The sequence below is a fragment of the Mya arenaria genome, chromosome 2, assembly GCF_026914265.1.
Source record: "Mya arenaria isolate MELC-2E11 chromosome 2, ASM2691426v1".
In the NCBI taxonomy this organism is placed as follows: Eukaryota; Metazoa; Mollusca; class Bivalvia; order Myida; family Myidae; genus Mya; species Mya arenaria.
In genome coordinates, this window is record NC_069123.1 from 3,393,655 (window position 1) to 3,462,502 (window position 68,848).

A 68,848-nucleotide genomic window follows, 5' to 3' on the forward strand; every position below is an offset into this window, starting at 1 on the left:
GAATATTGACCAATTTCACGCATCCATGAGCGTATATGGACCAATTCCTCGCGTCCATGAGTGAATACTGACCAATTCCACGCATCCATGAGTATATACGGACCAAGTCCATGCGTCCATGAGTATATACGGGCCAATTTCACCCGTTTATTAGTGTATATGGACCAATCCCACGCATGCATGAGTGTATACGATTCATCGATTCTTTGATTGTATGGAACGATTCATCGATTCTTTTAGTGAATTGAACGATTCATCGATTCTTTGAGTGTATGGAACGATTCATTGATTCAGTCAAAGTGTATGGGCCAATTCAACGCTTTGATGAGTGTATATGGACCATATATATGGACAAATGAGTTCACTCTTTCATCAACCCAGCCACGTCCTGCCGGAGGAACAACCAGTAAGATGTTTTTTGTAGATATACTTTAATGCCAACTGTTAAAGTATGTTTAAGTTCTACACTTAAACCATGCTCCTATTTTTTCTCATTCACTCATTTTCCCCGTTTTATGGGCACAAATAATATTGAACCTGGTATTAGGTGTAGAACTTTATATTTAAGGTCAGGGCGGGCGAATTAGGCATTGTTGCACTGTTGGGGTTGCATCAATATTTCATATCTAAATAGCAGAGCTTAATACTCATGGAGTATTTGAGTACATGCTTGTATGGCTATAGATGTATTGAGACGATCCCTACAGTGCCAATTCCTGTTTTGCCAGTCCATATGGTCCGATAACTTTGATATCGAAAGAGATCGTTACTCTTTAATTATCAGATTTGTCAGACAATCTTTCAAGTTTAAGGTATCACATATTTAGTCAATCGGGGTGCTATTAATGCAAACATTCCTGGCTAACTCAATATGGGATGCTTTTGTGTTATATGTGAATATACGTTGATGCTAAAACGTATATATACAAAGACCATACCTGAATCCATATATGTGACTTTATATCCTCATTATTTTTTCGCTAAGTTTTGACTTTGAGCCAAACTCTCATTGGCTCAAAGACATCTACGTCACATAAGTACATGGTATCGGGTGTGGTCTTTCATTATTCCATTTACTCGCGATATCACAATCACCTCCATTAGCAGACCAACAGAAGGATTCATCAGCACCTCTTTCATTCTCGTTGTTAAAACACATATATCATAGATATACACATTGTTATACCATTTCTTACTAAACCATATGTATTTAAAAAAAAAGATAGATTTAAAATTATATCATGATTATGAGTATTGGTAAATATTAATGCAGTGGTTTATCTTTGATATGTGTGTTTCCAATTTTCAAAAATGCAAAGCCTATACGACACGCGATATTTTGCACGCGATATTTTTGCACGCGCCACACCACACACATACATACGCCCCTTTAATCACTCACATGTAAAAATAAATAAACAAAACATACACATTGAGATTAAATTAGGAGAGTGAATAGGGATACAAATAAAATACTTAGGTAAAAACAACAATGAAAAAATAGGTTAAAATAAGTAGGTAATAAGTAACTTAAAAACAATGAAAAAATAGGTGAAAATAATTAGGTGAAAATAATGGATTGAAATTAAAATAGTATACAATGATCAGTTAATAAGCCTGTTGGCATATTTACTAATCATTGTATTGAATAATGCAATAATGATAGCTATTGAGAGGTTACTAAGCTTCCCTTCTGATAGGCCCAGCTTATTGACTTATCAAATAAACCGAAAAACAATGTGGATGAGAGAGGTGTTATGATGATTTTGATATTTTATTTTGTGGACCTTCATCGGATGACCATGGCTGCAGAAAAGGTAAGGTAGTGTAGTATTTGTGACATTAATTGTGTCGATGTCAGTCTCTTATTAATCGTCATAGCCAGTGTCTAATAAGGTTCCCGTGTCTGATCGCCATCCTGCCCGGCTGGCGTGCAATTGCGAGCCCTTGTCCGTTCGCCATGCTGCCCGGCTGGCGTGTCCGTTCGCCATGATGCCCGGCTGGCGTGTCCGTTCGTCATGATGCCCGGCTGCCCAGCATGATGCCCGGCTGCCCAGCAATTGCGAGCCGTTGTCCGTTCGCCATGCTCACCGGATGGCGTGTCCGTTCGCCATGCTGCCCGGCTGGCGTGTCCGTTCGTCATGATGCCCGGCTGCCCAGCATGATGCCCGGCTGCCCAGCAATTGCGAGCCCTTGTCCGTTCGCCATGCTCCCCGGCTGGCGTGTCCGTTCGCCATGCTGCCCGGCTGGCGTGCAATTGCGAGCCCTTGTCCGTTCGCCATGCTGCCCGGCTGCCGTGTCCGTACGCCATGCTGCCCAGCTGGCGTGGAATTGCAAACCCGTGTCCGTACGCCATGCTGCCCTGCTGGCATGTCCGTTTGCCATGCTACCCGACTGGCGTGTCCGTTCGCCATGATGCCCGGCTGGCGTGCGATTGCGAGCCCGTTTCCGTTCGCCATGCTGCCCGGCTGGCGTGTCCGTTCGCCATGCTGCTCTGCTGGCGTGTCCGTTCGCCATGCTGTCCGGCTTGCGTGCAATTGCGAGCCTGTGTCCGTTCGCCATGCTGCCCAGCTGGCGTGAAATTGCAAACCCGTATCCGTACGCAATGCTGCCCGGCTGGCGTGTCCGTTCGCCATGCTGCCTGGCTGGCGTGTCTGTTCGCCATGCTGCCCTGCTGGCTTGTCCGTTCGCCATGCCGCCCGGCTGGCGTGTCCGTTCGCCATGCTGCCCGGCTGGCGTGTCCGTTCGCCATGCTGCCAGGCTGGCGTGTCCGTTCGCCATGCTGCCCGGCTGGCGTGCAATTCCGAGCCCTTGTCCGTTCGCCATGCTGCCCGGCTGGCGTGTCCGTTCGCCATGCTGCCCAGCTGGCGTGGAATTGCAAACCCGTATCCGTACGCAATGCTGCCCGGCTGGCGTGTCTGTTCGCCATGCTGCCCTGCTGGCTTGTCCGTTCGCCATGCCGCCCGGCTGGCGTGTCCGTTCGCCATGCTGCCCGGCTGGCGTGTCCGTTCGCCATGCCGCCCGGCTGGCGTGTCCGTTCGCCATGCTGCCTAGCTGGCATGTCCGTTCGCCATGCCGCCCGGCTGGCGTGTCCGTTCGCCATGCTGCCCGGCTGGCGTATCCGTTCGCAATGCTGCCCGGCTGGCGTGTCCGTTCGCCATCCCGCCCGGCTGGCGTGCAATTGCGAGCCCGTGTCCGTTCGCTAGCTGCCCGGCTGGCGTGTCTGTTCGCCGTGCTGCCCGGCTGGCATGTCCGTTCACCATGCTGGTCGGCTGGCGTGCAATTGCAAACCCGTGTCCATACGCCATGCTGCCCGGCTGGCGTGTCCGTTCGCCATGCTGCTTGGCTGGCATGTCTTTTCGCCATGCTGCCCTACTGGCTTGTCCGTTCGCCATGCTGCTCGGCTGGCGTGCAATTGCAAACCCGTGTCCGTACGCCATACCGCCCGGCTGGCGTGTCCGTTCGCCATGCTGCTTGGTTGGCGTGTCCGTTCGCCATGCTGCCCTGCTGGCTTGTCCGTTCGCCATGCTGCCCGGCTGGCGTGTCAGTTCGCCATGCCGCCCGGCTGGCGTGTCCGTTCGCCATGCTGCCCGGCTGGTGTGTCCGTTCGCCATGCCGCCCGGCTGGCGTGTCCGTTCGCCATGCTGCCTAGCTGGCATGTCCGTTCACCATGCTGCCCGGCTGGCGTGCAATTGCAAACCCGTGTCCGTACGCCATGCTGCCCGGCTGGCGTGTCCGTTCGCCATGCTGCCTGGCTGGCGTGTCTGTTCGCCATGCTGCCCTGCTGGCGTGTCCGTTCGCCATGCTGCCCGGCTGGCGTGTCCGTTCGCCATGCCGCCCGGCTGGCGTGTCCGTTCGCCATGCTGCCCAGCTGGCGTGCAATTGCAAACCCGTGTCCGTTCGCCATGCTGCCCGGCTGGCGTGTCCGTTCGCCATGCCGCCCGGCTGGCGTGTCCCTTCTCCATGCTGCCCGGCTGGCGTGTCCATTCGCCATGCTGCCCGGCTGGCTTGTCTGTTCGCCATGGCTGGCGAGCAATTGCGAGTCCTTGTCCGTTCGCCATGCTGCCCGGCGGCTGGTGTGTCCGTTCGCCATCCTGCCTGGCTGGCGTGAAATTGCGATCCTGTGTCCGTTCGCCATGCTGCCCGGCTGGCATGCAATTGCGAGCCCTTGTCCATTCGCCATGCTGCCCGGCTGGCGTGTCCGTTCGCCATGCTGCCCGGCTGGCGTGTCCGTACGCCATGCTGCCTGGCTGGCTTGTCTGTTCGCCATGCTGCCCTGCTGGCTTGTCCGTTCGCCATGCTGCCCAGCTGGCGTGTCCGTTCGCCATGCTGCCCAGCTGGCGTGTCTGTTTGCCTTGCTGCCCGGCTGGCATGTCCGTTTACCATGCTGCCGAACGTCGAAAAAGCAGCTACACAACTGTATACCACTGTGAGGAGCCTTGTTGACATTAGGTGGAAGTGAGTTTTTTTCATTTACCCTTTAACTTGTTTTAATTTGGTGCTCGTGAGTATTCATTTATATTTTCACTATTTCATTACGTTTGGGTGAATGGTCTTACCTATTGCTTTGTATCCATAAGGTGCATGAGAGTGTTCCTTTTATTTACATTGTTTTTATAAGGTGTGGTCCTTTACCTATTGAATTGTTTTCATTAATCGCAGGAGAGTATTTTTAAGGTGCAGGTGAGTGTTGTTTTACCTATTGTATTGTTTTCATAAGGTACAGGTGAGTGTTCCTTTACCTACTACATTGTTTCCATAAGGTACAGGTCAGTGTTCCTTTACCTATTGTATTGTTTTAATAAGGTACAGGTGAGTGTTCCTTTACATATTGCATTGTTTTCATAAGGTACAGGTGAGTGTTCCTTTACCTATTGCATTGTTTTTCATAAGGTACAGTTGAGTGTTCCTTTACCTAAAGCATTGTTTTCATAAGGTAGAGTTGAGTGTTCCTTTACCTAAAGCATTGTTTTCATAAGGTACAGGTGAGTGTTCCTTTACCTAAAGCATTGTTTTCATAAGGTACAGGTGAGTGTTCCTTTACCTACTACATTGTTTCCATAAGGTACAGGTCAGTGTTCCTTTACCTATTGCATTGTTTTAATAAGGTACAGGTGAGTGTTCCTTTACATATTGCATTGTTTTCATAAGGTACAGGTGAGTGTTCCTTTACCTAAAGCATTGTTTTCATAAGGTACAGGAGAGTGTTCCTTTACCTAAAGGATTGTTTTCATAAGGTACAGGAGAGTGTTCCTTTACCTAAAGCATTGTTTTCATAAGGTACAGGTGAGTGTTCCTTTACCTATTGCATTGTTTTTCATAAGGTACAGTTGAGTGTTCCTTTACCTAAAGCATTGTTTTCATAAGGTACAGGAGAGTGTTCCTTTACATATTGCATTGTTTTTCATAAGGTAAAGGAGAGTGTTCCTTTACATATTGCATTGTTTTCATAAGGTACAGGAGAGTGTTCCTTTACCTATTGCATTGTTTCCATAAGGTACAGGTCAGTGTTCCTTTACCTATTGCATTGTTTCCATAAGGTACAGGTCAGTGTTCCTTTACCTATTGCATTGTTTTCATAAGGTTCAGGTGAGTGTTCCTTTACCTACTACATTGTTTTCATTGGGTGCAGGTGAGTGTTCCTTTACCTAAAGCATTGTTTTCATAAGGTACAGGTGAGTGTTCCTTTACCTATTGCATTGTTTTCATAAGGTTCAGGTGAGTGTTCCTTTACCTAAAGCATTGTTTTCATAAGGTACAGGTGAGTGTTCCTTTACCTAAAGCATTGTTTTCATAAGGTACAGGTGAGTGTTCCTTTACCTATTGCATTGTTTTCATAAGGTTCAGGTGAGTGTTTCTTTACCATTTGTATTGTTTTCATTGGGTGCAGGTGAGTGTTCCTTTACCTACTACATTGTTTTCATTGGGTGCAGGAGAGTGTTCCTTTACCTATTGTATTGTTTTCATTGGGTGCAGGTGAGTGTTCCTTTACCTACTACATTGTTTTCATTGGGTGCAGGCGAGTGTTCCTTTACCTACTACATTGTTTTCATTGGGTGCAGGCGAGTGTTCCTTTACCTACTACATTGTTTTCATTGGGTGCAGGTGAGTGTTCCTTTACCTACTACATTGTTTTCATTGGGTGCAGGTGAGTGTTCCTTTACCTACTACATTGTTTTCATTGGGTGCAGGTGAGTGTTCCTTTACCTACTACATTGTTTTCATTGGGTGCAGGAGAGTGTTCCTTTACCTATTGTATTGTTATCATTAGGTACAGGAGAGTGTTCCTTTACCTATTGTATTGTTTTCATTAGGTGCAGGAGATTGTTCCTTTACCTACTGCATTGTTTTCATTATGTGCAGGTGAGTGTTCCTTTACCTATTGTATTGTTTTCATTGGGTGCAGGAGAGTGTTCCTTTACCTACTGCATTGTTTTCATTATGTGCAGGTGAGTGTTCCTTTACCTATTGTATTGTTTTCATTGGGTGCAGGAGAGTGTTCCTTTACCTATTGTATTGTTTTCATTGGGTGCAGGTGAGTGCTCCTTTACCTATTGCATTGTTTTCATTGGGTGCAGGTGAGTGTTCCTTTACCTATTGTATTGTTTTCATTATGTGCAGGAGATTGTTCCATTACCTATTGCATTGTTTTCATTAGGTACAGGTGAGTGTTCCTTTATCTATTGTAATGTTTTCATTGGGTGCAGGAGAGTGTTCCTTTACTTATTTCATTGTTATCATTAGGTGCAGGAGTGTTCTTTTACCTATTGTATTGTTTTCATTGGGTGCAGGTGAGTGTTTCTTTACCTACTACATTGTTTTCATTGGGTGCAGGAGAGTGTTCCTTTACCTATTGCATTGTTTTTATTGGGTGCAGGTGAGTGTTCCTTTACCTACTGCATTGTTTTCATTGGGTGCAGGAGAGTGTTCCTTTACCTATTGTATTATTTTCATTGGGTGCAGGAGAGTGTTCCTTTACCTACTACATTGTTTTCATTGGGTGCAGGTGAGTGTTCCGTTGCCTACTGCACTGTTTTCATTGGGTGCAGGTGAGTGTTCCTTTACCTACTACATTGTTTTCATTGGGTGCAGGTGGGTGTTCCTTTACCTACTACATTGTTTTCATTGGGTGCAGGTGAGTGTTCCTTTACCTACTACATTGTTTTCATTGGGTGCAGGCGAGTGTTCCTTTACCAACTGCATTGTTTTCATTGGGTGCAGGTGAGTGTTCCTTTACCTACTACATTGTTTTCATTGGGTGCAGGTGAGTGTTCCTTTACCTACTACATTGTTTTCATTGGGTGCAGGTGAGTGTTCCTTTACCTACTACATTGTTTTCATTGGGTGCAGGTGAGTGTTCCTTTACCTACTACATTGTTTTCATTGGGTGCAGGTGAGTGTTCCTTTACCTACTACATTGTTTTCATTGGGTGCAGGCGAGTGTTCCTTTACCTATTGTATTGTTTTCATTGGGTGCAGGAGAGTGTTCCTTTACCTATATTATTGTTTTCATTGGGTGCAGGTGAGTGTTCCTTTACCTACTACATTGTTTTCATTGGGTGCAGGTGAGTGTTCCTTTACCTATTGTATTGTTTTCATTGGGTGCAGGAGAGTGTTCCTTTACCTACTACATTGTTTTCATTGGGTGCAGGAGAGTGTTCCTTTACCTATTGTATTGTTTTCATTGGGTGCAGGAGAGTGTTCCTATACCTATTGTATTGTTTTCATTGGGTGCAGGTGAGTGTTCCTTTACCTATTGTATTGTTTTCATTGGGTGCAGGTGAGTGTTCCTTTACCTACTACACTATTTTCATTATGTGCAGGAGAGTGTTCCTTTACCAACTGCATTGTTTTCATTGGGTGCAGGAGAGTGTTCCTTTACCAACTGCATTGTTTTTATTGGGTGCAGGAGAGTGCTCCTTTACCTATTGTATTGTTTTCATTAGGTGCAGGAAAGTGTTCCTAGTGTTCCTTTGACAACTGCATTGTTTTCATTGGGTGCAGGTGATTGTTCCTTTACCTACTAAATTGTTTTCATTAGGTGCAGGAAAGTGTTCCTTTGACTACTACATTGTTTTCATTGGGTGCAGGTGATTGTTCCTTTACCTACTAAATTGTTTTCATTAGGTGCAGGAAAGTGTTCCTTTGACTACTACATTGTTTTCATTGGGTGCAGGAGAGTGTTCCTTTACCTATTGTATTGTTTTCATTGAGTGCAGGAGAGTGTTCCTTTGCCTACTGCATTGTTTTCATTGGGTGCAGGTGAGTGTTCCTTTACCTACTACATTGTTTTCATTGGGTGCAGGAAAGTGTTCCTTTACCTATTGTATTGTTTTCATTGGGTGCAGGAAAGTGTTCCTTTACCTATTGTATTGTTATCATTAGGTGCAGGAGAGTGTTCCTTTACCTATTGTATTGTTTTCATTGGGTGCAGGTGAGTGTCCCTTTACCTACTACATTGTTTTCACTAGGTGCAGGCGAGTGTTCCTTTACCTATTTCAATATTTTTCATAGGTGCGATGCGTTTTTATTTACCTATTTCATTGTTTTATAAGGTACAGGTCAGAATTCATTTCCTCCTGTTTTTTCGTAAGGTGCCGTTGAGTGTTTCTTTTACTTTGTACTAGTTTCGTTAGGGGCAGTTGAGTATTCAATTACTTGTACGCTTGTTTTCATTAGTTAGTCATTTTTTTATTTACCTGTGTGCTTGTTTCCGGTGAGTATTCCTTCACTCGTGTACTGGTTTCCATAGGCGCAGGTGAGTTTTGATTTACCTGTTTACTTGCTTCATTAGCTGCAGGTTGTTGTTTTTGTCTGTGTGCCTGTTTTCATTTGGGGCAGTCGATGTTTTCATTTACCTGTGTACTTCTTTTATTAGGTGCAAGTGAGTATCCCTTTACCTATTTTATTGTTTTCATATAAATTTTATAAGTATTCATTGACCCATATACGTGTTGTTTTAGGTGCATGTGTCTGTCCTAGTATCTGTGTACAGGTTTCTTAACTTAAGGAGCAGTTAAGTACTCATGTGCTGTTCACTGGTTTTCATTAGGTTCAGGTGAGTAATCCGTTACCTTTTTCATTCAATGTTACTATTATGAGAATGCAAGTTTTCTTTTACAGGTTAGAATTTTTTTACGTGTCTGCTTAATTTCAATTAATAGGCGCAATTGGTGACCCAACCGATGAAGAAAGAACACAATTGCACGACTGGAGACTATTGGGAAGGACTCGACGACTGTGAAAAGTGTATACCGATTGAGAAGATAGCGATGCCCAGCTCCAGCCTGTATGTTTACATGGAAAAACTATTCTATATTCTAGTGAAACAAATTGAGATAATAGCGGTGTTAATGGCAGTCAACCTAATGTAACCAACGACCCTCCTTCTCTTATTTGCAAGTATATTCATGATGTAAACATATGTAACCAATAACCCTCAGTCTCTCCCTGGTAAGCATATATATGATGTAAACAGATGTAATAAACGACCCCAGTCTCTCTTTGTTCAGTATATTCATGATGTTAACAGATGAAATAAACGATCCACAGTCTCTCCATGGCTAGTATATATATGGTGTAAACAGATGCAGCCAATGACTCCGTCTCTTCCTGGTAAGCATATATATGATGCTAACAGATGTAATAAGCGAACCCCAGTCTCTCTTTGTTCAGTATATTTATGATGTAAACAGATGTAATAAATGACCCCTAGTCTTTCTTTGAATTAGTTTATGTATGATGAAAACAGATGCAACCAACGACCATCGGTCTCTCCATGGCTAGGATATACATGGTGTTAACAGATGCAACCAACGACCCTCAGTCTCTCCTTGGTAAGTATATATATATGATGTAAACAGATGTAATAAACGACCCCCAGTCTCTCCTTGGTTTAGTATATTCATGATGTAACCAACGACCCTCAGTCTCTCCTTGGTAAGTATATACATGATGTAACCAACGACCCCCAGTCTCCCCTTGGTTAGTATATACATGATGTAACCAACGACCCTCAGCCTCTCCTTGGTAAGTATATACATTATGTAACCAACGACCCTCAGCCTCTCCTTGGTAAGTATATACATGATGTAACCAACGACCCTCAGCCTCTCCTTGGTAAGTACATACATGATGTAACCAGCGACCCTCAGCCTCTCCTTGGTAAGTATACACATGATGTAACCAACGACCCTCAGTCTCTCCTTGGTAAGTATATACATTATGTAACCAACGACCCTCAGCCTCTTCTTGGTAAGTATAAACATGATGTAACCAGCGACCCTCAGTCTATCCTTGGTGAGTATATATATGATGTAACCAACAACCCTCAGTCTCTCCTTGGTAAGTATATACATGATGTAAACAGATGCAACCAACGACCCTCAGTCTCCTCTTGGTTTAGTTTATACATGATGTAAACAGATGCAACCATCGTCCCTAGTTACGCGAATCTTATCTAGTTAACCAGTTAGTAAGTTACCACTTAAGTGGAATTCGCATATCGTTACTAGATAACCAGTTACTGCTAAAAGCCAAAAAATATCTATAGATAGTGCTAGCACGAGTCTTATCTAGTTAACCGGTTATTATGTTAATTATTAAGAGGGATTCGAAAACAATACATGTAACTAGTTAACCTGTTAGTGTTGTATAGCTAAAAAAGGTAATAGGTGGTAGTTTCAAACCAGCTTTAAACCTCATGATATTTATCTTACCGAAAAAGTTTCGCAAATATAACCTAGATAGTAAGATAGTTATCGCGAACTAAGTGGTTACCACGAACCAATTCGCGAACATTAACAGGTTATCTTACGGCAGTTATTTGTCACCATAGAAAAGACTTACATAATTATAGTGTTAGATATTTACAATGTAGTTAAGAAATCTTTAAGTTTGCGTTTTATCATCCAGCTGACCTGCAATAACTAGCCAATTTCTCGTGTAAAGAATGTCGGACCTTCCGGCCTAACTTGGACGACAGGGTGCTGAATACAGCCATTTAACATGAAACTTGTGCCACATGAAAGTGTTGGCGTCATTTTCGTCCAGACCAATCGCAAAGTACGCATGGGTCCGTTTGGATTCGAAGCTTTTCTGCAAGGTCAGTGCCAAAACATGTATAATTTCTAACCGACTAAAATTTACCTGTATTATTCATGAATGTCATGAAATATTTTGTATTGTTTTAATGTTCGGTTTTATAAACAAAAAATGATCTCTTAGTTTAAAGTGTTTTAATAAATAACTTTATAGATTTATTTTCAATGGGAAATTATATGTACAGGTATCATACTGTAATCTCTGTCTCAGTTCTTTTTCGCACAATTTAAACAATTGCATTATTTTTTCTTTCAAATTAGGCAAAAAGCTATCATTTTAGTAAGGCCTAAAGCTAATGTTTGGTAAGGGTTACATCCCCAAAATTATTAGGTAGGGTAGGTAGGGGGTTTTGTTTCTAAATACACTAGATCATTTTCTCCCGAATAGCAGTATTGCCTGCACATCCCACTCGTACATTACTGTTGTACTGAAGCTTTATTCTCTGTACAAAAATATTGGGCCTAATTATTGCAGATCAATTGAGGCAGAAGCTGGGATGCAGTGAAAGAACGGACGAATTAACATTCGCCAATTGCAGTTATTGAAGGTGAAGGGGAAAACAGCCTGTTACGCAGCTTGGCATAAGCAATTATAAGAAACTGGGTAAGAGCCACTGTTTTATAAACATAGTAAAAGTATTACAAGAAAGAATTGCTCATCAGTAACTAGGCCATACAGCATCTCGTAGTGTGTATCAAGTTTTAAAGTGTAATGAAAATGACGCATACATTATTACCTTCAAACAGAGAGTATATGGATCTGAATTTCTGTTAGATTAACAATTGCTCCCAAATCATATTACGTCGTAAGGGAATGTGCATTATCCTTTTCCGTTTAAATGTAAATCATTGGTTTTTGAATGGTACAAAATGCAATGAATATGTACAAAAGTATACTGTTGTAAGAGATATGCAGGCATGCAGGCTAATATCGAAATTGTATATAATAATAGCTCCCCAGTAGTGATACGTTTAAAGTAAAGATTAATACTTCACAAGATTGCTAATGCGTACATCAGGTGCTTTTTTCAAAAAATTAAAGCCTTTGTTGTAAGAAAGTCATTATGGATCGAAAAATAAACAAACTATAAAAACATGCTCAATTGGGCCCAAGTCCCACATAGTTTTTAGACACTTTTTATCTTTGAAACCGTTACAAATGCAAGATATTCATCATGTTAATTTGGAAACTTAACAAACTGTTGAAATGTTATGTAATATTTTTGACAATATTTTATACTTTTTTTCCAGTACAAATTGAAGTAATTCCACGCACCACCAGGATAGCGGCCATGGAAATCAGAATCCGGAAACGATTGGACCCTTCTTTAGTTCCCCGCCCAGAAAGCGGCCATGGAATCAGTACCCGGAAAAGATTGGACAATTTTGTAGTTCCTACGATGCATTTATGCCGGGAAGCTGAGGTAGTAACGGTTGTTGCTTGTTATGGCTCAAACATGATGATGAAAGGCATACCTGTTGATGCTGTATCTTTCCAAGATTCCAGGATTCATTGCTTGATTTTGTTTACTTGATTGAAAAGTTTGGACAGTGTTATATTACATGTAGTAGCTCACAATGGTAAAATTGTTGATGTCAGGATCTTGACCCGTGCTTTAATTGTTTTAGTTCAAAGGGTTTTCATAAGTAATGTAGTTTCAATTGTAGACATCCTGCCTTTCAGGAAATCATAGTTTCCTTAACTTAATAAATATTCCCCGTATTATTGAGATTATTCGTTTGTTTGTAAATGTTTTATGTTTATACAATATTCTCGGTATACAATATTTACATACATAATGAATTACTTTGGATAGTGAAACTAATATATTCCATTCAGTTTGTAAACAGAAAAGTAACCGACTGGTCATTCCTTGCTACGAGTTATTTTATTTATCAGTTGCAAAACACTAGAGGCCCGTTTCAAAAAAGATCTCAATCGCTTTTCGTCATAAAAGGTAAATAATCTTAGTATCCTAGTTTAATTACTTTGCTACACATTTGACTCAATTGAACTTTAGCCTCTATAAAGAATGTATAGAAAGTTGAGGAAACACAATGTTTTGCCATTTGTGACGCATCTTCAGACTTTTTAAGTTAAGACTAAAATATTTTCTTGCAACACGCCCCTGTTACTCTAACTGGCCACAGGATATTGACTATACATTGCTATTCTTTTGAAAAAAGACTTGATAATAGTTAACTTTTCATTCCATTGTGGCAGAACTCTTTAGGGTGTCTTTAATAGTCTATGATACAATCCAATTTTAAGTAATTCAATATGCACGATGGTGTAATATTATTGTTTGTGATGCCGAATTGAATTTGAACTATTGCGATGTTTTTTTTTAAATGTATGTTACATTTCTGTTTTGTTTTGTTTTTCACACATATTTGTATAAAAATTGTCAGTAAATGTGTTTTGTTTTGTTCTGCCTTTTATCGTAACTGCGATATTTATTTTGTTTATTTCGTAAAACTGCACACCAGAATTGTTATGTTAAAGGATGATGAAATGAAAATGGTGAGTACATGGCGTGGTTGTTTGCTATTTTCAACTAAATTTTTCGAAATAAACTGTGCCTGATCACTCATTTAACTTAAATGCATTGTCAACGATTTTCTTGAGTCAGCTTGCGGTTAGCTGGACATAGATGCTCATACGTCCGATTTAGACTTGTCCTAGTTGTCACCTGGCCATGGCGTGCCGCGTGCTAGATGGGTGTCTGTAGTTGACAGGTCAAGGTCACACTGAAGTCATTGCTCACATTCGTAGAATTTTTGGATAGCCTGGATAAGTCATGCATAGGCGCATTTTATAAGAAATTGGCACAAATGTTCAACATGAGAAGACGGCGTGTTGCATGCCAGAACCATGTCTGTAGGCCAAGGATCAAGGTCACATTCAAGAGTAGGTGGTCAAAATCCCATGTATTTTGGTTTATCAGGCAACATTGGTCAGATTATTTATTTTTGACATGTTATCTTTCTCTGAACGGTACTGTGATTGTGACATTGGAGGATTCGACATTGTTGGCGTTTGACTAACATCTAGTACTAGTGCACCAGTCAATTGTATCCACGCCACCACCCCCCACCCCCAGGTCCGGGGGGATAGACGGGGAAACGGGCCGTGTTTTTGCCTTTCATGTGGCCCCGCAGTGCCGGGTGAATGCGGTGGTTTTGTCTTCGCGCAAAATATTGCGGGGAACGGGCATAACCTAAGGTCCCTTGGGTGCGGGGGCATTTGGCGGGGATTTTTCCATCAGTTCGTCCCCGCAGGACGGGTATTTTAGCCGGGGTTGGTTGGACCGAAAATCAAAGTCCCCGCTATTCCCCGGACCTGGGGGGGCGTGGTTACAATTGACTGGTGCATAGTAATACAAAGAAAAAAATATTTTGTAACCATCATTAACAACACATATAAAGTCTTCGCTATTGAATGTTGTCTTCATGTTTATGTCATACAATATTATTTGGTGGTTATAAATGTCATATCGTATCCAATAAAAAAAGAAGTTGCAAACAACTTTTGGTATCGGAACGTGTATGTGTTGGCCATTTTTGTACACCACGTTGTCAGGGTATATGCACAATTGACAAGTTTAGAATGTACGATAGCACGAGTAAAGTATCATCGGGTCTTTCAAATTTCGCAAATAGCATTACTCAAGTTCAAAATGTGAACGTACATGTACATACGTAGCAACGCATACAAGTTGCAGCCTGGCGAATACCAAGAAACTACACCCTAACCAGGTATCAAACAAGACCCGTAACTCCAGTTTGAAATTGTCGAGCAAATATGAGAAATGCAGGAGCGTTTGCATTCGCTTGATGTTCATGTTTAGACGGTAGCCCGGTTATTGAGATCTGCAAACTTGAAGAAAAAAGTCGATGTATTGTTGTATTGATTGCGAACAGAATCTGGTTAAGATTTATTTTATTTTAAAAGTCGTATTAACCTTTGCTAAGCTTCTCTCTTTGGCACCGAAGTTCCCGGAGAAATCTCACTTGTCCGGCTTGATGACTTAACAACTACATACGCCAAGAAAAAATAAACTTTACAGTACGGCTCATGAGCCGTTCACATATGTGAACGGTAACAATTCGCATACTTATAACATACTCTATTACTCAGGAAAACAAAATCGTGGTTGAGTTATGCTCCTTCATCCATTTATTATTTTTCAATTTAAACATTATTAACCCCAAATTAGAATTCAACCTACATTTACAACCTAGATAGTAAGATAGTTATCGCGAACTAAGTGGTTACCACGAACCAATTCGCGAACATTAACAGGTTATCTTACGGCAGTTATTTGTCACCATAGAAAAGACTTACATAATTATAGTGTTAGATATTTACAATGTAGTTAAGAAATCTTTAAGTTTGCGTTTTATCATCCAGCTGACCTGCAATAACTAGCCAATTTCTCGTGTAAAGAATGTCGGACCTTCCGGCCTAACTTGGACGACAGGGTGCTGAATACAGCCATTTAACATGAAACTTGTGCCACATGAAAGTGTTGGCGTCATTTTCGTCCAGACCAATCGCAAAGTACGCATGGGTCCGTTTGGATTCGAAGCTTTTCTGCAAGGTCAGTGCCAAAACATGTATAATTTCTAACCGACTAAAATTTACCTGTATTATTCATGAATGTCATGAAATATTTTGTATTGTTTTAATGTTCGGTTTTATAAACAAAAAATGATCTCTTAGTTTAAAGTGTTTTAATAAATAACTTTATAGATTTATTTTCAATGGGAAATTATATGTACAGGTATCATACTGTAATCTCTGTCTCAGTTCTTTTTCGCACAATTTAAACAATTGCATTATTTTTTCTTTCAAATTAGGCAAAAAGCTATCATTTTAGTAAGGCCTAAAGCTAATGTTTGGTAAGGGTTACATCCCCAAAATTATTAGGTAGGGTAGGTAGGGGGTTTTGTTTCTAAATACACTAGATCATTTTCTCCCGAATAGCAGTATTGCCTGCACATCCCACTCGTACATTACTGTTGTACTGAAGCTTTATTCTCTGTACAAAAATATTGGGCCTAATTATTGCAGATCAATTGAGGCAGAAGCTGGGATGCAGTGAAAGAACGGACGAATTAACATTCGCCAATTGCAGTTATTGAAGGTGAAGGGGAAAACAGCCTGTTACGCAGCTTGGCATAAGCAATTATAAGAAACTGGGTAAGAGCCACTGTTTTATAAACATAGTAAAAGTATTACAAGAAAGAATTGCTCATCAGTAACTAGGCCATACAGCATCTCGTAGTGTGTATCAAGTTTTAAAGTGTAATGAAAATGACGCATACATTATTACCTTCAAACAGAGAGTATATGGATCTGAATTTCTGTTAGATTAACAATTGCTCCCAAATCATATTACGTCGTAAGGGAATGTGCATTATCCTTTTCCGTTTAAATGTAAATCATTGGTTTTTGAATGGTACAAAATGCAATGAATATGTACAAAAGTATACTGTTGTAAGAGATATGCAGGCATGCAGGCTAATATCGAAATTGTATATAATAATAGCTCCCCAGTAGTGATACGTTTAAAGTAAAGATTAATACTTCACAAGATTGCTAATGCGTACATCAGGTGCTTTTTTCAAAAAATTAAAGCCTTTGTTGTAAGAAAGTCATTATGGATCGAAAAATAAACAAACTATAAAAACATGCTCAATTGGGCCCAAGTCCCACATAGTTTTTAGACACTTTTTATCTTTGAAACCGTTACAAATGCAAGATATTCATCATGTTAATTTGGAAACTTAACAAACTGTTGAAATGTTATGTAATATTTTTGACAATATTTTATACTTTTTTTCCAGTACAAATTGAAGTAATTCCACGCACCACCAGGATAGCGGCCATGGAAATCAGAATCCGGAAACGATTGGACCCTTCTTTAGTTCCCCGCCCAGAAAGCGGCCATGGAATCAGTACCCGGAAAAGATTGGACAATTTTGTAGTTCCTACGATGCATTTATGCCGGGAAGCTGAGGTAGTAACGGTTGTTGCTTGTTATGGCTCAAACATGATGATGAAAGGCATACCTGTTGATGCTGTATCTTTCCAAGATTCCAGGATTCATTGCTTGATTTTGTTTACTTGATTGAAAAGTTTGGACAGTGTTATATTACATGTAGTAGCTCACAATGGTAAAATTGTTGATGTCAGGATCTTGACCCGTGCTTTAATTGTTTTAGTTCAAAGGGTTTTCATAAGTAATGTAGTTTCAATTGTAGACATCCTGCCTTTCAGGAAATCATAGTTTCCTTAACTTAATAAATATTCCCCGTATTATTGAGATTATTCGTTTGTTTGTAAATGTTTTATGTTTATACAATATTCTCGGTATACAATATTTACATACATAATGAATTACTTTGGATAGTGAAACTAATATATTCCATTCAGTTTGTAAACAGAAAAGTAACCGACTGGTCATTCCTTGCTACGAGTTATTTTATTTATCAGTTGCAAAACACTAGAGGCCCGTTTCAAAAAAGATCTCAATCGCTTTTCGTCATAAAAGGTAAATAATCTTAGTATCCTAGTTTAATTACTTTGCTACACATTTGACTCAATTGAACTTTAGCCTCTATAAAGAATGTATAGAAAGTTGAGGAAACACAATGTTTTGCCATTTGTGACGCATCTTCAGACTTTTTAAGTTAAGACTAAAATATTTTCTTGCAACACGCCCCTGTTACTCTAACTGGCCACAGGATATTGACTATACATTGCTATTCTTTTGAAAAAAGACTTGATAATAGTTAACTTTTCATTCCATTGTGGCAGAACTCTTTAGGGTGTCTTTAATAGTCTATGATACAATCCAATTTTAAGTAATTCAATATGCACGATGGTGTAATATTATTGTTTGTGATGCCGAATTGAATTTGAACTATTGCGATGTTTTTTTTTAAATGTATGTTACATTTCTGTTTTGTTTTGTTTTTCACACATATTTGTATAAAAATTGTCAGTAAATGTGTTTTGTTTTGTTCTGCCTTTTATCGTAACTGCGATATTTATTTTGTTTATTTCGTAAAACTGCACACCAGAATTGTTATGTTAAAGGATGATGAAATGAAAATGGTGAGTACATGGCGTGGTTGTTTGCTATTTTCAACTAAATTTTTCGAAATAAACTGTGCCTGATCACTCATTTAACTTAAATGCATTGTCAACGATTTTCTTGAGTCAGCTTGCGGTTAGCTGGACATAGATGCTCATACGTCCGATTTAGACTTGTCCTAGTTGTCACCTGGCCATGGCGTGCCGCGTGCTAGATGGGTGTCTGTAGTTGACAGGTCAAGGTCACACTGAAGTCATTGCTCACATTCGTAGAATTTTTGGATAGCCTGGATAAGTCATGCATAGGCGCATTTTATAAGAAATTGGCACAAATGTTCAACATGAGAAGACGGCGTGTTGCATGCCAGAACCATGTCTGTAGGCCAAGGATCAAGGTCACATTCAAGAGTAGGTGGTCAAAATCCCATGTATTTTGGTTTATCAGGCAACATTGGTCAGATTATTTATTTTTGACATGTTATCTTTCTCTGAACGGTACTGTGATTGTGACATTGGAGGATTCGACATTGTTGGCGTTTGACTCACATCTAGTACTAGTGCACCAGTCAATTGTATCCACGCCACCACCCCCCACCCCCAGGTCCGGGGGGATAGACGGGGAAACGGGCCGTGTTTTTGCCTTTCATGTGGCCCCGCAGTGCCGGGTGAATGCGGTGGTTTTGTCTTCGCGCAAAATATTGCGGGGAACGGGCATAACCTAAGGTCCCTTGGGTGCGGGGGCATTTGGCGGGGATTTTTCCATCAGTTCGTCCCCGCAGGACGGGTATTTTAGCCGGGGTTGGTTGGACCGAAAATCAAAGTCCCCGCTATTCCCCGGACCTGGGGGGGCGTGGTTACAATTGACTGGTGCATAGTAATACAAAGAAAAAAATATTTTGTAACCATCATTAACAACACATATAAAGTCTTCGCTATTGAATGTTGTCTTCATGTTTATGTCATACAATATTATTTGGTGGTTATAAATGTCATATCGTATCCAATAAAAAAAGAAGTTGCAAACAACTTTTGGTATCGGAACGTGTATGTGTTGGCCATTTTTGTACACCACGTTGTCAGGGTATATGCACAATTGACAAGTTTAGAATGTACGATAGCACGAGTAAAGTATCATCGGGTCTTTCAAATTTCGCAAATAGCATTACTCAAGTTCAAAATGTGAACGTACATGTACATACGTAGCAACGCATACAAGTTGCAGCCTGGCGAATACCAAGAAACTACACCCTAACCAGGTATCAAACAAGACCCGTAACTCCAGTTTGAAATTGTCGAGCAAATATGAGAAATGCAGGAGCGTTTGCCTTCGCTTGATGTTTATGTTTAGACGGTAGCCCGGTTATTGAGATCTGCAAACTTGAAGAAAAAAGTCGATGTATTGTTGTATTGATTGCGAACAGAATCTGGTTAAGATTTATTTTATTTTAAAAGTCGTATTAACCTTTGCTAAGCTTCTCTCTTTGGCACCGAAGTTCCCGGAGAAATCTCACTTGTCCGGCTTGATGACTTAACAACTACATACGCCAAGAAAAAATAAACTTTACAGTACGGCTCATGAGCCGTTCACATATGTGAACGGTAACAATTCGCATACTTATAACATACTCTATTACTCAGGAAAACAAAATCGTGGTTGAGTTATGCTCCTTCATCCATTTATTATTTTTCAATTTAAACATTATTAACCCCAAATTAGAATTCAACCTACATTTACAACCTAGATAGTAAGATAGTTATCGCGAACTAAGTGGTTACCACGAACCAATTCGCGAACATTAACAGGTTATCTTACGGCAGTTATTTGTCACCATAGAAAAGACTTACATAATTATAGTGTTAGATATTTACAATGTAGTTAAGAAATCTTTAAGTTTGCGTTTTATCATCCAGCTGACCTGCAATAACTAGCCAATTTCTCGTGTAAAGAATGTCGGACCTTCCGGCCTAACTTGGACGACAGGGTGCTGAATACAGCCATTTAACATGAAACTTGTGCCACATGAAAGTGTTGGCGTCATTTTCGTCCAGACCAATCGCAAAGTACGCATGGGTCCGTTTGGATTCGAAGCTTTTCTGCAAGGTCAGTGCCAAAACATGTATAATTTCTAACCGACTAAAATTTACCTGTATTATTCATGAATGTCATGAAATATTTTGTATTGTTTTAATGTTCGGTTTTATAAACAAAAAATGATCTCTTAGTTTAAAGTGTTTTAATAAATAACTTTATAGATTTATTTTCAATGGGAAATTATATGTACAGGTATCATACTGTAATCTCTGTCTCAGTTCTTTTTCGCACAATTTAAACAATTGCATTATTTTTTCTTTCAAATTAGGCAAAAAGCTATCATTTTAGTAAGGCCTAAAGCTAATGTTTGGTAAGGGTTACATCCCCAAAATTATTAGGTAGGGTAGGTAGGGGGTTTTGTTTCTAAATACACTAGATCATTTTCTCCCGAATAGCAGTATTGCCTGCACATCCCACTCGTACATTACTGTTGTACTGAAGCTTTATTCTCTGTACAAAAATATTGGGCCTAATTATTGCAGATCAATTGAGGCAGAAGCTGGGATGCAGTGAAAGAACGGACGAATTAACATTCGCCAATTGCAGTTATTGAAGGTGAAGGGGAAAACAGCCTGTTACGCAGCTTGGCATAAGCAATTATAAGAAACTGGGTAAGAGCCACTGTTTTATAAACATAGTAAAAGTATTACAAGAAAGAATTGCTCATCAGTAACTAGGCCATACAGCATCTCGTAGTGTGTATCAAGTTTTAAAGTGTAATGAAAATGACGCATACATTATTACCTTCAAACAGAGAGTATATGGATCTGAATTTCTGTTAGATTAACAATTGCTCCCAAATCATATTACGTCGTAAGGGAATGTGCATTATCCTTTTCCGTTTAAATGTAAATCATTGGTTTTTGAATGGTACAAAATGCAATGAATATGTACAAAAGTATACTGTTGTAAGAGATATGCAGGCATGCAGGCTAATATCGAAATTGTATATAATAATAGCTCCCCAGTAGTGATACGTTTAAAGTAAAGATTAATACTTCACAAGATTGCTAATGCGTACATCAGGTGCTTTTTTCAAAAAATTAAAGCCTTTGTTGTAAGAAAGTCATTATGGATCGAAAAATAAACAAACTATAAAAACATGCTCAATTGGGCCCAAGTCCCACATAGTTTTTAGACACTTTTTATCTTTGAAACCGTTACAAATGCAAGATATTCATCATGTTAATTTGGAAACTTAACAAACTGTTGAAATGTTATGTAATATTTTTGACAATATTTTATACTTTTTTTCCAGTACAAATTGAAGTAATTCCACGCACCACCAGGATAGCGGCCATGGAAATCAGAATCCGGAAACGATTGGACCCTTCTTTAGTTCCCCGCCCAGAAAGCGGCCATGGAATCAGTACCCGGAAAAGATTGGACAATTTTGTAGTTCCTACGATGCATTTATGCCGGGAAGCTGAGGTAGTAACGGTTGTTGCTTGTTATGGCTCAAACATGATGATGAAAGGCATACCTGTTGATGCTGTATCTTTCCAAGATTCCAGGATTCATTGCTTGATTTTGTTTACTTGATTGAAAAGTTTGGACAGTGTTATATTACATGTAGTAGCTCACAATGGTAAAATTGTTGATGTCAGGATCTTGACCCGTGCTTTAATTGTTTTAGTTCAAAGGGTTTTCATAAGTAATGTAGTTTCAATTGTAGACATCCTGCCTTTCAGGAAATCATAGTTTCCTTAACTTAATAAATATTCCCCGTATTATTGAGATTATTCGTTTGTTTGTAAATGTTTTATGTTTATACAATATTCTCGGTATACAATATTTACATACATAATGAATTACTTTGGATAGTGAAACTAATATATTCCATTCAGTTTGTAAACAGAAAAGTAACCGACTGGTCATTCCTTGCTACGAGTTATTTTATTTATCAGTTGCAAAACACTAGAGGCCCGTTTCAAAAAAGATCTCAATCGCTTTTCGTCATAAAAGGTAAATAATCTTAGTATCCTAGTTTAATTACTTTGCTACACATTTGACTCAATTGAACTTTAGCCTCTATAAAGAATGTATAGAAAGTTGAGGAAACACAATGTTTTGCCATTTGTGACGCATCTTCAGACTTTTTAAGTTAAGACTAAAATATTTTCTTGCAACACGCCCCTGTTACTCTAACTGGCCACAGGATATTGACTATACATTGCTATTCTTTTGAAAAAAGACTTGATAATAGTTAACTTTTCATTCCATTGTGGCAGAACTCTTTAGGGTGTCTTTAATAGTCTATGATACAATCCAATTTTAAGTAATTCAATATGCACGATGGTGTAATATTATTGTTTGTGATGCCGAATTGAATTTGAACTATTGCGATGTTTTTTTTTAAATGTATGTTACATTTCTGTTTTGTTTTGTTTTTCACACATATTTGTATAAAAATTGTCAGTAAATGTGTTTTGTTTTGTTCTGCCTTTTATCGTAACTGCGATATTTATTTTGTTTATTTCGTAAAACTGCACACCAGAATTGTTATGTTAAAGGATGATGAAATGAAAATGGTGAGTACATGGCGTGGTTGTTTGCTATTTTCAACTAAATTTTTCGAAATAAACTGTGCCTGATCACTCATTTAACTTAAATGCATTGTCAACGATTTTCTTGAGTCAGCTTGCGGTTAGCTGGACATAGATGCTCATACGTCCGATTTAGACTTGTCCTAGTTGTCACCTGGCCATGGCGTGCCGCGTGCTAGATGGGTGTCTGTAGTTGACAGGTCAAGGTCACACTGAAGTCATTGCTCACATTCGTAGAATTTTTGGATAGCCTGGATAAGTCATGCATAGGCGCATTTTATAAGAAATTGGCACAAATGTTCAACATGAGAAGACGGCGTGTTGCATGCCAGAACCATGTCTGTAGGCCAAGGATCAAGGTCACATTCAAGAGTAGGTGGTCAAAATCCCATGTATTTTGGTTTATCAGGCAACATTGGTCAGATTATTTATTTTTGACATGTTATCTTTCTCTGAACGGTACTGTGATTGTGACATTGGAGGATTCGACATTGTTGGCGTTTGACTCACATCTAGTACTAGTGCACCAGTCAATTGTATCCACGCCACCACCCCCCACCCCCAGGTCCGGGGGGATAGACGGGGAAACGGGCCGTGTTTTTGCCTTTCATGTGGCCCCGCAGTGCCGGGTGAATGCGGTGGTTTTGTCTTCGCGCAAAATATTGCGGGGAACGGGCATAACCTAAGGTCCCTTGGGTGCGGGGGCATTTGGCGGGGATTTTTCCATCAGTTCGTCCCCGCAGGACGGGTATTTTAGCCGGGGTTGGTTGGACCGAAAATCAAAGTCCCCGCTATTCCCCGGACCTGGGGGGGGCGTGGTTACAATTGACTGGTGCATAGTAATACAAAGAAAAAAATATTTTGTAACCATCATTAACAACACATATAAAGTCTTCGCTATTGAATGTTGTCTTCATGTTTATGTCATACAATATTATTTGGTGGTTATAAATGTCATATCGTATCCAATAAAAAAAGAAGTTGCAAACAACTTTTGGTATCGGAACGTGTATGTGTTGGCCATTTTTGTACACCACGTTGTCAGGGTATATGCACAATTGACAAGTTTAGAATGTACGATAGCACGAGTAAAGTATCATCGGGTCTTTCAAATTTCGCAAATAGCATTACTCAAGTTCAAAATGTGAACGTACATGTACATACGTAGCAACGCATACAAGTTGCAGCCTGGCGAATACCAAGAAACTACACCCTAACCAGGTATCAAACAAGACCCGTAACTCCAGTTTGAAATTGTCGAGCAAATATGAGAAATGCAGGAGCGTTTGCCTTCGCTTGATGTTCATGTTTAGACGGTAGCCCGGTTATTGAGATCTGCAAACTTGAAGAAAAAAGTCGATGTATTGTTGTATTGATTGCGAACAGAATCTGGTTAAGATTTATTTTATTTTAAAAGTCGTATTAACCTTTGCTAAGCTTCTCTCTTTGGCACCGAAGTTCCCGGAGAAATCTCACTTGTCCGGCTTGATGACTTAACAACTACATACGCCAAGAAAAAATAAACTTTACAGTACGGCTCATGAGCCGTTCACATATGTGAACGGTAACAATTCGCATACTTATAACATACTCTATTACTCAGGAAAACAAAATCGTGGTTGAGTTATGCTCCTTCATCCATTTATTATTTTTCAATTTAAACATTATTAACCCCAAATTAGAATTCAACCTACATTTACAGCCAACAAAATAGCAGGTATGCTATCATTAAGTACTAGGCTTAATCATTTGGAATTTCAACTTTCGTGGGTGTTTAAAGGTCATCCGATACACAGTCTGGCGTTGACAATGTGCCAGCCAATAAGGTTGTGATCTATGTCAGCTGGATTACCTTAATTAAAATGTTAATGATTCAGAGGGGCTCGTCCTCTATTCCGCCCATTCTTAATCATTAAGAGTTTAATTCTTGTCATCTAACTTTAACATATTGTATATGTTGTCAATAATACATAGGGTCTATTTATTAGAATACTGACCAAACAACAGTGAGTTAATCCACGAAAAGACAGCAATCCGGTAAGCCGCCGAGATGTAGGAGATAGTGAGACCCACAATCTGACATAGTCTATCATAGATCTTTTATGCGGTTAATCCAAAAAAAAGACCTTGCGGTTGACCAGACATTAGTCCATTGATATGCCGATATGTATGTGTTACGGAGGCTCTCGAAAGCTTGCAAAGCATATCAAAGAATTTAAATGTTGCTGTTTTTAGAGTCCGGTGAGATGTAGGAAGGACGGAGACTGGTGATTGCCTACAAAGTCTGCCATAGATAAAACATGGAATATTAAAATGCGTATCCATAAACTGAATCGCCCCCTTGTGACATACCACACACGAGTCCGGTGACGCGCAAGATTTAGGATTGACGGTGAACCACGGATGTTTGCATACTCCACCATAGTTCTTAAGTGTTTATTTTTATCGTCAATCCAGAAAACAAACACGGCCTTATGCGGTACACCACATATCAGTCCGGTGAACCGCCAAATAGGACGAGGGACCGAGGCCCGCGAAAGCTCATGGTCATCGATGGTACAGCATGTCAAAATGTTTTTTCTGTAGAGTTTAGTGACATAATTTCACTGTTTACCGGAGACAATTAGGCGATGTATGGACATGACCGAGGCACCGTCGTGGACTCAGTTTAGTTGTCGTTATTCACATTGTTGTTGTTTTTGTATGTGTGTTTATAATCAGAATGACATCCCTAGGTTCAACATTTACATTTACTCTTTATGTGGCCATAAATATAAATTTAACCAACATCACACACACATACGCACGCACGCGCACACACACGCACACGCACACACACACACACACACTAAAACCAGCATGTTGGGTCAGCTTGCTTTACTGCTGAAAGCTTCGCGTACTCGTAAGTACTATTTTAAGGTATCCCATTCGTTATAAAAGTGTGCGGTAACTACAAATTGTGTTGGTAAAATTGCATAGCCTTGTTGTCGGTCATCGGCCTTTTCGTCGGCGTATTCGGCGGCGTCTTAAAAAATTTCAATCTTGGCCGATTCTCGAAAATTATTCAAATAAAAAATTATTAGCCTTTAATAAAATTCGAAAACAGAATGTGTATTAATGTTTTTTACTGATACATATTCGACACTAGTTTTATTACAAATGGGAAGATTATCTGTTTTTAAGAAAAAGAAACGCAAACTACAATACTGAATAGTGTATTTACCCCTGTGACTCGCAGTTACGTCTTTCGTTCGACGTCGTAGATCATTCGCGTCATGAATATACTCTGGAATGTTACTTACTTCTTCTTGCATTGGTTTAAATTTTGAATAGGAATCTCCAGATTGTGAGCGTTTATCCTCACACTTGTCCTAACATTTATCAATGAAAGCGCTGAAAAGCTGTAGGCGCGGCAGGGGTGATTTTACTTTTTTTACAATTATGTTCATAGGCAGAAAAAAATCGAATTCAGAATATGGTTTGTGTTGTCCCAAACTGTAACCGATAATTGTCTGTCATTACCTAAGAATAGATAATATAAATTGGTGATTTTAATACAACAAGTTAATTTCATTAAGCTGATAAACATGTGTGTTTCATAGCTTATTACAGTCTCGTAATACAGACACAAAACGTTTCCAAACAGAAACGGTAATAAAAAGTATTGCCACTCAAATTGAATTATAAGAGACTAATATCAATTATACAAAATCTATTTAAAATAGTCTATGTAGTATATAGCATATGTACAATATATAAGATCAGAAACAAAAAAAACCTACTGTATTCCATGTCAATTACTTATATGCACTATGATATATATTCATTGTTTTGATCTCGTAAGTGAATTACTTGTGTAAAGTTAATTAATTTGGAACCCTATATAAAATCAAATAAGGCAGGGTCTTTGAGTCAACACATTTCCGTTTTCTGCATGACATAATCATTTATGATTATCTATATTTATATATTCCTCTCGGTTCCTCGCTAATATTTAAGAATCTTCGACTGACTTTCATATTCACATCAACGTTTTAATCTTATGAACGTATTTAAATAAAGTGGCCTTTAAATTCGCACTAGTTTAAAACTCATAAAGCCATACGTCCCATTTTGAAACCCGGCGCATTAATTCATTTTACATGTCATGTCAAAAAGGAGATCTGACGATACATGATTTCGCTTTGCGTCTGTCAGCCTAACAATGTGCAAAGAAAGTGTTAAATGCATGACACAGTGGTCTTGGCGTACATAAATGCTTTTATTTACTCGAGCAAACTTAATCACAGCATTGAAAGTGCTGAGAGACTGGAGGAATGGTAAAATAGATGTCGAGGCTGATTTTTATAACGCAAATAATTTGGGAGGTGATAACGAGATGAGGTTAACATCAACTGAAAATACGTCAATATCGAACATGACATATGTGTAAGAACTGTTAATGTTTGTTATATGCAAGAAGTACAGATTTGTCTTTAAATTCTGCAAACTATTAGTGATATTCCCTAACAATCTATGTTGCAAGTAGAAAGATATGTATGCATGATATTAAAGCAATAATACTAAATGGAAGAAGCTGTTGCAATATGTATTGATCTTCAAATAACAAATAACTCAGCCACTCATACAAACTTGCAACCATGCTCTCCTCCTAAGTGCATATCACTATCACCTCTCCAATGCTTTACGTCATGAAATCAGTCTCGACAACCGTAAACTATTCACCCAGTCTCTTAGCACGTTCAATGCTCTGATTTCTGGATAAAAATCGCGAAAATGTTGACAGCAATGAGTCGGCACTGACTACATACATTACGGAACATGTCAATTTTAGCATTTTCAAGCGATTTTTCGCCTATTCAACCTTAATGCAATGCAATATTTCTAATGATGTGCCACTTCTTATTTTAGATCAGGCGCATGTGTGCACCTTCCTTAGCCACACTTCCTTAATGTGACGGAGTTTTTATTACAAAATTCAACTCACGCTTCAGTGAGGCAGCTGCGAGTTAACAACATCAAATGAAATTATATGGATACCATAATGTTCACTAAATGAACCTCTTCCCTACTCTCGACACCAGTTCCCCAGTCTTTCATCACTCTCAGTGCTTTGAGCTTTGGAGAACAGTCAAGTAAACTCATTTCTTTTCTTTTTTGTGACAAAACACTTTTAATTAATCCTCCAAACATAAATACACTAGCTTAATCTGATACTCTGTGTCAGTTGTTTCAGTTTAACTATCAGTCTTCCAGGTTTATGCAACTGAACCTGGACTCCCAGCATCAAGAATCAAATGGTGCAGTTCTACACATCTTTGCACTCATTTCAAGTTCTCGCTGTCAAATTGTCACCAAATTTGACCCTTTTGTGCTTTGTGAAGCATTTTCAACCTGAATTCTCGAGAAGACTGGCAAATATTGATTCTAGGGTTTTCCTCCTCAGCAAGCGTGTTTTGGCGTAGATATCTGTGTGTAGCCCATGTCTAACTCGGGAGGTGTTTCTCATCGGATAGTTTTCCATCTGTGAAACAACTAGAACAGACCTGAAAATATAAATTAATATAGGACTTATACATGTTTATATTTAAAACGTGACTGGGTCGAGAAAAGCAGTTGACAAGCTGTTGGAGAGCAGTGTCCGGCAGTTTTTACAGGTTTTCATTAGAAAAGGTATTGACGGAAGTACTTTTTAGTGTGTTATAATGAAAATTATACAATTAACTAGCAAAGCAGTATATCACATGAAGGCCGATTTCAAACAAAATTCTGCTGATTTCCTTGTTAGAATATAAAATACAGCACTTGAATTGAAGCGGTTCTGGGAATTTTATGATATTTTTTTCCAGTGATGAAGAACGCCAAACTCATTAAACTTTGAACGTAATCAGCAGTAAATATCAAGGTTAAATTTTTATTCAGGATTTGGCCATCAATGTTACATGTATGCCTAAATGAAATACCATTACTGGAGTTTGTAGCTCAATAAGTAATACAATTCCGACAATCCATGCTTTTGGAGAACAACCGATTGCTATAAATTAATATGCAAATTGTTCATTACGGATGCGCAGTCAATTTTAGGCGACATCATGCCGCACATGAGAAATTGAAGATTTTATTACATTTTAATATTTTTTAAACACTAAACACAAATTCTACATGATTCTTTTGGAGAATGTATTTTAACATTTGAGGCATAATTACACATTATACACAATAATATCACCTGCAATTGCCAAGAAAATATAAACGAAAGGAGAAAAAAGACAATTGCCGGCTAAGTTTACCGCCGAATACTGCTAATCGACCAACTGTACATAATTTATAAAAAATGAACTGTATAATTAAACAAAACTTACAATGAAACAAAACAAAACGACATGGATTTTCCATCCAAATTCGACAGGTTTAGAATTCGTGTTTACTGTACAGCTCTGAATGTAATTGTTTATGCTTTGTGTGTTTATGTATGCGTATACAAAATGAGAATAAAACTGTTTACGATTTCTTAACAGAGCCTTCCCAATCAGTACGCTAATTCAATTTTAATTTTCGGATGTTGTCATTTGAAACCGGAAGCCGTCAGCACGATACCCGTGACTGGAGCGATCCCAAAATAAGCGTACTCGCGAAACTTCTGTTTACAAAGCGCAACGTAAAACGTGTTTGTACTAGTAATTTAAAGAATCCAGGTAAAATTGCATGTTACTTTGTAGGTTATTTACCTTTCATTAAGAGTCATACATTTAATTTGCTTCGTCAAAATCCGGATAAGAATTTAGAATGAATACTGCAGCCCAATGCCTTTCTTTGTTATCCTAATGAGAAAATAGTCATTAAAGGTTTTAAATAAGTATTTACCCGTAAACTCGGATATTGGTTTATGAGGCCTGTAGAAAAAAATGTAACCACAACTGTGAAGCTTATTCAAAATATGAATACAATTTCTTTTTTCTTCCATAAATACAAGGCAGGCAATTAAATAACATGTACAATGAAATTTTTGGTTAAGTACATGTGCAAACTGTAGACTATGAGTACACATAAATTTTAGGATATGATTAAACAGATGACAGACAGAGAAAGAAATGACATGCTAAAAGACATTACAGCTAGACTAAACGCAATCATTCTTGATGTCGCTGCTGTGTTGTCACGATGTCAGCAGCAACAACAATTTCCCCTAGCCGAGCCAGGATTCTCAGCCTCTATACCAAGCTGGTGTGTATGCACCTACTGTCCCCAAATGGACAGAGATGCCGATAAACTGTGATGTTTACCTAAATGCATTCCGTTTATGTGCATACATCAAAAGATGATTGTTGAACATCTTAAACTCTGATGTAGTTCTACGAGGAAAGAGTTTTTCGAGAAATATTATTTTGAAACTATCAGCAGCTTTGGGTAAAATGTACTTGAGCACGAAAATATCAAGCAATCGAAGTGATCTTAGAATTTGTGTTAAAAGACATACTTTTATAAGTTTGTACTTTATGTATAAGAGCTATGTAAAAGGAAACTTTGAAAAACATTAGAGTAAAACTCTTTAAAAGCCTATGTAAACTAAGAAAGTGTTTTTGTTAATTTTTACCAAGAGCTGTTATAGTGTGTGACGAATGCCTCCGAATTTGACGTTGACCTTTGAACCAGGTCAGTACAGTTTAAGCCCAGACCACCTATACTCTATGTCCTTAAGCACAGCATTTCATTGTGACCTTAGGATGTGGATATTGGTCTTGCACGCGACACGTTGTATTGGTATGTCAAATGTCAAACAGGAGAAAGCCCCGACACGACCACCTATACTATATGGCCTTCAATGCAGCATTCCATTGTGGAAAAACACTAAGTGTGTCTTGACCTTAGAGGCAGGTTTAAGGGTCTTGCGGACGACACGTTGTCTTGGTATGCTGAACGGGTGTGGCAAGTTATTGAAAAAGTTACCCATACATAAGAAATTTACAGCCCAGACACGACCACCTCTACTCTATTCCCTAATATGCAGCTTTCCATAGTGGACAAACACTTAGTGTGACATTGATCTGAAAGGTAGGGAAACGGGCCGTGCCAAGACACGTCGTCTTGGATGTTGGACACATGTGGCAAGTTATTTTTAAATCTGTCCATACAAGAGAAACAAATTATGCCGGACACACGGACTGTGCGATATTTATATACCCACCTTCAGGCATGAAGGCATGTGACGTCATATGGAAACGTCTGGAGCAGCCTTTTGTCCATCACCAGCTTTTCAAGTTCTTTCACGACTTTGGAGAAAGGATGAAGCCAGGGTTTGTCTTCCCTCTCGTCTAAAGGATCATGGTCTCATTATAAGGACATCTTCACTGCATCTTTCAGCACTATGGAAAAATGTTAATATCCTTTAACAAGGGTTTCATCGCCTCATTCACTTTTGCATACGCAACCTAAATCTATAAACTATCAAAACTGTATGTTGTCCCATAAATTCATCCTTAATAATTTAAAGCTGCTCCCTCACAGAAATACCTTTTTGACACCATTTTATTATGCCCCCCTTCGAAGAAGAAGGGTATATTGCTTTGCACATATCGGTCGGTCGGTAGGTTGGTCGGTCGTTCGGTCGGTCGATCGGTAGACCAAAGCTTGTCCGAGTGATAACTCAACAATTCCTGGACGTATGGTCATCAAACTTGACAGGAAGGTTGGGCCTGACCAGTAGATGACCCCTATTGATTTTAGGGCTCATCGGGTCAAAGGCCAAAGTCACAATGACCGTTAATGGTAAAATAATTTTAAAGCTTGAGTGATGACTCAACAATGCCTAGACCTATGGTCATCAAACTTGACATGAAAGTTGGGCCTGACCAGTAGATGACACATATTGTTTTTGGGGCTCATCGGGTCAGAGGTCAAGGACACAGTGACCTTGAATAGTAAAAGGTTGTCCGTGTGATAACTCGATAATGCTTGCAACCATGGCCCTCATACATGACTTGGAGGTTGGGCCTGACCAGTAGATGACCCCTTTTGTTCTTGAGGGTCATCGGGCCAAATGTCAAGGTGACAGTGACCTTGAATGGAAAAAGGTAGTCCGTATGATAACTCGACAATGCCTGCACCCATGGCACTCAATCTTGACTTGGAGGTTGGGCTTGACCAGTAGATGACCCCTATTGATTTTGGAGGTCATCGGGCTAAAGGTCAAGGTCACAGTGACCTTAAATGGTAAAAGGTTGTCCGTGTGGTAACTCAACAATGCCTGCAGCCATGGCGCTCAGACTTGAAATGATTGTTAGGCCTGACTAGTAGATGACCACTTTTGACTTTGAGTGTCGTTGGGCCAAGTTCAAGGTCACAGTAACCTTTAACGCAAAAAAGTTAACAAATCTTCTCCCAGTAATATCTCAACAATGCCTGAACCTATAATCATCAAACTTGACCCTTATTGATTTTAGGAGTCATTGGGTCAAAGGTCAAGTTCACAGTGACCTTGAATGCGAAAATGTTTCGAGTGATAACTCGACAATGCCTGCACCCATGGCCCTCAAACCTGACTAGAAATTGTGTCTGACCTGTTGATGACCCCTTATCATTTTAGGGGTCATTAGGTCAAAGATTAAGGTCACAGTGACCTTGAATGCGAAAAAAGCTTGTCTATGTGATAACTTGGCAATGCCTTAACCCATTGCCCTCAAACTTGACATTTAGACTTTTGGTGACCAGCTGATGACTCCTTTGGATTTTGAGGTCATAGAGTCAAAGGTCATGGTCATAACACACTTTATCCACACACTTTGAATGGTCATAATCTTCAAACTGCCTCAACGGCATCAAATGTTAGTGACAAATCAGCTGTCATTTCAGTCCATGCATATTTCATTCAATTGTCCATGTGTAATCCTGACAACATGGCGCTCAGGTGGGGGGGGGGGGGGCATAATGTTTGAGAAACATCTCTTGTTTTTGTTTGTCTTTCAATAAGCCATTTTTTGCGTTAATGTCTGTATACCAGTGATAAGACTGCTGTCAAAAGATTAGATTGCAGTTTTTCATATTTACATTCGAAAATTGATGTTTTAAGACTAAACAATACTTGGCCATTTGTTTCAATCTCATGCATTACATGGTCACTTTTTACATCACATGTTAGTTCAAAAAAATAGAAAATTGTCCTTACTTTTTCTAACTTTACAGTTGAAAATACTGTATCAATAAAATGTTAACTAAAAATATGAAAAATCAAAGATAAGGTATGCTGTTGATAGTAATTTATTTTTATATAAAAAATAAGCCTGTCACTTACATGATGGAAATGTCAAGCCATGCCTGCGGCTGTAAGGTGGGGTCATCTGGGTCATAGTCTGGATCATAGAAGTCATCTAAATCTGTGCTGGACAGTTCTATCTCAACTCTGAAATGTTGGTGTTTATAGCAGTACAAAAAGGAATAGTTCTTCACTTAGAGTAGCAGTGTCCTAAAAAGTAAAATAATCGAAATCATTATATTTTTTATGGATTAAGTAAACATTATCAGCACATATGTATGCACACATGTACCATGAAATTCAAGACCAAACAACACTTATCTGGGGTTGTTATGAATGACACTGCTATGGGTGTTTTTAATAAGAACATTATCATAAAATAGATCGATAATAAGTAATTACTAGTATTGGATTACCATAATGTATACCTGGTTTCATTTTTCTTCCTTTCCTCGGGTCCTGGGATGCCTCCTCTTGTTCCAGTAAACCTGATTAGTGAAAACAAAAAATGTAAATGATGAATACGAATATAAATTGTAAGTTAAACAACCTATTTCATGTCATTTATTCGTATGTATATATTTTGTGCAGCCTACCCTACTTAATCTTATTCATATGTATATTTGGTGAGTACCTAAATCGGAACACTTTCGGAATTTTTTTTTAGTTAGTTTTTTAGTTTTTTTTAGGTTTGGCACCACAACTACAAATTTTTCCATCAGCATACTAAGATTCAAGACAAACTGGTTGATATAAATTGCATTTTTTAAGATACTACTAATCTGCATGAAAAGTACTTTATTAACCACACAGTCAATGACTGCCATTTTCGTCCTCGGAGCACCTAAGTATGGAACAGTGTTAATCGTTGTTTATTATGCCCCCGAAGGTGGGCATATTAAAATCGCACCGTCCGTCCGTCCGTCTGTCCGTCCGTCCGTCCATCAGTCCGTGTGTCCGGCTCAATAGCTCGTGTCCGGGCTGTAACTTTCCCTTGCATGGACAGATTTTAAAATAACTTGCCACATGTGTTCGACATACCAAGACGACGTGTCGCGTGCAAGACCCGTTTCCCTACCTTTAAGATTAAGGACACTTAGTGTTTATTCACAATGGAGTGCTGCATATCGTATCCGGGCTGTAACTTTCCTTTGTATGGACAGATTTTAAAATAGCTAGCCACATGTGTTCCACATACTAAGACGACGTGTCGCGTGCAAGACCCGTGTCCCTACCTCTAAGGTCAGGGTCACACTTAGATGTTTATTCACAATGGAGTGCTGCATATAAAGACATAGAGTATAGGTTGTCGTGTCCGGGCTGTAACTTTCCCTTGTAAGGACAGATTTTAAAATAACTTGCCACATGTGTTCCACAAACCAAGACGACGTGTCGCGTGCAAGACTCGTGTCCATACCTCTAAAGTCAGGGTCACACTTAGATGTTTATTCACAATGGAATGCTGCATATAAAGACATAGAGTATAGGTTGTCGTGTCCGGGCTGTAACTTTCCCTTGTATGGACAAACTTTAAAATAACTTGCCACATGTGTTCCACATAATAAGACGACGTGTCGCCTGCAAGAACTGTGTCCCTATCTCTAAGTTCTTAGTGTTTATTCACAATGGAATGCTGCTAATAAGAGTATAGTTTGGCGTGTAACTTTCTCTTGTATGGACAGATTTTAAAATAACTTGCCACATTTGTTTGACATACCAAGACGAGGTGTCGTGTACAAGACCCATGTCCCTACCTCTAAGGTCAAGATCACACTTAGGTGTTTATTCACAATTGAATGCTGCATATATAAGGACATAGAGTATAGGTTGTCGTGTCCGGGCTGTAGCTTTCTCTTGTATGGACAGATTTTAAAATAACTTGCCACATGTGTTTGACATACCAAGGCGAAGTGACGCGTGCAAGACCCATGTCCCTACCTCTAAGGTGAAAGATACACTTAGTGTTTATTCACAATGGAATGCTGAATATAAGGACATAACAGTGTAGATTGTCAAGTATGGGTGGTATTTTTTATGTTCAGAGGCAATTTAAAATGACTTGGCGTATGTATTTGACACGTAAAGGCAAGATCAACTTTTCATGTACTGACATTGTCATAGGTCAATGTCACTTTCGGTGGCATTCGTCACATACTGTGACAGCTCTTGTTTTTATGTATTCTTTTAAAATTATTGCTCCACGTTTCGTTTAAGTAAATTAATAATTTCTGTTATTTCCAGCTTGTTTTTGTTGTTGACATTTGTGTCAGTAAAATTTGATGATTTCAGTAAAATACAGGCTGTACCAGTATGCTGTGATTGTGGCAAGCATGAAGTTTTTCCCCCGCATGCCATGTATTGACATTTGAACAAGAACATTTTTAAATGATAGCAGTATCTGAAAAACTTACCGGAGAATCGTGATCTTTGGATCTTGTATCTAAGGCAATCGTCTTTATTGATTAAAATGGTAAATAAACTGATGTGGATCGGAATAACGCTTTTATAATGGGTGTTCCATATTTAGGTACTGTTTCGATTTAGGTACTCACACGGTATGGCTTGTACAGCCTTCCCTACTTAACCTCATGCATGTGTTTATGTTTTGGGCAGCCTTTCCTACTTTATCCTATTCATATGTATATGTTTTGTGCAGCCTTTCCTACTTTATCTCATTCATATGTTTATGGCTTGTGTTGTGCAGCCTTCCCTACTTTATCTTATTCATATGTATATGTTTGTGCAGCCTTTCCTACTTTGTCTTATTTATATGTATATGGCTTGTGCAGCCTTCCCTACTTTATCTCATTTATATGTTTATGTCTTGTGTTGTGCAGCCTTCTCTACTTTATCTTCTTCATATGTATATAGCTTGTGCAGCCTTCCCTACTTTATCTCATTCATATGCATATGTTTTGTGCAGCCTTCCCTACTATATCTCATTCGTATGTATATGTTTTCTGCAGCCTTCCCTACTTTATCTCATTCATATGTATATGTTTTGTGCAGCCTTCCCTACTTAATCTCAATCATATGTATAAATTTTGTACAGCCTTCCCTACGTTATCTTATTCATATGTATATGTTTTGTGCAGCCTCCCCTTCTTGATCTCATTTATATGTTTATGTCTTGTGTTGTGCAGCCTTCCCTACTTTATCATATTCATATGTATATGTTTTGTGCAGACTTCCCTACTTTATCTCATTCATATGTATATGTTTTGTGCAGCCTCCCCTTCTTGATCTCATTCATATGTTTATGGCTTGTGTTGTGCAGCCTTCCCTACTTTATCTCATTCATATGCATATGTTTTGTGCAGCCTTCCCTACTATATCTCATTCGTATGTATATGTTTTGTGCAGCCTTCCCTACTTTATCTCATTCATATGTATATGTTTTGTGCAGCCTTCCCTACTTAATCTCAATCATATGTATAAATTTTGTACAGACTTCCCTACGTTATCTTATTCATATGTATATGTTTTGTGCAGCCTCCCCTTTTTGATCTCATTTATATGTTTATGTCTTGTGTTGTGCAGCCTTCCCTACTTTATCTTATTCATATGTATATGTGTTGTGCAGTCTTCCCTACTTTATCTCATTCATATGTTTATGGCTTGTGCAGTCTTCTCTACTTAATCTCATTCATATGTATTTGTTTTGTGTAACCTTTCCTACTTTATCTTATTTATATGTATATAGCTTGTGCAGCCTTCCCTACTTTATCTCATTAATATGTTTATGGCTTGTGCAGTCTTCCCTACTTTATCTCATTCATATGTATTTGTTTTGTGCAACCATTCCTACTTTATCTCATTCATATGTACATGTATATGTTTTGGGCAGCCTTCCCTTCTTTATCTTATTTATATGTATATGTTTTGTGCAGACTTCCCTACTTTATCTTATTCATATGTATATGTTTTGGGCAGCCTACTCTACTTTATCTTATTCATATGTATATGTTTTGTGCAGCCTTCCCTACTTTATCTTATTCATATGTATATGTTTTGTGCAGCCTTCCCTACTTTATCTCATTTATATGTATATGTTTTGTGCAGCCTTCCCTACTTTATCTTATTCATTTGTATAGGTTTTGTGCAGCCTTCTCTACTTTATCTTATTCATGTGTATATGTTTTGTGCAGCCTTCCCTACTTTATCTTATTCATATGCATATGTTGTGTGCAGCCTTCCCTACCTTATCTTATTTATATGTATATGTTGTGTGCAGCTTTCCCTACTTTAGTGCATTCATATGTATATGTTTTGTGCAGCCTTCCCTACTTTATCTTATTCATTTGTATATGTTTTGTGCAGACTTCCTTACTTTATCTTATTCATATGTATATGTTTTGTGTAGCCTTCCCTACTCTATCTTATTCATATATATATGTTTTGTGCAGCCTTCCCTACCTTATCTTATTTATATGTATATGTTGTGTGCAGCTTTCCCTACTTTAGTGCATTCATATGTATATGTTTTGTGCAGCCTTCCCTACTTTATCTTATTCATATGTATAATTTTTGTGCAGACTTCCTTACTTTATCTTATTTATATGTATATGTTTTGTGTAGCCTTCCCTACTTTATCTTATTCATATGTATATGTTTTGTGCAGCCTTCCCTACTTTATCTTATTCATATGTATATGTTTTGGGCAGTCTTCCTTACTTTATCTTATTCATATGTATATGTTTTGTGCAGCCATCACTTCTTTATCTTATTCATATGTATATAATTTGGGCAGCTTGTGTAAAGAATGATCGAAAAGTAAAATAAATATTTAGCAATAGATAACTGTATGTATTTGTTTAGTTTTTATTTTTACTTTTAACAAATCCGTTCAATCATTTTTCGGTTAAAGACGGGAGATAAATCATACTGGCTAAATTAGCGAAATTCTTTTGTCAATATAGTCATCATTTCAAAATATTTTTGTGTTATTTCTGGCCAAAGTCGAATTATAAATATAGAAATAGGGTATTTAAAAATATTTAATAGAAAGCGCATATCGGTTACTTTTTGGGGCATTTCGGTTATTATTTTTGTATTTCGGTAATTCATCGTATTCGGTAATTCCAGTATCCCGTCTAAAAATACCATCGACGTCACAAGCATAAACCCGTTTCCACATATCCAAACAAATACTATTTCGAAAGTGGATATAGTAAAGAGAAGTATAAAACGTTTTCATTAAAACTAATTGTGTGTGTGTGTGTGTGTGTGCGTGTGTGCGTGTGTGTGTGTGTGCGTGCGTGTGTGTGTGTGTGTGTGTGTGCGCGCGTGCGTGTGCGTGTGTGATTTATTATTATTCCACTTAAAGTTCATGTTTTTCAACACTATAAAAACACATTTACAGTAACAATAATGCTCAACTAATTTTAGCGATTTATCGACTTAATTGACAGGCAATGGGGTCGAATGTTTTGTTGGTGGCCAGTATCGACTTTGGGACAACTTTCTCGGGCTGGGCCTTCTCATTTAAGCACGAGTATGAGCGCGATCCTCTCAAAGTCTTCGCTAAACAGTGGACTGGAGGACATGTGTCACTTAAAGGTGGGACTTTTTTTTAAAAACAAGCAAAATAATTATAAACAGTTGACGCGTAATGCCTAGCTATTTTAGTCAATGTATTGAGCACAATTTAAATCATAAATATTATCAGTGCGGAATTGAAAAGCTTTAGACAATGTAGCATTCTTCTACACCAGGAAGGAAAAATATTTATTTTTCTTCACCAGGAAGGAAAAAATTATTATTTTTCAACCAAGGTTAAAATATGATCACAATAATTGTTAACATAAAGGTATTAACATCACAAGTGTCTAATACACGACAATTTTAAAGCGTTTTAGATCAAAATAAGAATGAAGATATCATGCGTTTTTTTCCATTTTGCTGAACTCCTTAACTAAAACACAATTAATTAGGAATACCCTGGTGTGTTACATATTTTATATCAAGATAAAAATCACATTTGTAATTATACAAAAATCATTTGAAGAGAGCAAATATATATGTTTGAGAGTTTTGTTTTTTCTAGTTATTAATGCAGTTTAATGGTATCAAATGTAGAAATAGATTTTTGTTTTAGCCGTTATTTAAGGTTTGTATGCTTGGTGACACCATACAATTTTGGCAACGTTTAAAACGGCCTTTGTTTACAAACTGCTAATATGTTGCATAATGAACCAGGATACATTAAAGATACAGTTATCGAAGTTTGTAATTAATTGTGTTTTACTTCGAGGGAAATCGGACTTGAAATTATAGTCAATTTGCCAATCTTTAAGGCAAAAAAAAACTTGTTTTAAAAAACTTTATTCATAATTGTACTACGGGCACCTTGAACAGATATGTTGACATATTGTACTTTATCAGTTTGCGTATGGTAAGCAAAACATACGACATTGGATATTGCACATTTCAAATTCTTGCTGGTACGACATTGGACATTCAAAATTGACATTAAACATTGGATATTTAAAAAAACCCGATTGTCGTGCTGACACGACATTGATCATTGGATATTAAAAAATAATGGTCGTGCTAGCACGACATTGGTCATTCTAAAATTAAAATAGTTCTGGCTCGACACTGGACATTAAACATTCAAACATATTCAGAAAATGAATGTCGTGCTGGCATGAAATTGGACATTCAAAAAATTCAAGAAATTGGACATTGAAATTGAATGTCGTGCTAGCACAACATTAGACATTGGATTTAAAAAACGAATGTCGTTAACTGGTTCAAAAGAATCGTGCTACCTGTTACCTATAAATGCATTCCTGAATCAGGAACTAACAGTTTATCAAGTTATGGTTTGCAATTTCCTCTTAGTAAATATCATAATAACTGGTCTAATATATAAGATCTGTAACTGGCAGCACGAATCATTTCTATTTAAACACTTATTAAGTCACTTCGCAAATCATAATAGATAACCATTTGTAATTCTATTACGTCATACTATTTCCGAAATCAAATGAGATTTGCAGCGACCGTATGGTAATCAATCAATGCGCTGTTGTAACTCGTACAGTGAAGACCTATTCATTGAGTTACACTAGACCATGACGGAGTTTGCTTCGTCTTTGTATTCTTAGAAATACGGTTGTACTTCAAATTTTGAAACTATTTAGGTAGTTTCTATTTTATTAAAGAATAAAAGTTTACAGATATATAACTAATATTCGTATTAGTTTATATTTGTTCTGTTTGCAGAAGTAATTTAACACGCATTAAATTTTACGGCATCGTTTTTTGCTATTTTCGGCATTGCCGAAAATATATCCCCTCGTGTATAATAGCGGACAAAGAAGTCCAAATTTCGAAGAATGCCGCGGCTTCGGCCGCTTCTTGTGGAAAGAAATTTTGTCGACAATGTCGACGAAGATTCCACTTGAAACACCAGGCTCTTCAACTACTCAAAGTAGCTCAAAACCATCTCAGAAAGACAGTAATAGCGAAAAAAATGAATGAGATGCTTGAGATACTACGAGTACTCAACTCGAATGTGAACGCACAAAATGTCCGTCTTGATAAGCTAGAGAAGTGTATAAATGACATGATGAATTTCGCTTGGCCCGATGAGGGTCAACATGACATTGATGTTCCGTATGAACAATATAAGTTTGAGGGACAATTTCAGTGTGAATCCTTCAGAGAAAGTTTCAGTGACACAACTGAGAATTAGTCGAAATCCATTTTCAAGAAACTGTTTGACAAGTTCTAGCAAATTGAAGTAGTAGATGCGGATGTACATTCAGATTAAGCAAATCTGGTAAACAGTTCATTCAGAAATAGTTTGTCGGAGGATAATCTAGAAGAAATTCTGAAACAGATACACAGACCGCAAAATTGTGACTCTTTTGTAAATACGCGGGTGAACCAAAGTATCTGGCGCTTGCTTAAAAGTTTCACACAGACAGAAGATAGTAGGTTAAGTTCACTTCAAGGTGTACTTTTGAAGGCATCGGTGAATGTTGTAAAGCTTGTGGAAAATTGGAACTGCTGAAAGTGAAACAGACTCTGAGCATGTTGAATTAGGCTCCACAGCCATTGCTCTCCTTGGCCACGCTGACAAAATGATAAATTCAAAGAGAAAAGAATTTCACAAAGCAGACCTGGACTATAAGTACCACTATTTGACTTCGGCATCTTTGCCCTACACTGATTTACTGTACGGCGATGACAATGACGGGAATGATAACGTCAGAGAAATTAATAACATGAACCGCATTGGTCAACATGGCCTACTCTTTATATTCGAAAGACGCTTGAATAGGCTTTATATAGTACAAATTAAATACATGTAACATTTAACACCAGAGACGTTAGAAATGGTATCTAAGACAAAACTCACAACACGGATAGTAATTGATAAAGTGGCTAAAAGGAAGCCAAGCTCAACTATATCTATAAACCTCACAAATTAAAAAAGTGAAAAGTCTAATGTCAAATGTACTTCAAGTACGACATTCATTTCTTTAATGTCCAATGTCGAGCCAGCACATTTGATTTTAGCTCGACCATTAGAAGAACAAAGAGGCTTTACTACTCGGCCCGGCGTCTGCGTTGGTGACGGCGATGTCGTCCGGTTAAAGTTTTAGTGCAAGTTTGTATTTTACTTATAACTCAAAAATCTTTCATTCAATTTACTTAATACTTTACACAGTCGTCCTGGACCATCACATAATGAGGTTACACAATTCCGTTTTATCCTTGATACCAATTATGGCCCCTATTTAGGAAATAGGAAATTAGGTTAAAGTTTAGGGCACGTTGTGTTAGGTTAAAACTTTTAGGGGAAGTTTTTACTAATTATTTCTGTACTTTTCATTCAAATGACTTAAAACTTCACATAATTATTTATGACCATCTTACAATTCGGTTACATAACTCTATTTACCCTTAACACAAATTATGGCCCTTGATAACATTTTTTTTATTATACCTTTTCTTAACTTTTTATTGCCTTTCACAGGCACATTATTATATCTTTAGAGTGAAACTTGATGATTGGAATGGCATGCGTCGTTTTTCGGAATGGCAGGCGGCGGCAAACTCACCTATGGTATCGAATAATTTTAGGTTTGACATTTAGTGACCAAACTTGGTATATAAAGAGTTTATGGGGACCTTTCATGGGATTGCGTTTGGGGCCCCTAGGATCAAGGCCAATGACACTGTTACTATAAATAGAAAAATAGTTGGTACTGAATATTTTAGGGTTTATATATTGCGACCAAACTTAGTGAGTAGGGGAAGTATATAAAGACCTTTCATGGGATTATGTTTGGGGCTCCGATAGCCATGGTCAAGGTCAAGTCAAGATCACTGTTGTCTAAAACTACAAAACTGGTTAACACTGTAAAACTTAAGTTGGTGTTGACATATTGTGACTAGATTTGGTATATAGGAAAAGTTATTGAGACCCTTCATGGGATTGCGTTTTGGGGCCTCTAGGGTCAATGTCACTTTTTCTAAAAATGGATAACCGGTTGAATGGCAAATGTCGTTCTAGCACGACATTCACTTTTAGCTCGATTATTCGTAGAATAAGAAAGCTTCACTCCTCGCCCCAGCGTCGGCGTCGGTGACTGGATAAAGTTTAAGTGCAATTTGGCATTTTCACCTTTGACCCCAATACCCTTCACTCAATTCACTTTATACTTCACACAGTTGTGCAGGACCATCATACAGCCATTTATCTCCATATTATCATTAAAACAAATTATCGCCCCTGATTGACTAAGGAACTTACGTTTAAGTTTTAAGGCATGTTTCGATTATTTACTAATTACTTCTATACTCTTCATTCAATTGACTTATTACTGTACATTCTTGTTTAGGACCATCACACAATGAGGTCACATAACTCCTTAATACAAAATATGGCTCCTATATTGACTTAGGAACTTGATTAAACTTTTAGGGCACATTGTGTCAGAAAAACGTTTTAGGGCAAGTTGGGATTGTTTCCTTTTAACTTATAAACCCTTCATTTAATTGACTTAATACTTCACACAATTATTGACGACCATCTTACAATAAGGTATCGTAAAACAATTTCATCCTAAATACAAAACATGGAACCTGATTGACTTAGGAACTTAGGTTTTAGGCACATTGTGTCCGGTTAAAAGTTTTACGGCAAGTTGAGTTTTTCACTAATTTCTTCTATACCCTTCATTCAATTGATTAAATAATTCAAACAGTTGGTTATGGTCATCTCACAATTAGGTTGCATGACTTCATATAGTCTTAAATATGGCTCTTGATGGACTTAAAACGTAAAAGGTTTTCAGGCAATTTGGGGTTTTTACTTAGCTCTCAAATACTGTTCATCTAATGTATTTTACACAGTATCACGCAATAAGGTTAAATAACTCCATATTAACCCTAAATAGAGAAAATGGCCCTTGATTCACTTTTTTGTTTACTTTTTTATTTACTTGTTAATGACTTTTGACAGCCACATTTGTATATTTTTACCAGGTATTCAAAATGTGAAACTTGGTTATTATAATGACGTACATTTGTATGTCGTTGTTTGGGCGGGCTGGCGGGAGGGCGGCGTCAAACTCACCCATGGTATAGAATAATTTGAGGTAGGTTTGACATATAGTAATAAAATGTGGTATATAGGAAGATTTTTAGAGGCCTTTTATGGGTTTGTGTTTGGGGGTCCCCAATGTCAAAGTCAAGGTCACTGTAACTTAAAATATAGAAAATGGTTGGTACTGAATTACTTTAGTTAGGATTGATATATTGCAACCAAATTTGGTATATAGCAAGAGTTTTATGTGATAGTGCCTGGGACCCACGGGAGACATAGTCAAGGTCACTGTCACTAAAATAAAAATTGTTAATACTGAATAACTTTGGTCAGGGTTGTGGGAAAACTAAGTATAAAGGTAGAGTTTATGAAGACCCTTCTTGTGATTACGTTTGAGGCCCCTAGTTTCAAAGTAATTGTTACTTAAATAGAAAAACGGTTGGTACTGAATAACTTAAGGTAGTGTTAATATATATCGAGACCTTTCTTGCGATTGCATGAGGGGACACTATGGTCAATGTCACTGTTGTTTAAAATAGATAACCTTTTGATGCTGAATAACTTCAGTTAGGTTTGTGACCATACTTGGAACATAGGAATAGTTTATGGAGGACTTTCTTGAGATTGCATTTGTGGCCCCTAAGGTCAAGGTAATGGCCACTGTTATTAAAAAGAGAAAAGAAGTGTTCCAACTGGATCTCATAATGAAGGTTCTTCTGTCAATCATTGAAAACCTGGTTTTGTTGCCTTGCGGCGTTTCTTGTTTGACTTTTTATTGCGTTTTATAAGGACATATTACATACTTACTGTATACATTTCTAAGACAAAGCGGCGTATAGTCGAGCGACTCGAGTCGATTTTAATATCGAGTGTTGTATGTTTAGATAACCTCACTCAGTTTTTTTATTGCCATTATTACTATGGGGGATAACACTGACAACACTTCATATTTTGGTTTGTGTCCAAGGTGGATGCCTAAGGTCCATCGTGTGCATATAACTGTTGTACAACATTAAATAAGATATTTCGCCCCTAGTGGTGGGAAATGAGAACTTCAAAGTTTGTTTTATCTTCAGAAAGCATGTATATATTTACATCTGTATGCACATTCAATCTTTGCTCGTACGATTTTAATTGAAATACTACTTTTGTACATTATGCATTTTATTTATTTTTAAAAACTGACTTATAATGTCTTTTGATATAAATTCTAATTAGCGAACACATTATTTATTCAGCACTAAAATAGTATTTTATGATAACCATTCTATGAACATATTTCAAAATACACGTGAATATAGATATGTTTCGCTAAAATGCAAGTTAAACAAAATAAAATCTATTTTTGTATTTATATCTTGCTTCTAGAGAGTACATTTTTCAAATACGTCGTAATAATTGTTCTTTCCATTTACTGTCAAATTAGTATTCGCAATGAGGTGTTCGTTTAAAGTAATACATAACTTTTTAAACACTTTTTTTCTAGTCCGAAATAAAAGATAAATGGTTTTACCGCAGCTTATTAGAAAAAATATCTTAAGCATAGTATATATAATTGAACGTAGAGACACCATCAGTACTTAATGTTTTGATACCGACGAAACAGGAGACTCAGTTATAAAGGCATAAATCTTAAAATATTTGGTCGCTAAATTGATCTGAAAGAATAAATATATTATTTAATACAATAAAAAGAACTATAAACAAAAATTCATTAAACTATCATTCATTTCTGGAAGATTTTTGTACGAAACTTGTATTTAATAATTTATGGAAAGAAAATAGTGAGTTACATTGATTATTCTTCATGAGCTGTGATGGTGTGCGCCCTTTCTTATGAAAGGGACAATGTGACGACATTCTATTGTTTAGCATAAAATAAGTTTTTCAGAGAGTGTTTGATTACTATGGTAATTCAATGGAAAAAGCTCGTTCAGTTGACTAGTTTAACGCATAATTAATTATAAAAATAAAACTTCCGATATTAATGTTATATATACGATACATAGACTGTGTTCGTCTAGAATTGTATAAGGTTTTGATATATTCGTTTTTAGCTCGACTATTCGAAGAATATGTGGGCTATATTACTCGCCCCAGCGTCGGCGTCGACGTCAGCGTCGGGTTACAGTTTTAGGGCAAGTTGGGATTTTCACTTATAAATTCAATACCCTACATTAAATTGACTTAATACATCACACAGTTGTTCAGGGCCATCACATGATGAGGTTACATAACTCCATATTATTCTTTACACAGATTATGGCCCTTGATTGACTATGGAACTTAGGTTAAAGTTTTAGGGCAAGTTGGAATATTTATTAATAACTTCTATATCCTTTGTTCAAATGACTTAATACTTCACACAGATGTTCAGAGCCATCACATAATGAGGTTACATAAGTCCATATCATCCTAAATACAAGTTATGGCCGCTGATTGACTTAGGTTAAAGTTTTAGGGCAGGTTAAAGTTTTAGGGCAGGTTGGGATTTTATTTTAAAAAATCTATACCGTTCATTAAATGCACTTAATAAAATTCAAAATTATTTACGACCATCTTACAACAAGAAACATAACTCCGTTTTAAGCCTAAATACAAATTATGGCCCTTGAATGTTTAAAAAATATATTATTTTTTTTAATTTCCTTTGAAAGGCATATTTGTATATTCTTAACCACATTTTCATAATGGGAAATCAAGTGATTTGAATGACTTGCGTCATTGTTTGGGCGGGCTGGTGGGAGGGCAGCATCAAAGTCACCTTATGTATCGAATAATTTTAGTTAGGTTTGACATAAAGAGACCAAACTTGGTATTATTACATCGTTATTGTATTCTAAGTCAAAGCGGCGTAGTCGAGCGCGCTGTCTTGTTAAAATATAACGTCACAGGTAAGTGACGTCGTCGGGATTTTAAATAGGTAAATCAACGACGTAATGGTAGCAATAACAACGTGACGTCGTATTTTACACTTCCCTATTCTGCACATTGCTAATATCACTCCTCACTCCAATGGATATTACTCCTGCAAACATTTATACTTACTGCCCAAAATAGTACCAAAATAATCATTAATGAATTATCTATAAACTGTAGTACGGGTTTTATCTAATTATGTGAAACAAAATGAAACGAGCAAAGCGTTTCACAATCATTTTTTGTAATATGTCGTTTTTCTGCCGGTATTTTGACGTTTTGGCTGACATTTTATGCTTCCGATTTCGGATATTTGAAGAATTGTTTTGATTGTCAATGACTTTACAAGGATACATTGACGAATCCTGCATCGGTGAGTTTAACTTAAATTATGAATTATTATGTAGTTGTTCTGCTTTTATTTTGACAAAAACTAACACAGGGGATAAAACATGCTAAATTACAGTCAAAATCGAAAGAGAACAACAATGCATCATCGAATTTCTGAAAATGCATTCATTTATTTACACAGTGATTCAATCCATTTGATTCAATAATCTGTCGCATTTTCCGCAAGGGCTATTTATAAACACATCGTTTTTAAGAGTGGCCAAAAACAAGAACAATTCGATTACTCATACGGCATGCAACCTTAAAAGCCGAGAGTATCCGAAATAACCAGGAAGTAATTATTGTTTACTTTAAATGCCAACCTCTGTAATTAGTAATTTATTTTGAGTAAACATTGAGATAGGTTAATGCATATCATTGTTTTATTATAGTTAGAATGCTATTTATAAGGTGTTGCCAATTCTTTTGCATGAAAATTAGTCAAATGTTTTATATTTCAAATAAATAAGACTTTTGCAATTATTTTTATTTTGGATATTATGATCGGTTTTAATGAAATCAACAGACCGGTTTCTTTAGGGATCTTGTCACTCGGTTTTAAAACAAGTAAATAAACTAATGGAGAACTGGCGGATATTTTTAATAAACTTCTCAAATTATTAATTAAAAATCTGTCAAGCTGAAGTTTGTTATCCTGTCATGGAAAGAATATATTTAAAATTCCTTAAACATGTATTAAAGGTGAGAATTCAAGCCACAAACGCTTCTATTTATGGTGAGCTTGGGAGGTTTCCCTTAGATATTGCACGTGAAGAGCGAATTCTAAAATATTGGTACAAAATTATAACTAAACATCAGGGCTCTTCGGTGCATGAAGTGTATTTGGATCAAGTGAATAATAATATTCGTGAGTCTTTGGCATTAGAGGTAAAGCAATTGCTTAATAGTTTGGGATTTAGTTATTTATGGAACAATAATGAAATTTCCGTGCTTCAATTAAACAGTGTCATACAAAGATTACATGATCAGTATTGCCAACACGTCATCCAAATTAAAAACTTATTGTAGTATAACGCGTAGGTTTGGTTACGAGAATTATTTAAATTGTATTAAAAACGACAAGCATCGTATTTCGCTAACCAGATTAAGATGCTCAGCTCACAAACTTGCAATCGAAGAAGGCCGTGTTAGAAATATAGAACAATATGAACGTAAATGTATATTTTGTCAAATGAATGTTGTTGAAGATGAGTTTCACTTTGTTCTTGTATGTTCTTTTTACAGAGACATACTGATTGAATGCTTACCTAGATATTTTTATCTATGGCCCAAAATGCAAAAGTTTAAATTGTGAATGTCAGCTGAGCAGAATAGTACACAAATTAAACTTGCTAAATATGTATATCTTTCAACTCTAAGACGAGAAAGTATCATACATGTGTTCCACTTACCAAGACGACATGTCGCTTGCAGGACCCGTGTTCCTACCTCTAAGATCAAGGTCACACTTAGTGTTTATTCACAATGGAGTGCTGCATATAAGGACATCGAGCATAGGTTGTCGTGTCCGGGCTGTAACTTTCCCTTGTATAGACAGATTTTAAAATAACTGTCCACATGTGTTCCACATACCAGGACGACGTGTCGCGTGCAAGATCCGTGTCCCTACATCTAAGGTCAAGGTCACACTTAGTGTTTATTCACAATGGAATGCTGCATGTAAGGACAAAGAGCATAGGTTGTCGTGTCCGAGCTGTAACTTTCCCTTGAATGGACTTATTTTTAAAAAAACTTGCCACATGTGTTCCACATACACCGACGTGTCGCGTGCAGATCCGTGCCCCTACCTCTATGGTCAAGGTCACAATAAGTGTTTATTCACAGTGGAGTTCTGCATATAAGGATATGGAGTATAGGTTGTCGTGTCCGGGCTGTAACTTTCTCTTGTATGGACAGATTTTAAAATGACTTGCAACATGTGTTCCACATACCAAGACGACGTGCCGCGTGCAAGACCCGTGTCACTCCCTCTAAGGTCAAGCTCACACTTGTTTATTATTATTCACAATGAAATGCGGGGTATATTGACATAGAGTAAAGGTTGTCGTGTCCGGGCTGTAACATTCTTTTGTATGGACATATTTTAAAATAACTTGCCACATGTGTTCGACATATCAAAAGGACGTGTCGTGTGCAAGACCGTGTCCCTACCGCTAAGGTCACACTTTGTGTTATTCACAATGGTATGCTGCATATATAAGGACATAGAGTATAGGTTGTCGTGTCCGGGCTGTTACTTTCTCTTGAATGGACAAATTTTAAAATGATTGCCACATGTGTTCGACATACCAAGACGACCTGTCGCGTGCAATACCCGTTTCCCTATCTCTAAGGTCAAGGCCACACTTAGTGATTATTCACAATGGAATGCTGCATATAATGACATAGAGTATAGGTTGTCGTGTCCGGGCTGTAACTTTCTCTGGTATGAACAGATTTTAAAATAACTTGCCACATTTGTTCCACATAACATGACCACGTGTCGCGTGCAAGACCAGTGTCCTTACCTCTAAAGTCAAGCTCACATTAAGATGTTTATTCACAATGGAATGCTGCATATAAGGACATAGAGTATAGGTTGTCGTGTCTGTGCTGTAACTTTTTATTGTATGTACAGATTTAAAATAACTTGCCACATGTGTTCCACATACCAAGACCCATGTCCCTACCTCTAAGTTGAAAGATATATTTATAAAGTTTATTCACAATGGAGTGTATGTTGTCAAATATGGGTGGTTTTTTATATGTTCAGAGGCAATTTAAATAACTTGCCATATGTATTTGACATGTAAAGACAAGATCAACTGTTCATGTACTGACCTTGTTCACATTCGGGGGCATTCGTCACATACTGTGACGGCTCTTGTTATACGTGAAATATCAAAATCGTGATAGTGTTAATGATCTGTGATATCATATTGTCATGCTCTTCTCATGTATGTAAATAAAATGTTACGGCCAGAAGTAAAGGCGATGAAGTTGAATGTTTGTGCTAATAAACTATTGAATTGAATTATCGTTTATGCCGCATGTTTCTGCTAATGGCATTGTCCGATAAATTCATATTTAAAAACTTAAAGGAGCTCGACAACCAAAAATCAATTAATCAAATTACAACGCCAAGTTTCGATTAAGTGTTTTATTGGTTAAAAAGAAAAATGCAGGCTGGCTTTTATATAGGCATTTCACAATTAAAACTAAGGAAGTAAGCATCTTCTAGACATTAATTGGATGCCTACCAATTTTAATTGTTTTTAGATCATACATTATCACTAAGTAACTAATACTTTAATAAAAATGGGAAAGTTTTTAATTTTAACATATCAATGTTTTAAGGTGTAAAACTCAGGAAACATGTTTATGTTCTGTATAGTTACTTGGATTATAAAATCGCTGTGTGAAAAAATTATTCAACTTTTTAAACATTATTAGTCTTCAAATTTATTGGAATTCCTGGTATAATTATTTCAATTGCTTTCATTAAATTTCAACTCAATGTTGTGATTATTCATTTGAAATGATTTTAAACTTCACATTCCATAAGTGGCTGTTCTTACTTTTTGACTAGAATTTGTGAGTACTTTTACACATTAGTAAGTCTGCCAATTCATGGATGGTCAGTTTTGTCATTTAATGGCCTTTTTTCCCTTTTTTTATTTAATCTTTTCTTCCTTTCATTGAGATATAAAGCCATGAAATACATTCATGGCACTCAAATTCAGCCACTCAGAATGAGAGGTAACTTAGATCCATGATGCATATTTACAAGAGAATATCTCAAGAACATGCCATTTGCTTAATTTTCTTTGGAATTATACCTTATTGTAAGTTATTGAGAACTCTTTATAAACTTTGACATTTTATATGATGACACATTTTATTATTTGTAAAATAAATGCTTTTGACATTTTTCTGAGCTGTGAAGTTGAATTAATTTTTAGATTAATTCTGATAAATACCAAACTGTGTATAGACATTAAACCTCATTACATATATATACATAGTTGTCCCTCTCTGAACAATACATAATCATCTTTAATATGTTTCTTTTTACTTTCAGTTTCACTCTCACCTGACTGATGCAGATTCAGTAACCTAATCGTATTTACTTTTTTATCAAATTGTATTTTTTTTGCTCTATTAAAATTATAATGTTGACCTTTTTGAGGAATAATTTGGAAAAAAATAAATTATATAAAGAAAAAGTAATTTGCTATGTACAAAAAGTGGACAAAAATGTTGAACAGTATGAAGTTTTAAATTAGAAAATCCTTACTTCTCTAAGTATGTATGTAACTTTATTAAAATAATACCTGGTAATATAATGTATTCCCTTAATAAAATGTGATAAAACCTTTTTACACTGTATGTATACATCTGTATATGAATGTTGCCATATAAACTGAATTCATGTGGTTTCTTTTGTGTACATGTGTATTGAAATCAACACATTCCTTTGTTTTATTTTCAGGCTCTTGATGGTTTCTGAGAAAAAAAATCAGCTTGGTTAATTAGACAGTAATTTTCAGTATTTGACAGTGGTTCTATCATGCAACAGTCATACAGTCATGAAGTGTCTCACAGATTTTCTCACAATTCCTGCAATATTCAAGATTACAGTGTAGTGCAAAGAGGATTAATTTTCTTGCAATAAGAAGTATCTGCACTTCCAAATACCCCAAATACCCGGTACAGTGAACAGTTCCTTCATTTTTTGAATGATTATAGAGTGAAAATGTTTCCATATAAAATGTTGTCTAAATTGTATGTGTAAAACTTCACATGTTATGAATGGTTACAATTACATGCATTGACAGTTTGATTCCAAATCTATGCACATTTTGATTCCAATAATTAACCACAAAAGTATTTTAAATTTGGTATGAAACAGAAATACTGTCCTTTTGTTTGTTTCTAAACAGTAAGTGGTATTATTCGTGTTTATAGATACCATGTCAATTTAAAAAACACCTCTTACTCCCATATAAGATTTACCAAAATTAATACTATTGTTTTATTATTCCAAAAAGGACGAATAAATGTCGAAAACAATGGTTCTAATGAAGGATACCTATTTTAACTTGAAGGAAATGTGCATAAAACACAGTATTTCTACCATTTGAGATCATAGCAGATCACAGTAAATCTTTAAGCATTCACCAATCATTTAACATTTTTGCGTTTTCAGCTATTAAATACATGGTTACAATCTTGTTATCAATACTAAATATTTTCCATAACTGAATTATTAAGTAAGTACTTCAAGGGTTAACAGTCAAGGTATATGTTTGTTATACATGTGTATGCATTGATATTGACTAAGTGTGTCACTTTAAACGGTTGCCATGGTAACTAAATTCTTGTGTTCTTAGGAAACTGTTATTCTTGTCTAAAAACCGAAGTATTTTCAATGTGATATTTTTAGCACTTCTGCTTTAGTCAATGAAATATATTCGTTATTTTTTATTCATTTGGTCATACTTTTTAAACAATTATTATTTTATAAATATAATTTAACCTTGAAAATTGCTGACAATCTTATTATTATATATATTAAAATATTTAGAGTTGCTAGATGGGTTTAAGTTCACATTTTGTACAATTGTCAGGCAAACCAATGCAAGATAAACATAATTCTCCTTTCTAACAAAAAGCGGTGTTTCTTAGCATTTTTATTGAATGATTACCATGGCAACTATTTTTGGTTTGCCTTTAATCTTCCTATTTATAATACTATTAATTGTAAAAATGCAACAGTCAAGCAGTGAATGGAAGAATGTAAATATTCTTTGACTTTTATCATAATGCTAGCTCATTCTTCAATTTATACGGCATTTTTAAAATTTCTTAAAAGTCGACGTTTTTTCATCATTTTTGAACGTTAAATAATTTGCTTAAAAAATCGTTTAAACTCTGATATTTATCTGTGTGTTGATTTACATATTTTATTTTATTTAAATTCCGAAGTTTTGAATATGACCTATTTTGGCAGAAAAATTGATAAAATTGTAAAAGTAAAAAGGCCATAATTCTGTCAAAAATTGATGGATTTTAGAAAAAAATGTGCATATTTGAGTTTGTAATGACGTAACTTTTAAAAAGATATATCACTGTACTATACCGCATGAAATTAATTTTTTACGTTGTTATTGCTAGTTATGGTAAAAGTACCTTACAAAATCTGCACACAATGTTTGAAAATCAAGGTTAACCATGTACATCGGTTTTAATCACGGCTTTCTGGAAATAATCAAGAACAATCTCTTCCACGGAATTTTCACAACTGAAGCCCACGCTGAATACTTTGCATGATGTATAATTAGTGATGAAACGACTATTGAGTACAATCGATTAATCGTCGCTGACAATGCTATGTCGGCGACAATCGATAGTGGTTGTCCAAAATCGATGTCGCTAATGTTACTTCCGGTAACTACGTATTTTTTTGTTTTGTCGTCAAAGCCGAGTAAATGTCAATTTTTCTTTCCGGTCAATTCTCATTGGGTTCATTTAAACAAGAGACTGGTCACTCTCTTACACAAATGCGGTGAATGTAAACACTTTTACTTAGAAACTAATAAACTCTCCCAAAATTACAAATTGTTTTAATTGTTTTTCTATTTCATAAAACCTTCTTCAATTACCTGTCTCTTTGGTGTAGTGGATCCGGTCTTACCTGCAAATACGGGGATCCCGGCTAGATGCATTCAGTTTTTAAACCTTTTTTGGCATCGTTTGTAATTGACTAATTTACTTTTTTGTGAAAGTTTTATGAAATTAGGATATTCTAATGAAATGTTCAATATAACAGATTATTGAATGTTCACAAATATTTAATATGCTTTTACATTTTCGTCTTTGAAACGATATTTTTCCGTACATTAGGTCGTACTTTTTGTCATGAACGTTAATAAAACGTATTCGAGCCACTTATAAGGCCAAAAAAATAACCTGTGTTTCCGGTAACCCGACCGACCCTATTTTTTCCTCGCCGACCCTAATCTTTTTTTAGACATAAAAGTAAAAAAAATAATTTTTATAAATTCTTTCGTAAAAAAATATTTATTTCTTTAAATATATCGTTATTATTTTCGTTGTTAGTCTTTCAATGTCCCCGGAGAATATACTTTCATTCCTGATTATGTATTACCGAGACGGGAAAACAAAATGGCGGAGGGCGGCAAACCCTGTCCGATATCTTAAAATTGGCAAACGCATGTTTACGGTCAAAACACGTGGTTGATCCCCGGAGGCATATTTTGCTGTCTTTTTAATGAAAATATTATTTATCCATATCCATGTCCAAAATAAAACTTACTTTTTTTACGATTACGCTTTGCGTATATCCTGCAGGCTTCTTACGATTAGGCTTTGCGAATTCATGCAGGCTAACTCACAGGTTCCAATACACATTTCATTAATCGTCATATTAATTTATCCGCAATTATCAATGGAAATCCAAACAAAAACCTGCGAAAGTTAATAACACATTTATTGGAATGCGTCGGCAGCAGATCAAACGGTACAATTTGTGACGTCAGAGCACGAGCGGTGATAAGATCAAAGGCGCGTGGCTATGGTGTGTATCTAATTCAGTCAGTCAAATACCGTATGATCCCGTTTGATTGCCAGGATTTCGCCTAGGCTGGTACGAAAATACCATACGATCTAAAAAAATAATAATCAATAATCGTCATCTGTGAATCTTAAAACAATGACCGAAATGTTATAATTCACTATAAATATGAATGAAACTTTGATTGTAGTAATGTACGAAAATAAGATACGTAAAATAAATCCATATCCGCGTTTACTTGTTCCGTTTTATTAACCTACCTCCGCTTGAAGGCCTAGTTTAAGGAGCTCACAGTTGACAAGAAAATCGGTGATTTTCATCAAGCAAATTAAAAATTTAGTTCATAATTGACTGTTTGGCTAGAACATTATCACAGATTTGTTAAAATCGAAGTGCTGGATATTTCCTAAAAACCGATCACGACTTATAAACGAGTATTGTATACAAAAAACACCAGATTTCATGAGCAAAATTGACGGGAAAATACGTTAGTCGAAGGTAAGAAAATGATTTCAGACATTAAACAATGCTGTTTTATCAGACTTTTTGTAAATTAGGAAACGCGTAGATATAACATAATTGATCTGATGCAACAGAAAATTGCATCATATGGAAAGTGTGAAAAAAAAAAATCCCGACCTACCGACCCTATTTTTTTTCGCCATGTTACCGGAAACACAGGTATTTTTTTGCCCTAATTGTAAATGATTAACAGATCGAGCACGTTTGAATATTTTGGTAAATACGACGGAATTCAGAGCGGGCGCCAAAAAAACTGGATTATTATGTATTTATGGATGGCATGTGAAAACGGTCCATCTGGCGACGTTCATGAAAAGTCAATTTCATTTTAGCGCCCACATGTGCGTTGATTCGCCCTGATGGCCAAAGTCTTGAAGCGTTCGGTTACGATGCGGAAGACCGGTACACTGAACTGGCTTCTGAGGATAAACACCGTCCTTGGTACTTCTTCAAACGTTTCAAGATGATGTTATTCGATAAAATGGTGAGCACATTTATAATTGACCATTAGCAATTTAATCGGCAGCTACCAGTCTTATTAAATCTACCCCAAATGATAATCTTAAAAATAGTTCGAGGTTGGATAAACAATGTCCTGCACATTTCTCAATATGGTTGTGCTTTCATATTATATTTCAACCAAATATTATGCATTGCGAAACCTTGTTTAGTTGAAACTTATTTATTTTACAACGATTTTTACAACATTATATTAATCACTCTCGTTGGCACGATTTTACGCGAGAGTGTGGTCTTATGTTGTGGGGTAAACCGGAGTACCCAGAGGAAACCCACTTGTCCGGCATGGTGACCACAAACCAAATTCGCATGCGCCCAGGCCGGGAATCTAACCAGGGTCGCCTAGGTGAGAAGCGAGTGCGCTTACCACTGCGCTAACTGGACAACCGAACCGGACACCTTGTTTAAGTTTGTTGAAATTCATACAGACTAAGGACTTTGGAACCGACTTAATTGTCATCTTCGTAGCAGTTACACGAATTCCAGTCAAAAAATAAAAATAGACGTACAGCTCAATTGTTCCGAAATATTATTTTGAGAGAACTTTAATCAGAACTGTTGCACTAGTGTTAATGATCATTTTCATATAAACTGTCTTCGTAATAATCCTGACTGTGATTGTGGACAAGGAACAGAAGATCAAGAACACTGTGATGTTAAATGTATTAGATAACGTTATAAAATACTCGCATATTTTATCATTTTAGTACATTAAAATCGTTTAAAATCCTTATGAAAATATTATTGCGTTTTTGGGCTGAAGTCCAAATGTATATAAAAGTAACCAAGCATTTTAAATTATTTTCCTAAAACACAACGTTATTGGTTTTGGATGTTAGAACAGTGTATACATTATTTTATTTTTTTGGTGGAAACATTTCTCGTTTTTACCATATATGAATTTGTATTTCAAAATTACTCTATTTTGCTATTCATGTTTAATTTTAAATACATACCACATTGTCGTTACAATGACAAATGGAAAGGTCTGAAACTAATGTTGTTATTACTCGTAGCCCAAGGCAATTGTTCTAATGTTTTTGATATGTTTGTTAGTGTATGTATATTTCGTGTGTAATGATGTAAAGAAGGAATATATCAATAAACTATTATTAATCTATTACATTGTATGTACTATGCAGAGATTGATCCAGGGTACAATGATAACATGGAAAATTACAAAAAAGTACACTTTTCTATTAGTCGAATACTAACATGTAAATATTCGTTTATCTTGTATTAATAATAATGTCATGCTGTTGTGTTTTTCGTTAATATATAAAGCTTTAGACCTTAAAGCAAACTATATGACGAAATTGATTTAAACAATTTCATTTCCAAATTTAACCATGATTGAACATAGGAACTTCACAGAGGCACGGAAATTGAAGACGTACTCGGAAAGAAACTTACCGCAAAGACTGTTTTCGCTCTATGTATACGTCATCTAAAAGAGGATGCCGAGAAGGTGATGCAGCAGCGCATCACAGGATCTGCAATAAAAGACGAGGAAGTATTGTGGGTTCTCACAGTACCGGCTATTTGGAATGACCCTTCAAAGCAATTCATGCGGGAAGCGGCCGAAGAGGTTCGTGAATAGATAGAGGTCATAAAAATGTACCATTCGCACAAACTTTTGAAAACATGTTAAACAAATAAGCACAAGAAAAGTTGAATCTACTTCAAATTCAAGTAAATGATGTACTATTAAAAAGTTTTGTTCCAAGACGAATATCAAACCATATTTTAGTTTAATCACACTATTACTCTAGAAATGCAACGACTGCCCCTGCTTCGTTTGGAGAAGTTGTTTTCAGCTCAGTCAATTCGTATTTATTTATTTCCATTGCGATCGTTGAGCTCTCGGGATGTGGTGTTGTAAGCAACATTCATTTTTTTTTAAATATCTGATTAAAGTTTGTATAATATATCGTTAAGGCTGGCATCCTCCGATGTGGTTTATTGATTGCCCTCGAGCCTGAGTCAGCGTCTATATATTGTCGCCACCTACCGGCAGAAATGTGTCGGGGGACAAGTGTGTCTGTCACTACATTCGAACCCGGGACAAAATACATGGTGCTCGATGCAGGAGGTACATTTTTCTAGTGACTACAGCTAGAGGATTCTAATTGACATAAAATGTTATTTACGTTTAGTATACAGGGATAAAACATATCCACTTTCATAATTCCTTTCATACAACCATATGATTTAGCAGTTTCTGTAAATCGTTCATTATCACTTTGATGATTTAAATAACGAAAATGAACGTCATTTCCGATGTCTTCTTCATCACATAAGGCTGAAATTTTCAGATTCTCAACTGCCTTATATACGCTTCTTTTAAACGATATATTGTACACCTATTTTAAAGAAAAGTAAAGATGATTCGATACAATGTCTTGTTGAGTATACTACTTTAACGACCTTTTAAATATCAAAGCAATTTACTTAATTTTTTGTTTGTTTGCAGGAGGAACGGTTGATATTACGGTGCATGAGGTACTTTATAACGGCGGTTTGATTGAGCTCCACAAAGCTAGTGGGGGCGCGTGGGGCGGTATAAAAGTCGATGAAGCCTACGAAAAATTCTTAGACGAAGTTACCGGAAGTACGTATTTTACGTTTAATTTCAACTTTTTTAGCTTGCTATCTTAACGCCTCAAATCATAGCGTCATATTTCATGTAAACACCATGGTTTCAGAGATCATTGTGCAAAACGTTACACTATTGAGTGTAAATGTCATTTATTTTGTAAAATGCCGTAATATCAAACTACATATTTATATCAATTATACACATTTTTGCATATAAGGAAAAACAATCCGCCCGTAATGAACATAATTTTTTTCTGAATGTAGCAGAAATGAAAAATAAATTGTGAATTGAACAACAATTACAGTTCATATAAAAGCGTATTTTAAAATTAGAAACCAGGAGGTGCAAGGGGCGGCGGAGGGTGTTGTTTGGTTTTCCCTCCGTGCAGGATTTCAGAAATGGCGAAGCGCGATAACGTAATCAAAACCCACGCAAACGGTTATAGTACACTTATAGTAATTGCCGATCGCTGTCTCAAACGCATTTAACTCCCCTAAATATAATTTAACCATGCTAACTTAACCTCTCAAGTCTTAGTTTTATAATTCGTGTAAATACCATGGTTCCAGAGTTCATTGGGCTAAACATAACACCATTGAATGTAAATGTAATTTTATTTTGTAAAATGACATAATATCAAAGTACATAATCATATCAATTAAATACATTTTTCAGTTTCAAAGTTTCATATACGGACAAAGTTATACTAGTAATAAAGATGACAAACATCGTTATTCATTACACAAGTAGTTGCTCGTCGAATAGGAGAGAAGTATCGGTCAAGTAGTTAACAGCATCATAGTATTCATCTTATGCCAACGAAGGTTCAAAATAAACATGGAGATATAATGTTTGAAACAACACGTTTTCTTGCAGGCAAGGATGTCCTTAAACAATTTAAGGAAAAGCACATGGAAAATTATGTCGATCTGATCCGAGACTTCGAGATTAAGAAAAGAGATATATCCACGACAGGAAAGTCTAATTTCAGACTGCCGTCAGCGTTGCTTGATTTGGTAAAAGAAATAACAGGAAAAACTATTAAAGAAACGATTGTTCAATCTGTCTACAAGGAATCAGTCTCTTTCATCGGCGACAAGCTAAGGGTAGAATCTAAAATCGCGATGAAGTTTTTCGACGTTTCGATCGACAGCATTATTGCTCACGTGTCATCTTTGATCCAAAAGCCTACTGTTTCCGGTTGCAGTGTAATTGTAATGGTAGGTGGTTTCTCCGAGAGCACCCTTCTCCAGGATAGAATTCGATCGAAGTTTTCTACTATGGATGTAATTTCGCCGAACGAAGCAGGGACAGTCGTTCTCAAAGGCGCCGTCATATTCGGTCACAATCCGGGCGCTATTGCACAGCGAGTTCTCAAAATCACGTATGGCCAAGAAATGACGCACGTCACTAAAGATGAATGTATTCACGATCATCCCGAAGCAGATCGAGAGAGGGATGACAATGGTCAAATGCGATGCTTAAACCTCGTTGATATACATGCAAGGGCTGGTCAAGCAGTTACAGAGGGTCAAGAGCAGCCTGAACAGGTCTATACGCCGGTGTACGACGACCAAACCGAACTGGAATGTTCAATTCTTACGAGCGATATCGGGAATCCCATATACGCCACGGATTGCCAGGAAATCGGCAAGTGGTCTTTCCCAATCACCGACACATCACTTGGTCGAAAGAGGGAATTTGGAGTTACCTTTATGTTTGGAGGAACAGAGGTTGTTGTGAAAGTTGTCGACAAGGTTTCTAAGGCGGAAAGGAAAATCCATCTAGACTGTTTGTAAAGAGATAGACATGAATACATTCAACCAACTAGAAATGAGTCTGATTGGATTGGTGAACACTATGGTACACATAAATATATGTATACTTATTTTGAACATTTACCATATAGAAAAGATGCCCAAATAGCACAAGGCTCATTTTGCTCCATATGGTCCGTTATTCAAATAATGAAGTTGTTTATTATTTAATTATATGTGGAAGTTGTTTTCATTTATGGTTAACTATTGTTGCAGAATGATGTTTGAGAACACTGAAACAATTGACAACATAAAGTTGTAAGATGGAAGAAATTAGATATTATAATCCATGTACATCACAACGTCGTAGAACGCTGCATCAGCGTCAATCGATAAAGGCCTCAGACAATATCGTATTTAGTAGCATATATTTGTAACGTTCTACAGAACATTGAAGAGTCTTGCGTGAGGAAACAATGCCTTTAATTTTCTGTAGAACGATAGGTTATATATTGTATAGTGGAAGTTATTATTTGTGGACCAATCAGAATTCCTTCTTCAACAGTTTCACTGCAGTCTATTATTGGTCCACAATTAAGTGCATGTACTAAATAAAACATGTGTATTTAACTGTTTCTTATCTCTCACGTAAACTTTAAATTTCCTTATATAAATAGTATCATATGTCAATCAGTTTTTGTCGAAAGCAAAGGTTTTACATGCATAAGTGTGTTTTACTGTTTTTTCAAATGGTAACAACGCAAACACATTCAGCTTTTGCATATAAATGACAACTTTAAAACACCGAGAGAAGCTTACACGTCTGGCCTCCATGTAGGCGTATTTATATTGCGATTAAAGTGATATAAATTTACTAAACAGGTCGAAATATCCTTCGAAAATGCCAAAATACTTAAACAAACCGCTATTTTGTTCCGCATCTAACATTTCGTTCACTTAAATTCCGCAAAAGTAAATTACGTTGAAACCCCTGATGGGAGAAGGGAATTTTCATTTGAAGTAGAAAGTTTATCACATGAGGGATACACTATAATGTTTCGTGTATGTAATATGAGAGTCGTGTATACGCTATTATGTTTTGCATAAGAGAAGGAAGTATCACCGAATGTATTAGACTAAACTAACTGTTTGAATGGAACTATTTGGACTGTACTCAGTTATGTTAAGTGTACATATAAAAAACTCTATGTACATTTTTATTCAGGTCATAATTGTTTGTTCGACAGGCATGACATCAAGAGGTAGATTTCATTTTTGGATGGTGATTATTTTCGTGCACCCACTTGATGCTATGTACCTACGGTTTTTGTTATTGTTCAGGTATAATTTCTGCTCCTGGGTCTTTATATCGAAATCATGTCATGAACGTTAAAATCGTCAATGAATGCTGCGGAGAGTACTTGGTTTGGAGTTATAATCTGTATTGATAACCTAAAATAGATAACTCAAGTTTCAGAGTATTGATATATGTTTGCATTATTTTGTAAACACGGAAATATGTGAACTATGAGGGATTTTCCACATGACGAAATAAGGTTTATTCTTAACACCTGATCATACGAAATTACAACCGAATAATACATTAATGTTTCAAGAATCGTATGATTTTAGGTGAAATACAAATGTATATATACCGTAGCTGGCCATACGTAAGTCATCTGCCAAACAAACACCTGTTTTGTAACTTTAGATCAGCTGTATACACAAAGAAAACGCACTAAACTATGATAACTGGTTAATGTTTGGTAATATGGCCTCTACTGATTATCGTTTGTCGAATACTTTAGGGTATAAAGACATACAGGCTTTGTATATAGTGCACTTGGAGCTCATACCAAATTTTCTTAATTTGTTCCTTGAGGTGTTGTTTTGTTTTGATCACATGTTTCTTCTTTTCAAGTTTGATTTTGATTGTACACCGCACATCGATGATATTGATGTCATGGCTCTAAGAAGGCTTGAAAAATATAGTCACCTTCTGGAAAGTTCTGGAAAATAACAGGCCAAAGGTTACTGTCTAAGCAGTCTATATATTTATCTGAGTCTTTGTTCACTCAACAGCTTCCCACACTATTGCAAGTCAGACATCCCGAAAACAAAGCTGACACACAGCTGCGTCTACGCTGACCTAAGCACTCTACACGTCGTACTTCACTTGCTTTTATCCACACACGGGGTCTTTTTTGCTATCAAGTTTTACCTGCGCTTCATTACTAAATATCACCATTTTCCGTTTTTTGTGTGTTCAATGTAATTTCGGCTTACACCAAGAAGAAACACGCTTGTAAGTGCCTTCCTGACTTTTCTCTTTATACATCCATGAAACCTCAATCGACGTCTAACAATTGTATATAATATTTGTTTAGGCACAAAGATTCATTCATTAGTCCCATCAAATCCGCAAAGAGAGTTGTTCTATTACTTCTGCTCACTCTTACAACCTTATGGTCACCCCTCTTTCCCCCTGTCAAAGACCTTTCATTTCGTGGTGCACGTTCTATATTTTCCCTTGAACAATATCTCTTCAGAAATATGCTCAAACAAAATGATAACTATCAAAATTGACCACCAAAGACAAGTAAGTAGTTAGCTCCCTGATAGCCAGTCGCTGTAATTACGCTATAAAACCCAGTTTTAGCATAATTATTTTATATGTTTACCATATTCGTGACCTCCCTTAAAAATGTATGTGTTTCATTATGTCATGTATTGCTCCATCAAGAAGTCTTTAATTTCAACCATTAATCAAAGGGCTTACTTATTGAAAAGATAATAGGCAGCTCATCCAATGACTTTGCATGCGTACAAATAATCATGACAAACACATGGGTACCTTTTTCATGTATAAGATTTACGGAATACATAGCCAATAAAAGTTTTCAAAGAAGGAGTGGCCATGACAGTTACACAGCGGTCCAAGTTTTATAAAAATGACTCCACTGATGGAAGCAATTGTTGACCCCGCTACAATAGGAAAAGATCTGAAGTGGGAAAACGCAAGTTTAAAATAATAATAATAACCATGGATTTCCCTTAGGTCTAAGGTCTTGATTAAACAACTTTGCACACAACAGATTTGTTTCTCGTGTGTATCTAGGATGCAGTACATGCAGCTTGTATATATGTACATAGAGACTGTTATAATATTGCAATGGCTTTTTGTAAATGATAATAAAATGAATGTATCTAACTACGTATATTTACTTTTTATATTCATTATCTTACTTTTTGTTTTGAATATAATTCACATGTGCATATTAATATCACTGTGCAGTTGCATATATATATATTTCTCCCATCTCAGATAAGTAGATCCAATAATTTAACCATGCTAGAAATTCTTATCTTGCCCAAGGGCGAAGATAAAATGCCCGTATGGAACACCTTTTTAATGGTCCCCACATTGTAATTACCTCCCTTGTGGAAGACTGTCGTCTATAGCATCATGGAAACCTTGTCTTGTGGCAATATTTAGAACGCTAATTCATCATTTCTCGCATCAAATGTCACCATAAAACAGTTTACACGCACCTTTCAAGAAATAATGCTTCACTCTCCTTGGAACTGTTTAAAGACCGGTTTGACTATTAACATAATCTGAATCACTGAGCGCATATTTATGACAACCACGGACGATCGCATATCTATACGCAAGTCTTTTCATTAAGCACAAAAGAGTTCCAGCAAAAAAATACATTTTTACTTAATTTTGTTTCACTGAGGTGGGAGAAAAAGCATCTACCATAGCCGCTCGGTAAACCTCGTTTCCCCAAAACACCCTACGCTGGGGTCGGAATGAACCTATCTTACACTCTCGGCCATGGAAGATACTTATAGTCTCTACAAATGTTATTTATGTTTTATCAATGTTTTAACAATGCGTAAATATTATTGTTGATATGAGAAAAACAAAACGCAGAATAGACGCATTTTATCCAAGTGAAAAAATCAAAGGAAGGAATCACGGTTCATATGTCGGGGAAAATACAATGGGTTGGTTTAACCAGTTTTTATTGCAGAAAATATTGAGCAAAGTAAATAAGCATTTGAGCTACAAAAGTGCATAACATGCATACAAAATAAGGAGTGATGAATTGTATAAACTGTGAGTAAATTACGGGATTGAGATTTAACCATAATTGGTTTTACTAAGTCTCTCTTCTGTTTTCATTGTTAGAGATATGATGAGTATAAATATCTAAAAAAATATTTCAGGAATGGTTTGATACAATGAGTTGCACTTCTTGGATATCATAAATATTACAGCATAAAGAGGATCTGAATTGGGTGTTTTTTCGAATTTATTAAACCATTTCATTTTAAAACGATAAAAACGAGGTATGTTTACTTTTTATCATTTATGTTTGTTTTAAGGTTGTGCACACAAGCTGGTTTAACTCCCCAGTCGATTTCCAAGGTGGTACCTAACAATCCTTGATAAACACAGTTTTTCTGCTGTAAACAGCTGTTCTGTGTGAAAACCTCAAATGTATTGTAGAAACAAACAGTGAGCAGGACGACCCTAATTTTTTTAACTCGATAATCGTGCAATCGTTGTATACTGCTGAAAATTATCTCCCAGTTAGTAAGTTCAACAAACGTGCAAAGCCTTACTGATGTTAAACCGTGAAGAAAGCCCATACACACGAAATACATTTACGGCGACTGTGGATTGAAGACGGCCAGCCACGCGGACATGAACACCAGTTAAACAATCTGTATAAAAAGGCAAAAGCAAACCTCAGGCGCATCCAAAGGCATAGGCAAGATGAATATGAAAATGACTCGTTGGATGAATTAAACAGAACCGCTGAAATTGATTACAAACAATTTAGAAAGTTACTTAGAAAGCGTTATGGGAAACAATCCGAAATATTCAATGAAATAATATTTGACAAACACTCATATAAAGACAACGAAGTAGCCAACGGTTTTCGGCATTACTGTCAGACTGTGTTCAGCAACCCCCACGAAACATTGCAAAAAGACAAATCAATAATAGACGATGTTAACGAGTATACTGTTTGTTATACACTTCAATATGCATATACTTATAAAGCAAGTTACTGAAGTTCAAGAAGTTGCCAAAACGATTAAAGCACAGAAATCGCTGTGGGTCGACTATTTCCTCAATGAGCACGTACTCAAGGGAGAACAAATCATCCAGGAATCGCTAGTTCGGTTTTTTAATGCAATAGTATCTCATGAAAATGTACCGGGAACTTTAAAAACAAGCATTTTAGTACCACTCTTCAAGGGAAAGGGAAAAGAAATAACGGATCCAAGCAGCTATCGGCCGATTTCATTAATTCCGTGTTTTTATAAATTGTTTAAAAAGATGCTTCTTTCAAGGATAAATACAAACATCAATGTATCAACAGCTCAGCAGCAAGGTTTCCAAAAAGATCTCAGTTGTATAACTACCTCGTTTAACCTTCAAAAGACGATCTACCATCAAATTGAAAGTGGAAGCAATGCCTACGTTGCCTGCTTGGACCAGAAAGCTGCCTTTGATTCCGTTTGGCACATGGGACTCTAGATCTTCTTGAAGATACACTGGGAAATTTCTGAGACTTTAAATGAGCTCGTACAAGGACCTGAAATGTGTAATAAGAGTGCAAGGACTTAAATCAGAGCCATTTGACGTTCTGCGTTCAGCGTTTTGTAAGGCAAGGAGGGGTCCTGTCAACATTTTTGTATTTGGTTTACGTCGACCAACTTCTCGTCGACCTTGAACGAAGCAATTATGGAAATATGGTTATGTCAGTCAAGGAATGTAATCCATCGTTTGCGGATGATATCTCACTAGTATCAGTCACTCCCATTAATCTAAAACGCCTAATAGATATTGTCTATACATATTGCCTGAGTTGGAAAATTGAAGTTAATGTCAAGAAATCAAACACTATTGTCTTTACAAAACGACGAACTGCACCACCAATAGGAATACTTTTTGGAAACATGTAAGTTTAACAATCAAGCTACGTATTCCATCTTGGTAAAAGGCAGGACTATAATTTAAAATATACCACTCGCATTGAAGAAAGATTACAGAAGGTGAGAAACGCATTTTATTCCATGGCTGCGCAGGGAGTTAGTCCCCATGGAATCAACGCACTGATTTCTATAGATCTATACAAGAAAATTGTCAAACCAATAGCATTAAACGGTTGTGAGCTTTAGTGTAACATGTCTACGACAAATGCTAACTTGGTCAATAGGTTTCAACACTTTATTGTAAAAAAGATACGGGGGATTACGAAGCTGACTAGATCTGATATGTGTGAAGCGATAATTGGCTTGCATAACTTAGTTGTGACATTGAAATTAGAAAGATTCTGTTTTTTCACAAACTCCTAAGCTTAAATGTCCACTGCATTAGCAGGAATCTGTTTATTCGTAGGTATCTATTATATTTATCACAAGTTGGAACTCACATGTATGGTTTTGTACCTGATATATGTTGTATCCTATATAAATAAGGTTTACAGACAACTGTTAACGATGTAATTGTTAATCCATTAAAGCTGTCATCCAAATCAAATTGGAAGAGCAATGTTAAGACCTTAGTTTACCAGTTTGAAGAATGCGAGTGGAACTCGCGGGTGCTTTGTGATGACAGTTTTCAATATTTTAGGGTTCTTCACCCAAACGTCCGTCCATGTATAGTATACAAAGTGTGTTTTCACAGCGGATACAGATATATAATGAACATTATTGCAAGACATTGGTGCCGCAGTGTCAAACTCCAGCAAAATATTTGCGATCATGGTTCTTTTTCACTGACAGATGTGCTAATACTAGTGTACATCGACAATACGCACGTCATTCATGTGACATTCATGTTTTTGGGACGCAATTCCTTGCATATTTATTGCATCTAGATGGAACTTTCTTTTTACTAAGACTCGTCGGTGCTCCTATTTTACCACTGTTTAATGAGGAGGAAAACCTTATTTTCCTTAAACGATCATTTAAGTTAATTTACGACTGTGTTAAAGTTCCCCTTTAGGGAAGGTCATGCGTAGGGCACGCAGGACATGTTGCTGACGTTTATAGAAATATATATACATATGTAAATGCATGTACCTGACCGACACGCGAAATCTGTACACATATTGTGTTAACACATGAATGCAGCATTGTGCATCACCATGTTGTTGTATTTAAACATTATGTTATCCTTCCATTTATAATATGTTTATTGTAATAATTAGTACATAACATGCATATCTACAGTAATGTAGGAAATAAATAAGATAGATAGATTGATAGATAGCTGGTTTAACTCCCCACTCAATTTTCAAGGCGGTACCTAACAATCATTGATAAACACACTGTTTTGTATATAGTATATATGCATTGTGTTGTTTGTGGAGTTTTGTGCTGTTGTTCTTATTTGTGATTTTTTTGTGTTATATCTTTGGCGTTTACCCAGTGCCATTAAACGGGGTTTATGTTTAAACGTTTGGCTACTGAGCTTGTTTCTATAGTTTTTCATATAAATATTAGACTATGTGAATAATGCTTTAAAATTGTATATCACTTTAAATTAGTCAATTAATTTCAGGTTTTGGTACTATATTTTTAACATACATACCAAAATAAACAGTAAACAAGACAGACAAAACACACTTAGATAATAACACGTTGTGGCCTAGGGAAGGTCAACACGTTGTGGCCTAGGGAAGGTCAACGAAACATATTTTGAGGGGTTTGACTTTGTTAGCACACATTCGTCAATAAATACAAACTTATTGCACATTTATTCAAAGTACTGTAAGTACTGCAGGAGACTGTTTGCAAGATCTTGCCTGGAGAGGCAAATTGCAATATGACCATGGTATGGAAAATATTTATATTATTTATATTTGAAATGATCCATTGCATACGCTTATGAATAATGTTTTATCATTGTGCGAAATGTCCAAAATATTTTGGTATAAATGGTACGAGACGTCCACAACATCCCTGGTTAATAAATTTTCATGTTACGCAACTTCTAAGTTATCCATTCAGTTCCGTTCGGAGTAGATATAAACCATTCCATCCAACGTACGTAAATGTCAAACATTATCAAAATAAAACTCGAAAGTTTCCAATAATCCAGATACTCTTGAATTTCATATTGAGTAAGTAAACAAAGTATATGCGAGTTTGTCTATGTTATTCAAACATATAGAATTGTGAATAGAAGTAAACTTTCGAAGTATTCAAATTATTTGATTAGTTCAAACCAATTTGCTCTTGAATGTTTTTTTTTACTAAATCAACTTTTTAGCTCAGAACAAACTTATACTAATATCAATAGTATTCAGATGTTAAACACTTTACTGCAGTCTTTCACTGTTATTAGATACTATCAGAATATACTAGCAAGTATATGTCATATGCAATTAGCTTTTTAAGCATGTGTAAATTCTTACAGATTGTTTAAATATGAATGCGTAAAAGGAGACCTCCATTTAAGAAACTCACATCAATTATTTTCTAGTTATCTTATGTGATTTAAGAACATTACAAACTATTCAATTATCAAGGTGATTTGTCTTATAAATATTACATTTTGACTTTCATTTTCGCCAGTATTCGCCATAATATGAATGATTCATATATCTATGCCGTCCATAGTATTTAAGAAGAATTTATAAAGATTAAGTATTGGAGCCCCGTGGTATGGATAAAATACTGGCGAAAACAAAAGTCAAAATATAGTATTAATGAGACAAACGATCTTCCAGCAGTACTTTCAGTACTTTGATTTATCAAGGGAAATGTTTATAATCGAAAACAAATACATAGTTAGATAACATGCAAACATAGCGAAATCACAATACATCTATATAAGGACGAACTTCTCAAA

The 68,848-nt window shown here is 36.8% G+C and overlaps 1 protein-coding gene across 1 annotated transcript; it reads left to right on the plus strand.

Annotated features, from left to right (window-relative positions):
* Positions 1–38,200: 38,200 nt before the first annotated feature.
* LOC128241723 (heat shock 70 kDa protein 12A-like) lies at positions 38,201–60,594 on the plus strand. The gene is made up of 7 exons (XM_052958780.1): positions 38,201–38,274; positions 38,506–38,653; positions 55,422–55,573; positions 56,972–57,196; positions 57,547–57,700; positions 58,082–58,219; positions 59,084–60,594. Exons 2-7 carry the CDS (start codon positions 38,509–38,511, stop codon positions 60,004–60,006), a joined length of 1,737 nt encoding a protein of 578 aa, XP_052814740.1. The 5' UTR covers positions 38,201–38,274; positions 38,506–38,508; the 3' UTR covers positions 60,007–60,594.
* The last annotated feature ends 8,254 nt before the right edge of the window (positions 60,595–68,848 follow it).

Excerpts from the sequence above, each read along its gene's own strand:
- LOC128241723 (XM_052958780.1), top strand. The coding sequence starts at position 38,509 with ATGGGGTCGAATGTTTTGTTGGTGGCCAGTATCGACTTTGGGACAACT. Across the intron at positions 38,654-55,421 it reads AGGACATGTGTCACTTAAAG|CGCCCACATGTGCGTTGATT; the intron begins GTGGGACTTTTT and ends ATTTCATTTTAG. Across the intron at positions 58,220-59,083 it reads CTTAGACGAAGTTACCGGAA|GCAAGGATGTCCTTAAACAA; the intron begins GTACGTATTTTA and ends GTTTTCTTGCAG.